The 72,089-nt window shown below is 38.0% G+C and overlaps 1 protein-coding gene across 2 annotated transcripts; it reads left to right on the top strand.

Moving 5' to 3' along the window:
* The first annotated feature begins 17,016 nt into the window (after positions 1–17,016).
* On the top strand, positions 17,017–65,462 carry FAM193A (family with sequence similarity 193 member A). Of its 2 annotated transcripts, XM_014936036.1 has the most exons (21): positions 17,017–17,082; positions 19,800–20,045; positions 22,362–22,528; positions 22,797–22,964; positions 25,948–26,182; positions 29,391–29,515; positions 33,550–33,694; positions 38,284–38,361; positions 39,956–40,068; positions 40,230–40,472; positions 43,161–43,314; positions 43,416–43,595; positions 46,659–46,910; positions 49,367–49,565; positions 50,836–51,108; positions 51,449–51,731; positions 53,915–54,101; positions 55,948–56,178; positions 58,040–58,883; positions 61,869–61,950; positions 64,582–65,462. In XM_014936036.1, the coding sequence occupies exons 2-21, from the start codon at positions 19,956–19,958 to the stop codon at positions 64,673–64,675; spliced, it is 4,143 nt and encodes a 1,380-aa protein (XP_014791522.1). In that variant the 5' UTR covers positions 17,017–17,082; positions 19,800–19,955; the 3' UTR covers positions 64,676–65,462. The 2 variants fall into 2 exon arrangements, with proteins under 2 accessions (XP_014791522.1, XP_014791523.1); XM_014936037.1 differs by lacking the exon at positions 38,284–38,361.
* Positions 65,463–72,089: the final 6,627 nt, after the last annotated feature.

Here is a 72,089-nt window from a genome sequence, read left to right as displayed (position 1 = left end):
GTTCGTAAATGCATGGTAATTCTATCAAGGTCTTGCTTTTTAGGTTGGCTATGAGCAAGTCTCAGTAATTAAGACTGTCACAAACATTAATCAAGTAAATAATGACATCTATTCCTTCTCCCCTGTGTAACTTAGCCATGGAACAAAGTTGTGCTGGTTTGACATGGCTTTTTTTTGATAAAGCCGAGGTGGCTCTTCCTCTTCTCTGAATTATCTCAGTGCTTAAAAAGTCTTGTCTGAATATATCTGACTAACTTCTCCGGGAACTGAAAACAAGCCAATATTATTCCTCGGGTGTTTCTGGCCCTGATGATCACTTTTCTCTCCCTCAGTTTTTGGAGTTTTTTGTTTGATGGTTTGTTGCTTTTTGGTTTTGGTTTGTTGTTTTGGTTTGGTTTTTTTGGGAACTGAAAACAAGCCAATATCATTCATCGGGTGTTTCTGACCCTGATGATCACTTTTCTCTCCCTCAGTTTTTGGAGTTTTTTGTTTGATGGTTTGTTGCTTTTTGGTTTTGGTTTGTTGTTTTGGTTTGGTTTTTTTGTTTTGTTTTTTGAGGAGTGAGGTTGTTTATTTGCCTTAAAGGGGTTTACATAGTTCACCTTTTTCTAATCTTCTGATATCTCAGGCATCCTCCATGAGTTTTCAAAGATGGGATTATTGATTTTGAGACAGTCCAGAGGATTTCCTCAGCAACTTGGTTGAATGTTATCCAATGTAGCCAACTTGGAAAAAAAAATGGAAGTACAGCTATTTCCAGAAATAGGTCGATTCTGGATGGGTATTTTTACCCATTTATTTGTGGTAATTGTAGTAGTCACATGAATATAGTTGATATCTTTGGTGAGGACTTGTTCTTTATTAATCTGTTCTCCCTCATCATTCAGTAACGGATGAATTCTCTTAGTAGTAGCAGTGCACTGATAGAATGATTTCTTAGTAGCTTCAAGCTGTTTTGTGAGAATTATTTCATTTTGTGTCTTTAGCCTTTTCGATTTGTCCCCTGTGTTCTCTTGCCATTGTTATGCTTGTTATTCCCTTTCTGTGTGCTTTTTCTGAGTCATTATTCTCTTGCTATGTTTTCTGTTCTCTTGCTGTGCTTGGTTTTCTTGCATTTGTTTGTATCTATTGTGTTTGAGCTCTTCCTTGCCTTAGACTTGCCTTCTGTGAGTTTTTATTTAGTGATGTTAAATCTGTCTTTTGCTGTTCTTCTTCCCTTTCCCTCTTCAGTACCCGTTGGCTTGACGGTTCACTTCCAATGAAACTCTATCATTGTTTACTGTCAAATCCTTCTTTCTTGCTGGCTCTGGCTGAAGGAAGAGTCTCTAGTTGCTTTCTATGTTTTTAAACCTAAGTTCATTGAACTTCTGCTGGAGTTCTGATAGGTTCCATTCCTAGTAGGTGCCTAGGTTCTTAGATCGATGTTGTTCCTTGTAGCAACAAGCCCTGTGCTTTTCTTACCTCTTCTGAGCAGGTAAAAGAGTCATCATCTGTCTGTCCACTGGTTTTGATTGTCTGTAGTAAACTTGCAGCTTGATAGCACTTGTGCTTTCCTCCTTTTATTACTTGTAGACTTCCAAGATACCTCTCTCTGCATTTGTGATGCTTACATCCTGTAGATGTAGGGCATAACACTCCTGAGTGCTTCAATTTGTTTGGTTTATATTGTGGGTTTTTTTCCTGCAGACTGACTGTATCCTCTTTCTGTTCAGTGTTCCAGCTAGGAATGGACTTCTTGGAGTAGTTCATAGTCTTGATCACATTCAAAGAATTCTAGCTCTTTTCTTATGCTTCATACATAAGTATGCATGCCTCTTAAGACTGATGGATTGGTTGCTTATTTCTTATGAACATTGCATCAATAATTACTTGTCTTTAATTTTAGACTGTTGTTCAGCTTTCCATGACACATCATCTTTGGACTCTGATGTTTTGCTTATGATCCTAGTGTAAAATACTCTTCAATCAGGTTAACAAGCAGGAAGAGTTTCTTTTGTGTGTTAACTCCTTAAAATCTACGTTCTTACCAATGAGCATGTGGGACCTCATCACATGAACAGAGAAGCCAAAGTTGTTCTCTGGTAGCATGCTGAAACTCATGCGTTTGTGTGCAGGATGAGTTTGTTCCTGATAGTGTTAGGATATGGAGGGCTGATTGGAGGCTTCTTACTCATTCTTGGTCATTCTTAGGAGTATTACTAGTACCTGTGTGGATAAGCAGCCATGAACAGAATTTGGCGTGATGAATGAACATTGAACTGCCTTCTGCAACACCTGCAAGGTGGTACACATTTGCCTGTTGGTTTCTGCTCCTTTTAAGAGTTACTCCAGATGACCACCTTTGCTTTCTTGGGTCTGAAGGATGCAGATAAGAACTGTGCAGCCCTAGGTGGGACCAGGAGACAGCTTGTTCTCTGTGCCTTTTTCTCTCATACAGCTGTTGAGCTGCTTTTGTCTTTGGCAATCTCTTCAGAGATTGCTTCAAAGACATCACAATCACAGATGTCTCAGCTCAGCCGCTTCCTGCTTCTCCCTAACACCACCCCCAAAAACCAAACCCCGCACCAAAAAATGCTTTCTAAGACAATCTGGAGTGAAGAGTTTACTACACTGGAATGTTTTCCTTGTGATCTTCCTCAGTATAGGAAACGTTAGCAACTGTTTCTACAAATCCAGTCCAGGATTTAGGTTTGGCTCACTACCTGGATATGGCCCTTAAATCTTTGGCTCTGGGAACATTTGAGATGAGAGTTTAAGAGATGCCACTTTCCCTTTTTGTTCCAGTTCTGTATGTTGGGATCATGGTTGGCTTCCTGCTATTAGCACCCCTGCTTTTTAATGAGGGGTAGCTGGACTGTCTGGTCTCTTCTTAAGTTGCAGCAGTATATCAGATGCTTGGGTCAAAGGAGTTTAAGCTGTACATGTTAACTCAGTACTTTTCTGGTCTGTCCCGTAGTGGTAGTTGAAGCACACGGTGTGTTGTGTTTCAGCAGTGTGTTTCATGTGGCTATAAGACACTTAATACATGATGTGATGTATGCCTGTACTGTGGACATCTAGAGCTGGGCAGTTTGGGCATAATGAAGTGCAAGGACTGAGGTCATCTGCTTCACTTGTGGTTTTATTAACTTTGTAGTGATTTGTCAAGAGTGAGTATGTTTAAACCCTTTGTCAGTTACCAGGTGAGGTAATTTTCTTGTAACATAATTCCTGGAGTAGAGCATCTACAGTTATGTCATTGAAAAGACATAAGGAAGTAATTAATTCGTAAATGTCTTGCACATCTTAAAATTGCCTTTGAATGAATATGTCTTACTGCTCATAGGGAAAGTGCTGGCAAGTTTTAGGGGTTTTTGTTTTGCATAACCCTATTAATTTTACATATTTCTGTTCAGGATTGAAGCATAAACACCAGATTAAATCTTTAACAACTCTCTGCTAGGAAAAAATGTATATGCATGGTTGTTACCTGTCAGGGCTAGTTGGGAGAGTTTTGGGGCATTTTAACTACCTGCTCAGAACATTTTTGGCCATTGTACTGAGGAAAGGAAATGGTTGAATCATCTTGATTAATAGCTTTTTGTATTTTTTTTTTAGCACATGTGGCTGCATAATTACTGGAAAAATGTTAACATCTTTCTAGTACAGGAAAGGCAGGATCCTTGTAGGAGGTGGGTTGGCTCTGTTCTGCTGTGTCATGTTTGGCTACAAAGAAGGGAAGTATTGCATGTGGGAGATGTGCTTCTAAAGAATTTGTGATGTGTGTAATTGAAACAAAATCTCCTTCCCACCCGTTTTCCCCTGGAGAGCCTGGGTACTTGGTGGCTGCACATCTGGGCATTACAGACCCATGTCTTTTTTCACTCAAATCTAAGCTTGTCCATGCTTAAATTAGTTCTGTTATTTTGTATACCTGCTGCTATTTCACCTCTCAACCAAGGAATGGCATTATCTTGCAACTTGTCCATACCTTTACACAAAACTAATTTTTTTCCTGCTTTTTATTTTAAATGCGGTGTCAAAGCGTATATGAGCCTTATAGAAACTACTGTAGGTAAATTTCCCTAATCTCCCCTGCTGCAAATGGAATTTAAAAAAAAATCCCAGAAGGCAAAGGCAGCTTATATTGCGGTTGAGTTGGAAATAAATATGGACAACTTCAAAGCTTTGTCATGTGAATGGTGATTAAAATGTGAAGGGATCTGGGCAGGTTTTTTGGTATTGCTTATCTATAGAAATACCGTAAAATGCCTTTCATTAACTGATTCTACTTCATTTGAAAGAGATCTTCACTATCCCTATCTTCAGTTCTGCTTCACATTCTTTGTGCTGTGACTGATAGCCTTTCACTTCAGTTGGAATGTGTTCCAGGACATGTTACTCTCCTTTCCCTGTCCTCAGTTGAATTCTTGTCTTCGGCCCATTCCTAGTGCATTCCCAGAGAGAACTTTATTTCTTCATTGAGCTAAACGAACCAGGCCTCTTGCTGATGACCCTGTTTGGCTGTCACCATGTCTATTCCAGTTAGTCATTTCTTGAAGGTGGTTGACCAAATGAGGTCTCCTCCAGAGGGCTGTGAAGCAGCACTAATGCTTTCTGGTGTTTCTTGAAAACAGTGTGATGTAGAGCTGAATCATGTTTACTTTTTCGCAGTCTTAGGGATGAGCATAAGCCATTGGTAGAACCAAATCCTTCTCCCCAGTTGCCTCCAAATCTTGATAAAGAATTAATCTTGGAAAGGATGTTTAGACGCAAATATGGTGCCAGACACTTGTCAGCTTCTCTGACTTTTTTTAATGTTCCATTAAGATGTGAAATTCCTTGATTTGGACATGGGTATAGAAAAATTCTGACAATCAGAAATGTTAAGTATAAGTAATTACTTGTATATGATTAAAGGGAAGGAGTTACAGAATTGCCAGTACAAACCATTGAATATGTATGTGCAGAGTGATACTGCTTAAAATAACCAGTTTCTAATAATGTATTTTTCCATTTACATGCAGTACCTCAGATCGATGCAAAGCAAAATACAAAGGAGAGAGGGATATTAATTGCTTCTAGCTTTAATGTGGATAAATGGTCTTATTTAGCCAAGTAATTGCTTGCACAAATAAAGGCATGCTGTAGTTTCTTGGTAACACAATTTAAGAGCTGAGAGTCTCATACTTGTCGTAGTTTGGATTTTAATCTGTTTAAAGACAATTTTCTTTAAATGAAGAATGAAGGTATAATTACAAACAAGAAGAGCACAAGCTGATGTCATGGTTTGCAGCCTTCTGATTTGTATTTCATTTTTTACTTCAAAACATAGGGCTTTGATTCTTTCTGTCTTCACCGTTTCTTTGCTGAAGTGTCATTGTTTGGTACACTAAGTTGTAATATTTTGATGCTAAATCCTGTCTTAACTTACTCCCTCTCTTAAGTTTAAATATATATATATATAAATTTTTTTATTTTTTAATGACCAAAATAAATGTTCTGTTCTGGAAGTGAATTTTTTTCCTGTATTTCTGATGCTGTGAGAAAATGGTTTATCAGCTGCAACTGCCCATTTGTACAAATAGTGATGCTGTAGTTCATGAAGTGAAGTTTGGCAGTTGGATAAAAGTGCAGCTTTGGGCTTCTTTTTGTGTTTGGTTGTTGGTTTGGTTTTTTTTTTTCCCCAAGGGCAATATCTTTTATTTTATTGCAATACAGTGTGAATTTCAGTACGGTAGATGATCTATATTTTTCTCGTATGTGTTTATAGATTTAAGCCTGGTATAAATTGTGCTTCGGATACTTTTAGTTTTTTGTAACATGAGACAGATGGTTTTAGGTCCAAAGGAAGATAAAATGGCAAGATGGGACTTGCAAGCCTAGGCACTTCTCATGGCATCAGGGATCTGTTGCATTCTCCTGTAGCGATCGTTCGCTGCTGGAAGGCAATTAACCATTAACCACCAGAGACTTCAGTCAGTGCAGGTTCACTGTGACATTAATAGCCGTTGCTTGGAAGTGTATGTCTTCTTGAGAACGAGCGTGTGCAGTGCCATGGGGATGGCTGGGTAGTTTTGTCTTCAAGGTTGGGATAGCACTGCATCTAGTGTTTACTGTGTTTGAAAAAAGTAAGGATGACTTCAGCTTGTTAGCTTTCAAATGCTAGGAGTATTTTTGTTCCCAAATGATGTGGTTCTTCCAGCTTCTTTTCCTGGAAAACCTTCAGTTATTAATTGTAAATGGGTGTATTGCTAGTAGGTTACAGGGAATTGTGGTAATGATGTTAACCTTTTTGTGTTGCTTTGGAAGAAAACATGAAATTGATAAAACTTCCAGAGAATATAATGATTTGAAAAGGGATAAGAGCTCTCAGCTGACTGAGGAAAATCAGTATAAGTTCATATTCTACCAACAAACAGTATTCATGCAAGTGCTGCCAAATTTCGTGTGACTTGCCAAGGTAGATAGATTGACCTTTGGGGTGGCTGTGCTGGTGGCCTGTGCCTAGCTGCACAATGTTTTGCGGATATTAAAAAAAAAAAAAAGAGTAGCCTGGTCCTTGAATGTATTCACAATGGTGTTAAATGGGGGAGTAGGGAGATATTTGGTATCCAGTAGGTATTTCTTCCTGAATACCAGTTTTTGCATCTACCTAGTAGAAAGAAGCATGCTAATTGTCTGTGTTCCTGACTTCCAAGGGCCTCTTTTCTAACTCTTTCCAGTTTCTCAGAAGGTAAGGAATAAGTGACTCATCAGATAGAGGCATCTGAATATGTAACAGAAGAAGAGTGATGATGGAGAGTAAACAAAAATAATGAAATTAGCTAATTGATTCTGAGCCCAGATTAATTCTGTTTTAGATGGTTTTCTACTTGCAGTCTTTAAATAGGGATTATGCTAGATCATATCTTCTGGAAAAAGCACCCAAACAGGAATTAATTCAGGAAGGTCTTTGGCTTTTGTTAACACAAATTTCATGAGATCACGTGACAGGCGGTGCTTAGATATTTTTATTGAGTACAGCTTAGGTAGGTTTGTTTTTGGTGGTAGAATTCAACTTAGAGTGTCTACAGAGCACAGCAGGATTTCTGGTAAGGTCTGGACACTTCATTCTACAAAGCCACTATGTATTTCTTTATGATTTTTTTTTAGCTTACTATTTGATAGTAATTTGTTGTCAAGTCAGACTTTTTTTTATAAAAAAAAAAAGGGGGGAGGGGATTTCATTGCAGTGGTTGAGGTAGAAATGAATATATCCATTTGTAAGTTTCATGGAATTAATAGTTTAAGTCTGCATCATTCAAATCAAGGTCCAAGGAAGACATTTATCCTTGCTTAATACAACAAAATAGATGAAAACCCTTTTCTTTGGGTATAAGCTTGCTTTAACTTCCAGTTAAAAAGTGAAGTGATTGTAGATCATTCTGTCTTATAATGGGATACAGATCAGAGTTTCATCTTCTTAATTTTGGTTTATAAATGCTTCCTAGTTCCTGTAGAGATCATAGCTTTTTTTGTGTGTGCTAATGTTTTCATGTTGTGGCACTATAACCTCTGAACTCCTTATTTCCAACAGGTGCTCATTTCCTAAAGGGTGTGTTGTAGATTGATTCAACTAAAAGAAAAATTGAGTGTGCTATTGAAGGATGTGTGGGAGGAAGGGCACAGAATATAGATGTTGCTCCCTTAAAACTCATTACAGAATAACAATATCTGCATTCTTTTGAAAGTACTACTTCAAAGTTGTCTTTTTGAGGTATTACTGAAAAGAATTTTACAGTGATAGTTTCAGGCACCTTTGCAGTGTAGCACACATCATTTAAGATGGCTGTGTTTCTGAGTATAGCTTTTTGTCATTTAAGATATAATGAGTTTATGAATTGAAGTAGCTGTTTAGACTTCAGTTTATTCTGCTTACTGTGCTAAAGTAGAATTGTTGTATCTTGGCTCTGAGGACCCAAAGGAAAAAAAAAGATGCAGCACGTAACAAATCAGTTCTGTGTAAATCCTCCAGAAGAGTTGCTTTTACCTATTTTCAGAGGACCTAAGTCCTTAAAAAGCTCAAAGGAAGACTGATTTTCTTCCTATCTTGCATTGTTCAGTGCAGTCTGACTTCCTTCCTCCATGCTTTATTTTTTGAGGCTTTTGTGTGTGTCTGGTCATACTGAGAACAAAACAAAACCATGATTACGTGTGCTTTTTGCACTGACATTTTAAAGTTATCTATGTTTTTGATCCGGCAGATGGTAACAGTGCACGACCAGCACTTTCCCAAACCATGGGGGGATAAAAATGCCTTTAGTTTCTCCAACTATTAATACTATAACTTACATGGAAAAACCAGGCTGTGTACACGACCACCTGTGATGAGGCTGTAAATAGCCCCATCTGAAAAAAATTCTTTGGCACGAGGTCTTGTTGGCCAAGTAACTTAGACTTGAGTTTTAGCAGGAGGTAGTAGGGACTTGTTATCTTGGTTCTGTTTTAGGGTATCTCCCAAAATGGGTGAGACAGGGACAGCCTCCTCACCCATCCCTAGACTTAGGGGGTGACTAAGTCTTTTACTAAACCTGAAAGTATTGGTCTTTTTGGACAAGTCCAGTATATGCTTGCAACTTGTACTTGTAATAATTCTTCTCCTTAGATTGAACATCTATAATAATAAAGGCTTCAGCTGGAAAAAATATTTCCTTTGAAATTATTTCAGTTTCTGTTGAAAACTCTTTTGACATTTTGACTTGGTATCAAAAGTCCTAAGGGATTTCACTGTTGGAAAGGAAGCAAATCAGGTTTGGGATTTTGGGGGTGTGGGGAGAAGAGTAATTTTGCTGAGGTTTTGAGTCATTTGTAATAACATGGCTTTGTTTTCTATATTCAAGGTAAATTGAGCTTTCTAGATTAAGCCTCTCCACCTTCAGCTTGTCAGCTTATTTGACATCAACAATTTATTTTAGGAATAGCTTTTACTGAGCTATGGAAAGACAGTGTTATGTTTACTTAAATCCAAGTGATAAGTTTTAATAATATGACTTGTTGAAGAAGGGAAGCTTTCAGAAAACCTGTCTTGCAGGTTAGTCAAATTCTGTAATGGTGTGCTTTTACTTACTAAAGAAAACACTGGAAGTCAATGTTAATACATTAAAAAGATAAAAATAGCAACTGAAGTGTCACTAACATTATTTGTCTTATAATATTGCTTGTACGCAAAGAATGAGGAAAACTACAAACAAAACTTTTTGTTATATTGGCTAAAGAGGGATTTATCTGGATCTCAATCTATTTTAGCAGTAGCACTAGTCAAATGGGATAGAAACAACTTTTCTTCTAAGAATTTTTGGTAGAGATGCTTGGATAGTGAGTACTTAATTTTGGATTAATGTTATTCCAAATATATCTTAAAACCTTTTAATAAATTTATCTTAATATGTTGTTCCTAATATGAAGTAATACCATACTTCACCTTTTGCAGGACTCAATGAGTGGCCAACTTGACAAAAGCCTTGTTAGCTCCTTGAGCAAGCATTTGGGTTAGTAATCGAGCGTAACACTGGTGCTATCTTCTTGGCATTTTCCTAACTTTTACTTGTCTTTACAAACAAAACGAGTGTGAAATCTCAAGTTAGATGAGTCATCTTTTCCTAGTGCCAGCATTGTCTCTCTTCTTCCTTCCTTCTTCATAGGTTATTTCCTGTGGTGAACCCTTGCGTACATAATTCCTGCTGGCTAAGCGTGATGGAGGGTGCGTGCCACGATGGGCTAGTGTGCTTTACAGGCACAAGATTGCCAACCTGCCCTATCCAAATGTATACACACAACATCATACATAAATCAGTTTGAGGAACAGGCTGTTGGTTATCCTAGCTGATATATCTCACAGCTAATGTGGTGTTCTGCAGCAAATCTGCTGCCACAAATGTCCTCTGTGACCGTGTGTGTGTGCGCACTCACGTTGTGCTTAGCTCTTTGGCTGTCAAGTGGAGTTTTAGCTAATTTCTACTTCAGAACAGTATGGCAAAGTTAAACGTTTGACTGAGCTCTCTGGAATGATATTAATGATTTCTGTTAATTACAATAGCTATTGAACATGTGCTGTGTATGAGGTACCAGTGTAAGTAAGGGCTGAGTCGACACGTTAGCTGTATCGATGTGCAGTGCTTTCTGCCATCCTGAGTCTCTGCCAGGTTTCTCATTAATGCTTTATTCTTGGCTGTTGTTCAACTTCTGGCAACTTCTCTTTCTCCTACTACTTAGTTATTTCAGATCTAAAAGGTGTTTTATCTATATGAGAGTAATATTTATATTTTCTATTTCAAATTTCAAATTTTGCATATCAAGAGAGTCACAAAAGCCTTGTGACACTTCTTGGACCTCTTGTTCTTCTGCAGACATCACTTTTCTATATTCCTGTTAATTGACATAAAGGTTTAAAGATTCCCTGATACTGCATGTAGTCCAGTAGCTTTTTTAAGGAGGACCAAGGGATTGACTTATTGCATCACTGCCTTCTTTATGGATATGGTTTTTGTTTTTTTTTCACTGAAAGGTTTTCCTGTCTAAAGAGTGTTGACTACACTGCAATAATACAGACTAGGCTGGGAAGGCATAACTTAGGAGTTTGTGAGTGTTAATGCCCAAAGTATCATGCTTCATAAAAGGGATTCATAGTCTGCAAAATTTATCAATTGGCCAGATCAAGTGTTGACTGCCTTAATGTGGATATTTAAATTTTAATTACTGTCACCTTGTCTTTGCCTTCTCTGGTTTCTATTTAGTACTTTGGCATCCTTAGTATAAACAAGGATCTTTTTGTGTAGGAAACCTTCACAGCTTTCCCTGTTGGTGATGTTTACAGCTAATCAAGACTCACTTTATCTGTCAGTGTCTCTCCTATAATACTGAGAGTCTCTGGCAAGCAAGTGTGTAAGAATGACTGCATTCTCTTCAGTGTCACCAGAGATGTGTGAGTACCTCATTAAAAATTTAGATGTTTATAATGTCAATTTCTTAAGCAAAGCAGTCCTGCTTCTAAATCAGGGTGGGGTACTATGGTAGTTTGTTCATCTTTTATCATTCCAGTTAATGAAACTATTTAGAGGTCTTTATTCATATACACACACCACTACCCCCCAAAGTTTTTTTCACTAATGCGTCGTCCTAAACCATTACTGTGTTGGGAAGTAGGAACCTCCAAACTTTCCACTGTTGCAAATCAAACGGTTACCAATTTCCAAGCTCCTGCTTAAAAGCTCTTTGGAATTACATTTTGTCTAACTGGTGTCAGAAGATTTTTCTTCTCTAAAAAATAATAATAAACGCTGATAGCTGCTTGAGTTACATGAGCATTGCTATGGCGGTGGACCTGAAAGTGTGTTGCATATTGCTGATTAATTTCCAGCCTGTTGTTGGGCATGTTAATTTTGTGCTCTTTATATTCCAGTGCTAGGAAGACAACTCTTACTTTTGATCTTTTTTTAAAATACTATTTCAGTATGCTTTTCTAATAGGACAACTGCAAAACCTCTAGTATTTTTGGGGGTTATTTAACAATGGAAAATAAGAAATCTTTGGACTTCTGCCTTACCTTCTGTTAGAGAAATTTCCTGCTCGTCTGCCACTCTGGCGTGTGCCTGATGACCATGGGCAGGGGCCACGAGTCACCCTGGGCCAGCCCAGCAGTCCCTCCTGGAGCACAGCAGGCCCGGGCACCCTGTGTCAGAGGGTACTTCTACATTCCTTGGCCATGTCAGTATTGACCATAAATGTACCTATAGCTACAGTAGTAAGGTGGTCATCCTTTCCAAGAGGGTTCCTGTATGTAGTTGTGGGTGATCATTCATCTGATTCCAAGACCTTCCTGGACAGTTTCTTTCAGTGTTAGACCATCCTTAATAACAACAACTTTAATGAAAAAATGGAATACACTGGTTTTTGTAGTATAGGTAATGTTCAGCTTTATTAGGCACATGCTTTGTTTTGCCTCATTTTTGCCGTAGTTGATATCTTTCAGGGTTTGCAGTAGTTCAGTGGGTGTGTTTGATGAAAAGTAATCTGAATGTTGAAGTACATGAAATCTTATAGGTGAGAGTGATGATGCTGCCAAGTAGATATTTGTTTGCTCTTCCTCTGAAAAACTGGCTGTACCAGATGTTACCTAGGTATAATGTGAATTTAAAAAAGGATTAAGGAAGGGTTAAGTGTTGATAGTTTACTGCTGTTTTTTACATCCTAGTATCTCTTCAGTGCTGTAATATAGCAAGGCTATTGTTACTGCAGAGGCAGTGGTTCATGCTGACAATGTCCAGGAGCAATGTTTGTAGCAAACAGCCCTCAAAACCTTGCTATGCTAGAGGTCTGGCCAGCATTGCTGTCCTGTCTGACAGTCTTTGGTACTAGATGAATGGAGAGATATGGTGCATGTGTAGAATAATTCTCCCATGTGCCTTTCCAGGTCTTACTGGTCCAGAGATGTCCTACATCAGATTTTGTTTGTTACTAACTGTTGAACCCCCCTCTCATGCATTTATCTTCATTCACTCCCCACATCCTTGCATTTGACTTCCACAATGGCTTATCTTTAAATCAGTTGGCACGAGGGAGGAAGAATCCTGAATTTTCACTTGATGAAATCAGATAGTTTTCTGTCTCTTGAACTGAAGGCATAAAGAAATCTTTCTTCATATCTGAAAATCACTTAGGATTTTGTAAGCATCACTCATCTGCCAGCAGCAGTTCTGTGACCAATTTAGCTGTGCCTGGGAGAGGAGAGGAGCAGCTCAGCCAGCAACTGGAGAGCACCCAAGTCAGAGCTTCACTTTTGGGCTGTGGAGAGGGAGGTCTTCACCAGTGAGTGCAACTGGAGATTGCGCAAACGGCGTTGGGTGGCAGCGGTGGGAAGGGAGGCAGAGCTGCCATGTGAAGCTGCAGAGCAATGTTGAGTGTGCTCTCTGGCTGGAAGTGCCTGAGAGAAGGCTTAGCACAGAACAGCTGTGGCAAATGGGTTTTGGCCAAAAAAAGTGTAGGCAGGAGAGCAAGTGGCACAGACAAGACATCTTGATGGGTTTTGCGGGGGTAGCCAGGGTTAAGTGCAGTAGGTTTTTTTCAGTGTTACTCACTTGCAGAAAATGTGTTGCTTCAGATGTTTCAACAAACTTAATTTTTCACCTCCCTATATAAAAATAAGGGAATTACTCTAAGTGGTATGGAATACCTTTGTAATATTAGGACCTTGTAGAATGCAGTGTAGCTGTAATTGTCTCTTGGTAAGATTGGTTTTTTTTTCTAGTCTGTGTCTTTCCTAATGCACATGAGAAAATCAGTGCAATATTTTCTAGCTATTTTCCCTCAGGAGAAATTTTATTTAATCTTGCATTATTTTTTTCTGGAGCATCACATTTCTGTTGAACTGTTTAGGGTTCAGTGATGATGAATCAAATATAAATTTTTTTTTTTCATGTGATTTCTTTTCCTGAGCTCTCCTGAGACATTGCACCACTCTGACTTCCATGATGTTTGTGTGACTTCACCAGGCTTCAACTGCAAGAAAGATGGGGGTGTGTTGTCTAGTAATATGTCACTCAGCCCACTGAAGGTGGCAAATTATGGCAGTCTTTGAGAGTTTATATTCCAGTTGCTCAACTAGTTCTTCAGGGTCGTTCAGGTTAAATCAAGAAGTATTTTTAAGCTGTGATTCTCACTTCATACTTTCTGATATGAATTATACTGTGCCATAATACTGTATGCCTTATTCTCTAGAAAATGAGCATTTTAGAGATGGTGAATTAGTGTGACAGCAGCTTGCAAGAAAAAGAGTAACTTCTTTTCCATTGTAAATAACACTCTCAGAAAGAAAGAACAGAATTATTTTCTTCCCCCTCCTCCCAGTTACAGTTATGTTGAAGAGACTGATCCATGTCAGCCTTCCTTCTAACACTTGGCCTCACAAAATAGTTTATTAAAACATAAAACTTAAAAATAATTAAAAGGGATATTCAGGACTGTAAAAATAAGGGGTTTTTCAATTTAAAAAAAAAAAGTCAGGGTTGTCCAGAAGTGACAGCTGTCTAACTTGTCACTTTTACTTGAAATCTGCACACATAATTTTATCTGTCAGCATATGGCCCAGTAGCTAGATCTTGTAAGGTCCTTCTGCTGTTCTCCAGTCTCTTTGGTAACATGCAGAATTTGGTGCTATTAGTTAACTTTGTCATCTTGGGCACTTTCTTGCTACAGAGTTTGGATAACTATAATTTCCTAGATCTCCTTTGAAAGCTTAATAAATAAATATATTTTTAAAAAATAATCATTTTCTGCTCATCTACTACTGGTGAAGTGTAAAGCAAGCATTAACATACCGAAATTATTAGTGCAACTATAAGGTCCTTGAGCTGCTTTATGACTCTTGGCTGAGTGTCATCTGCTCTTGGTGGTTTGCTAATTTTTGGGTTGTCCATTTGTTCTGTACGCTTTTCTAGCAGTCTTTTGCTTTGAAACAGATTCTCTAATGCATCTTTCATAAAGAAGTCTTTCACTGAGAGAATATCTTTAATCTCCGTAGTGAACATGAAGATGTAAAGAATAAATCTGGTGTTTCTGCCATGACCTTAGCTTGTTTGAGCGTTTATTTAATGCATCTATTTGTTTACATACTTTGGCCTTAAAGATCCTGGCAGGCTCCCTACTCCTTCTTGATCCTCATGTGCCTTGAAAAAGGATTTAGTTTAAGTTTTTATATTTGCCCTCTTCACCCATCCCTCCTCCCCCGCCGCCTTCCTTAAACTATTTGTAAAACTGTCTCCTATTTTTTTTCTCTTGGTTTTTAGCTTCCTATTGTTTGAGCCCTGTTTGGACAACTTCTACAAGATTCTTCTAATGTTTTCTCTAATGTGCTATTTAGCCATCTCCTTCCCTTGCCTGTCATGTCATTATTCAGCCCCACTTGAGTCCTTTTTGGGATATTTATATTTGCTCTAAGCCTCACATAAAATGTCTTGAATCTCATTGCCTACAGGCACTTACTGTTTTATGATTCTCTTTAAGTTTCCTCCTATTTGTCTCACTCCTTTCTTTAAATTGCTTGGTGTTTGTTCCTCCTGCAGATATTTAGGTTATTACTAGATTCTGGGAGGTTTACACTAACGTTCTGAACTGCAGTCTGCACAGTGCTTAGGATGCCTTTTCTTTTGTTAGTAGCATGATAACTCGTTCCATGAAGCAGTTGCTCCTGATGTTCAGTATTTTATCTTGGCATCCTGTGACATTTAGTGGATACCAGAAACCTCCCACTGTTTTTGTGATGTTTCTGACTGCCTTCAGATTGGTCACTCAACATCTGCGTGTTTAAATGTGACAGCTCATGCATTTCTTGTTATTGCTGTCTTGAATGTAGATAAGGTAAATGTACTCCCTTAATGAACAGCTAATGGTTTTGGATGAACTTGTCTTTTCTGAATTTTCTCAAACAATTTTTTTTTTGAGCTGCAGATGACAATTTCTTTCTAAACTTTCTTATTGGTTTCTGTGTTCTTGAATGCAAATGCTTGCCAATAACCAGTGGACCTCCAGTACTAGAGGATTTATTTTCTTGGTGAAGACTACTTTCTTTAATTCAAAAGACCTTTTCTTTTTTTCACTTTTTGCAAAGTGGCTGAATAGAAATAGGGAACTTGTTCCAGATCAGCATTTTTGCTTCTGTGATTTTAGATCTGAGATGCTTGACCTGCAGATGAGGGTTTTTTCTCAAATACCTATTCTTGAAAGTTAACACAGAGTATGTAAGTCAAGTTTTGTGGTTTCTTATTTGTATCTACTTTAGCAGTGATTCGAAGATTGTGTTTCATCCTCTCCTTTGCCTTTGAAAAATCTGGCTGAAGGCAATGGATTTGCAATCATCTCACTGGCTCTGTAAACTGAGCAGTTGGTAATCCAGTGGGTGTGTAAAACTGAAGGATGCTCTCTTGTACTGGAGGAGGCTCCAGTTTGAGGTTCTGGTTTGGTAGCAAGGTGAGAGTGTTTTCTGAACTCTGTAAATCCAACACACAAGATGAGGGGGTTCCTGCATGAAACAGGCTATTTTCTGTTGTGGACTTCAGAATAGTCTTAGAAGCTTTCGCATCAGGCGTAGTAGGTGGAAAACTGGAGAGCAAAAAGAGTTTAGCAAAAACATATGAAAGGTGGAACAGAGGCATGAGGTAAATTGTATCTGAAATTCAAGAGATAAACCAGTGCTCAAGAAGATGGAAAATAAAGAATAAAGTCATTGACAGGCTTTATTTCCCCTCTCCCATTTTATTTTTTAAAAATGAAATGCCTTTTCAAGTCAGCATGATCTAGAGCTCTTCATTGTCACTGACTTGAATTTTTATGCTGCCTTCACTTTACTCTTGTTTTAGTGTCCTCAAATAATTCTGTATGAAAACACTTGGGGCTTGTGAAAAGCACTTCATTGATATCTGGTGTAGTCTCTGTAACACTTGTGGAGAAACAAGGTATAGAAGAGAACGCTGAGAGGTCTCTGTATGAATTATAACCTGGGGCAGGAAAAGGGCTGCTGCAGCAGAATAGCTGAATGCCATTTGGAGGCTTGCTGTGGAACCGTCTTCCTGGTTAACACTGCATATTTTTCTAAGCAGTATTGTATTCAACTTTCAAAAGGCAAGAATCTGGGGTAATTGTCTCGATTCACAATAGAAGTTTAAAAGCTAAATGCAAACAATCAAATACAGAAGGAAAAACATAGTTTTGTTTATGACTTCTCTTTTTTCCTGTATCAATTCTTTCATCTTAGGGTTGCATTGCTAATAAAACAGCTATAGTGCACAACTTTAAAATACATAAATTGTAAACTTTTGCATCTGTAGAATTTCTCTTACAAAAGATAAAGGGCTTTCCATCTCTGCAGTCAAACAGTCATTCAAGATTCAAAAGCTGTTTTATCAACCCTCAGATACAGGGGAAGGTTTTGTTGTTTATATTTTTTAATTCTCTTTTAGCATTAAACTCAACTCTTGTAAACAATATACTATTAATTTTTTCCAGGTCTCGCTAAATGGTACACAGTTTACAGACAGTTCTGTTGGATCAGAGTTCACAGGTGTTTCTCAGGTATGTGGTGCCAAATTTTGTGGGTGTATATGATAGCAGAATTACTTATTAAATGGTATTAAACATACTAGAGAAAAGCCTTCAGAAAGATCTGCATCTCTGAGATAGGACTTGACTAACTGAAGTCAGCTTCTCATGACTTCATTATTCAAGCTTTAAAATGCAGTGAAAGCTACTATTTCTAACGTCAAATTTTATTGTTATAATAAGCTTGAAATTGGGCATAGGCATAAAAAAAGCTATGCAGTTTTATGGTAATATAGTTATTCTTGGAAATATATCTAAATACATAGCAGAGATGCAGTTATTTCTGTTCCGACTTGTCCTACTTCCAGCTTTCATTTATGAATGTTCTATCTGAACATGTTTCAGAGAGAAAGTGAGATAGGGTGTTTTCTTGCAGAGATGCATCACACATTTTTTTGAAGCCTGACTAGTGGAAAAATATCTTGCTTTTCTCAAAGTGTACACTTTGCTCTAATTACACTGAAGGCACGTATAAATGTATTATGTGACCTAATTCCGAGCTCATCTAATTCAGGAAAACTTTATTGCTGCTGTTGAAAGGGTAGCATGAACAGTCACTTCATTTTTCATCTTTTAAATAAAGCTATGAATTGCAGTTTCTTATTAATTTTAGTATGACAAAGCCATAACAGGAATCTGAGATGCTTATGGTCTGGATCTTGTCAAGGTTCTAACTGTCAATTTTGTTAGAAATAAACTGCTTAGAAATTTTCATTCTTAGCAGTTGATTTGCATCATGTTCTAGGAACCAAGTGCTTTCTCAGATTTGAACTTCAAATCTGTTGTAGATGCAGACCCAATTGGGAGATTTGTAGGGCTTTACTGAGTCTGTGAGTTGGCCAGAATTAAGATTGTTGTTCCTGCTGTTATTTGCCATAGCTTTTTTAATTATGATGGTGCAGCTTTAAGCAAATTAAACACTTCCAAAAGCCCTTGCGGCATGACTGCAGTATGTTTGCCTTTGCAAAAGAGTACGTGTCAGGTTGTCTTACCTTCTGAACTTTTACGTTTTTGTCCTCTGTTTTTCATACTTGTTGAAAGATGTCCTGCAGATGATATTCATAAGGATTTGTCTGCAATAGCTATAAAGAGGTCGTCATCATTCCAACAGAGACTTAATCTGGCTTCAAAAAACTTACTTTAACAAGGAGACTTTCAGGGCAAAGGGGATGAGCAGCTCTGGCCTCCTGCATGCAGGGTTTTTAGGCATTAGTAAGATCTGCAGTTGAGCACAGGTCAACCAAGAGTAATGTCTAACTTGAGAAATCTCTTCATGCTCATACAAACAGCCGTTCAGGAGATAGAGCGAGTCTTCCTTCATGAGATAGTTTTCTGAAAACCTGCATCAGATACCTGGAGAAATTGTGTTCTTTTTCTTGCCTTGGTGCTTAAGTGTGAATTCTTGAAGTGGTATGGATGAGTAAAGAGATCAGCTGTTCTTACAAAATCTCTTAAATTTCTTGTGAACTTCTGAAAGATAAGATGATAGTTGTGGAGATGAATTCAGTGTTTGTCTTTACTGATGTCTACAATTCTCAGTTTTTCTTTCCATATTGCAGAGTCTGTCAGCTTTATAAATGCGAAGAATCCCAAAATCGGAGTTCTTAATGCTCTGCTGTTTTTTTTTTTATATGTCAGCAATGGGGAATTGATTTGTTATTGCTGTGAAGACAAGAAGAGAGTTAGTGAATTGTTATAGCTTGAACTAGTCCTTTGCCCTAAAGAACTTTCCACCTGTGCTTGTGCAGTTCAGCCCTACAAGATCTTTAAAGCAGTATTTTTGTTAGTATTCAGGTTGGAGCAGTGTCTAGAGGGGTGCTTGAGTGACTTATTAATGACTTATTTATATTTAGCCTTTCCTTTGAGAAAGAATTTAACTATATTGAGGCTTACATATAAGATGTTGCTAATTAAGGCAGAGGTAGTACCTGTAATATAATTGGGCAAATCTGTGATTCTGCCACTGCAAGATGTTTTGTTCCATTCACTATAACTTAACTTACGTCTTGTGATGTTGGGTTCTGTTTGATTTGTGCTGCTAGGCAAGTTTTTGAGTATCAGTCTTAGTGAATAATCAGCATTTTGTGGCTGAACCATGATTTCATGCACAGTAGCATCTTGGAAGAGAAATTAGGTTTTGAACTGCCTCTGTCCTCATAAGTTACCAAGTCTACTTTATTCAAGAAATAATAGTGGATTTTAAGACCCTACTGATTGGTTTTGTTAAAAACGAGTTAAACTTTTATTTTGTAACAAGCTTAGCTGAGTCTTTGTTTTGGTTAGTACTAAAGAAGGTGACACAGAACTTCAAAGAGCAGTTATTTGCCTTTTTATTTGTAAGAGTAACAACAGTAAAAGGAATCGCACTATCCTTTTTTTTATTTTACTTACTAGATTATTGCATCTAGGCTGAATTATTTTAAAGCAGAAGGCTGTAGTCCATGCTCCCTGAAAATATTACTTTTTAAATAGGAGAGGATTCATAATCAGAATTGTTTGCCAAGTGGGTATCAAGACTGATTAAGAGTTTGATCTTGGGACACTCCAAATAGTCACCATTTAATAGTGACCATTATAATATGTGAGTTTGGTTTTTTGGTTTTGTTTTGTTTTTAAATCTCACAATAAGGTAGGTTCTCCGGTATTTGTTCTGTGAATAACCAGTTATCTATCAAAACTTTTGTTTGTAGACACCGTTTACCTTTGGCTTGGGCCAAAGGGCACCATATACAACTGGCGAGCATTGTCTTCTATGTAGAAGTGAACGAAAAGATACTTCGCTTTCAGAGAGCGGAATAAAAAATTCTAGTAAAACAGCACTTTCCACATCTCCAAAAGCAAACAATATGCTGCATCTTCCACTGTGGGTGTGCCCAGACTGTCGAAGAACAGTCGAAAAGGAGGAGAGGCATGCGACAATAGAGCAATCTCTTGTGGTAAGTCGAAGTGCTTCAGTAGACTAAGAAGACGCATTATGGACTGAATGGTACTTTGTGCTTTGGAACCACTTAAACTGTAAATGCTTAGAAAGTATCTTAGGAGATTTTGAGTTGGTTTTCCTATGAACTAAACTGAACGGACAAGTTGTTCCAAAGCTAAGGAATTCCCATTCTGAGTTTTGGATTTTTGAGTAAAGCAAGTCTTGGATTTGTTTCTAACCTTTTCCTTGCCTTCTTAATTTATTGGATGTCGTACTTTGTCCTTTCCCTTTTTACTTAAATTCTGTTTCTTCAACACTTACCAAGGCAACTTTAATCATTACACCTTTTTTTTTCTATTCTCTGTCTGCTCATGTGTATTTTTCCCCCCTTTGTGAGGTAAACTATTTGAATTTTCCTTCTTCCAGTATTGCTTTTGAGTCACTGCAGTTGGACTGGGACCTTCTTGCATGTCTTTTGAGTTTTATTGTCTTTTCTTTACTGTTTTTTTTTTCAATAAAGAAGCACAACTTTGCGTAGTACGCATATATGGGTTTCATATTAGTTGTTGTAGCACAATAAGCACTGATTTAATACATGGTGCTAGTATTTCAAGTTGTGATTATTTTCTAAATTGTTACAATATATTTTCAGTTGAGAATTCAACCTCACATAAGGACTGTGCTCAGTGTAGCAGAAAGATAGAAAAAGTTCATTAACAGCTCCACCAAAACTCCATTAAAAGTGAACTGTGCTATACTGCAGAACCAGATCTTCACAACTGATCTGGGAAGCTACACACTTGAGATAATTGGCAGCACTATAGATTCCAGCTGATACCCATAGGCACATGCAAATTTTTATTTCAGTAAACAAATCAGTGTGAAGAAAGATTGTCTTTGCATAGTGTATTTAAACTCTGTATAGTGTTGCTAAATGCATGTTAAAAGCACAGTTAATGGTTTTTTGTAAGGAAAATTTTCCTGTGACATTTGTATACAACTAGTGTTTACTGATATTCTGGCTGTTAACAAGGGTTAGTAAAGTTAATCAAAAGAGAGTAGATCTAAGGGAATTATATTGGTAGTCTGATGGTAAGTGCTTTGGAGAGAGTTCAAAGCATAGCAAGACTGACACACGTTATTGTTCAGTTGAATCAAAATTGTCATATTTAAGCTCTGCTTAATGAACTAGTAAAGAAAGAAGTGTCCAGCAAGTGCAAGGCTTTGTTTCCTAAATGTTTTGTTAAGTTACAGATACGCCAGGTGAAATAAAAATTTGCAGTATCTTTTTAATTTGGCAACTCTTTTCCTATTTTAAGAGGAATTTCTAAAAGCAAACAGCAAAAGGATTTTCAAAGTTGAGAAGCCTGACTTAAAAAACCAACTAGATAAATTAGGTGGCTAGCCAAATTAGAGAAACCAACTGGGGGAAAAAAAAACCCAAATGAACTAAAAAAGTCTTGTATCAGTTGCTGAAAGCCAGAGCTATAGATGTTCGTGTGTTCGAGTTGCTGCTACTGCTCTCGTTACCTGGCTTGGTTTGCCACAGCACCATTCCTAGTAGCTCATCTTGCTGTTGGCAGCAAGTGCACGCAGGTTGGTTTGGCCTGTGTCTGCATCCTGCTCCAGGATCTGGGGTAAAGCACAAAAAAATCCCTCTTCAGTCATGCGCCTGAAGTGGGAGACCTCTCTGCCTGGTGCCACAGAAGGTTGGTGGCAACCTGGGCAGGATGCAGGAGGGAAGCATGGTATGTACTGGGGCTGGAGTACAGAGAAGGGAGAGAGACTGGAGACCAAAAATACCAGCAGCCTCGAGAGAGAGGTTTGTCATCTGCTAGTACTGAGCAGCACTGTGCACAGGAGGTAGCATCTATTCCCAATGACAGCAGCTTTCGAACATCCATTACTGTGAAGTAGTATGTCTGGCTGTTATAAACAAAGAGATTTTATGCTTTTTGCTAGAAGGGGTTGTTAAACTACAGAAGCCAAACATACTGTCAAATAGAGACTGAAGAGTTATTACTAGTTGATGATTAATCATGGATGATGCAAGCCTTCCTTTAGCTTAGTTCATTGTTTATGCTGGAGTACATAAAGGTGATAATTAGAAGCAACATACTTTGGTTATTAGAAATGAAACTAGGTCTTTGGTTTTCTCAGTCCACAGTTTGCATTTATTGGGCTTTTTGAAGGTATATTCTTCGTATCTAGTTGAGTGTCCTGCTGAAATACATTAAGCAGTAAGAATTGCAATGTGAATATTTGCCTATATGTTAACATGTCAGACTTCTACCTTACAAACTGAAGGGTACCTGTATTTTTTTCCTTTAAGAGCCAAGATTTCCTTTTGCACATGCCTCTTGGAAACAGTGGATCACAGCAGGAATCTGTAGGAGGAGGAAGAATAACTGTTGGTGCACAGACGGTGCCTGCTGCAGATCTTAGCAATTCCTCTCCTTCAGACATAGCATGCAACTGTGAGGCCTGTAATGAGCGCAGGTAAGAACTGAATTCAAACACAACAGCATGGTGCCTGGAGTCAGACTGTTGGCAGTGTTGTAGCTTGTTTGTTGGTGTGTGCTTAAACTCTTTAGACAGACTGTCTGACAATAACAGTAACTTAGGGATGGCAGCTTTCATCCAGTTTCATGCTTTATTTTAGGCATTTTCAGATGTGTGTTGTTTTTCCTGAAGAGCATCTTCAGAAGGGTAGGAATCAATACACCTGTGTGATATACAGAGTAATTATTTTTGTCATTATTTGCAGAGAAAATTCAGCAGAGCCTGAACGTGAACCTCAGCAGCTTCAAAATTACTGGTCAGAAGTAAGATACATGGTTCGGTGTATATATCGCCAAGCTGGGACCCCTTTGGCAGATGACCAAGACCAATCTTTGGTACCAGATAAAGAAGGAATGAAAGAGCTGGTGGATAGGTATGGTATTTTGAAAAATACCTATTAATTGCTAAGAGGATTTTCAAAAGTAGCTTTTAAGTTGTTTGGAATATTGCTTTTTAATAGAATGTTATTTACCACCTGAAAGTCTTATTGCTTGGAATGACTGCCTCCACTAGAATGAGAAGGCAGAACAGTCAATTCCGTTTCATGCAGGATTTTTAAGTGCTAGATTGAATGCATAGGAAGCTATTAAATTCCTATGCTGTTTGCAATGGGAATATTAATGTATTGGACCAGAGGATCTGTAGAGGTCCCTTGCAACTCTGACAATTGCATGATTCCATCATTATGGAAGGGTCCTAAAATCTTACTCTTCAAAAGACCTTAAAAATTATTGTTAAGACAACCCTGTTTAGTTTGAATGGCCCCACATGAACATCTTACCTTGTTGAGCTAGCAGGAGTTATACTAGTGCTTGCATCTCACTGTAGTTGTAACAGTTAGAAGAGACTTTTCAAACAAACAAAAAAGTAATATTGGCCCCAAAAAAGTAACATTGGCCATGGATCACTAGCTGAGGTAGGTTCCAAGAAGTTCACATTTCAGAAGTTGAAATGATAGCTTTTCTAGGTGTGAAGTTGAAGATGTGCTTAATGAGATCCTCAGTTGTGGGTTTTTCCCTTTTAAGAACAGTGTGGCTGTCCTTAAAGTGCTCCAGGAGGTTCATCACAGTTTCTGTCTGAGTGTGGGGTCAAGGAATAGTTGCTCTCCTTGGGTCTGTACGTACTTAATATACTGAGGTCTGACCAGTCCAACAAAATGTAGTTCTTAGGTGGAGTTTCTAGTTGAAGCTAAATTCCGGTGATGTAAAGAAACTTTTGAAAGATTATAGTTATCTACCTTTGCTCTTTGTATGACTATACTCCTGAAGCAGACTTCATAGGTTATTAAATAAGCTTATTGTGCTTCTGTTATATAAAAACTGAGTGTTTGATTTTGACCAGGAGCTGTGTAAAAGTAAGGTAATGTAGTATGCCTCCCTATTAGTCACGCTTTGTTTACGTAGGTGATCAAAACGTGCAGCATGAGTTTTGAAATCAAAGATGCTTAAATGTTGCACAGTGTATAGGTAATTAAAACTGAATCACGCATAAGATGGTTGTTAATTTTTATGCAGTTTCTCTTTAATGGAAAAATTTTGGAAATAGGAACACATACTGTGTACCTTTCTTGTGCACTTAGGATCTTTGATTTCTCTAGAACCGTTTTTCACTTTTGAGAGAGATTATTAAAATACAAATGCAGAAACAGGATCTCAAAGAAGGAAACCTTAAATGTCAATAGGATATTTTTTTTTTCAAGTTCTCTGTGATCTTCAAAGTATGAAATAATTAGGATATTGTGGTTGAGCAGACAGCAGTGTGTCCAGTCTGTGGTGCAAATGTCATGCAAAATTTTTTAACAAATCTAGTCAATGCAGGTATTGAAAGTGTAAAAACCAAAGAAAGAAAACAAAAAACCCCAAACAAAAAATGTAAGTAGCATGCCAAAGATCATGCTGCAGCCAAGTAAATCTATATTTAAAGGGCAGAGATTCCTAATTCCACACTCAGCTCTGTTAGACACAGCTGGCAAGAAACAGACTGTCTGGTCGTCTTACTTGAAAATACGTAGTGGTGCCAGGAACTGTCTCTATTGTATGCTGGAGCACTTTATGACAATATGATAGCACTCTGTTTTGTGAGTGGTGAGGGAAGAGCTGGGACTAGATAGCAGCAGACTTATTCATTTAAGCATTTACCAAATCCTTTACTACTTCCCCGCCGCCCTGCACTGTAAAAAACCTGAGGCAAGTGCTTAAACTCCATGCATGGGACTTTAAAAGTTAAGATTTCATTCTAAAATGCTTCAAAGCAGCCATCATGTTCAGTTCTCTTCTGTGTGAGGCGGTTCAAACTCATGTCTTAAGAGAGTATCAGACCTAGCCCAGCTGTATGTGGTCCTTAGCCCGAAGCCCTGACCCTCTTGGAAGCTGTGTCTTACAGGGACAAGCCTCATAGGTGTTGAGTGGCTGAAGAGTGCGCGGAGGGCAGTACGGTTCTGGAGCTTCAGTGTTAGTGTGCTTCCCTGGGACAAAGGAGACACAAATTCTCGACTCTATTCTAGATTTTAAAAAATGACAATTAAAAAAATACACCAGTCATTTGTAATTATTGCAGTTAGGCACTGTCATAGTAGAGTGCCCTAAGTCATGTTCTTGGAAGGATATTCTCTGTGGCCCTGTGAATCCCACACCTCTGTTACATAGTGTGGCACAGCTTTAGTAAAAGGTGCAAAAAATGTCCTTGTACAGAAGATCTGCAACTTGGGGTAAACTCCCAATGAAGGTGGGAAGGAGCTTCACAAGTGAATGTATTAAAAGCTTGGTAATTGTATAAGGAAAAAAAAAAGAATTCTCTTACTTCAGTTCAGTTGAGCAACTCAAGGGTCCCCCATGCAGTCACCAAGTCCAGTCTGGTTAGTATGTATTTAGGCATGTTCTGGCTGGCTGCCTAACAGGTCAAACTCCTTTAATGGCTTGAGGTAAATGCCTGTCCTTCTACAGGAACATTTATTTGGCCTAGGTCTGGCTGTTCCCACTGGGACATTTGTTAGGGCTGTATGTAAGAACGTGGAGAAGTTGTAAAGAAGCTCATCTGAAGAGCTTAAGTTGTCTATAGGGTTGTATGCAAATTAACTAAAGGTTTTTTATCTCACAAGTTGAAGTGAAATACTGAGATCCTAAATTAATTTGTGCTTCGGTGTACAACATCCTAGTCCTAAAGCTACACAGGAGCTTGGTTCCACAGGGTAAAAGTGGGGAACTGGACTGTGTTCTCCCAGATTTAAGGTAATTTGTAAACCCTAGCCATTGTTTCTGTTTGACGGTAACAGTAACTGGTAAATATTTTTAGGATGGTGAAAATTGCTGATTCCATGTATTTATTTTTTTTTTGTCACAAATATTCTAAAAATACAGGCTGTGTGAAAGAGACCCATATCAGCTTTACCAACGGTTGGAACAGCAAGCTAGAGAATATGTGCTTGAAATGAAGGTTCGTCTGCTCAGACACTTGTCACTGGGATCTAAAGTTGCATCAACATTAGCAATACAAGGGCCACCACAGGCACATCAGTTCATCTCACTCCTACTTGAAGAATACAGTGCACTCTGTCAGGCAGCGTGTACAATCAGCACGTTTCTAGTTACTCTGGTAAGATCAAAAAAATAACCTACATACTTGTACGTGCTAGGGTTAATCCTAGCAGAGCTCTTCTGGGCTCTTTCAGGTCTCTTCTGTGGTTTGTAAAATGTAAGGAGTTTTTGTGTGTGTGTGTGCTTGGAGACAGATTCTGAAAGTGCAAATTTAATTCTTCAGAAATATAGATTAAGCATCTCTTACAGTGAACTGATAAAATTATCTTTGGTTTGTAAAGAAAAAGGTGGGAAGTTGTTTGTGGCAGTTACTCTGAAATTAATCTTCAAGCAGATTACAAAATTTTAGATAATGCCTTCGAAAATGTGTAAAACACTTCTCTATTAGTCTTTAATGGTCTCTTGACAACCACATTTAAAAGATACAAAGTTTTATGTGTAGCACCAACTTAGACTGTTTCAATGTTCAAATTTTCTTTTCCCTTATAAACAAGAATGGCTGCTTGAAAAGATGATCTCTTGCCTCAGAACTAATCTGTTATGTTATTACTTTAGAAGTTCTTGTTCTTTCTTAAATGCTTGTTTTGTCAACTGTTTGTGATGTTAGATTTGGGATTATATTATCAAGTAGAAAAAAGCAGTAGCCTTAAAAATATCTTCTTGAGTAATTGTCCAGCATGAGCGAGTAATACAGTAAACAAATTCTGTATTTCTACTTGTTTAAGGGCTGAGAAGATTATTAATCCTTTTTGGGTTTTTTTTCCCTGTATATCCTTTGCTTATGTCCTTACTCTGTGCATCTCTTTTCTTGTGTAAACTTTGTTCAGGTATATAAAGGGAGGGAGAGAACAGGTGGTAACAAGAGTGTGATGGCCACAGGTGAGAAGGATATAAAATGGAGAGGAAACAGAGTATCATTAGTGGGGCAGGATTGTTAGTAAAACTGAACTGGCAAAGCAGTAAGATGTTTCTATTAAGCAACTTGACCATATTTGGTGGTTTTTTTCTGTTGTCAGTGCTCTGTATTTGCTGTTTTTCTGTGTTGTCTTCCCCAGCTTAATCACTTAGCTACAGATGTGAGATTACAGCCATCCCCAGTTTATTGGCTGCTTTTAATAATCATCAAGTCTCTAACAAGGTGCTTGAGAGAAGATTGCTCTACAGCACTGGAACTTAGAAATATGTTCAGCTGAAAAGCAGATGGATTGCAGTACAAATGTTAGCTTTCTCAAAGTAGATCTGCCAATAATGAACTCATTAGTGCCAGATTACATAGCTGATCAGAAAATATTTGAAAATTTTTATCCTTGTTATTATCATGACCTAGTAGTTGTGAAAACTTAGCAGGTATGAGCGATTGAGAATATGACATGACCATGAAGAGACAGAACATGCTTGAACTCCTTAATCTACCCCCTTTCTGACAAAATTAAAAGTATAATAACATTTCTATTCTCTTCTAAAAAACAAAGCAGAAAATACACCAGAGTTCTCTAATCCTTTTCCTTCTGCAGCAAAAGGTCTTTATGCTCAGCTATGATATTCAGAAACTGAAATGTGAGAATGTGGGATACCGTCTCTTGTCATACATTTCTTAGATTTATTAAAGAACCTTTTTAGAAAATGGAGTAGTATGTCACAGCTTTCGGTACAGGTAGTGGGGTCAACAGCCTTTTCAGTGTGCATGGCTGTTTTCTCTCAAGATACCAGTGCACTGTGGAAGAAGGAGTCTTTTCAACTGAAATATATAAAAGGCAGTCAAGATCTCTAAACTTAGTGCAGCCTTTCTTTTAAAGGTACAACCTTTACACGTAGCATGCTGTACAAATCATATAATGCCTTGAACCTCCACCTGTGAAGAACTAATTTCTCAATGAAATTATGAACAGTTGTCCTTCCTTTCAAAGGACTCCAACTAAATAGGGAAGTTCAAGAGCAAGAACTAAAGCCTTGTGCCCACCAGGGAGTCACAGATTAAGATGAGAGGAAGCTGGAAAGACTGTGGTCAGTACAGAAGAGTCCCTGAGTGTGCAGTATAGCAAACTAGAAGGGAAAACTTACCTTGTGTTTCTTTGTGAGAAATATTGTACTCTGCTCAATCTGATATACGAGATTTTGTAGATAAGCGTTGACTGTTTAGTTCACAGCATAATAGTGGAGAATGCTTAGGTCAGCCTTTCTCACTGTTGACTCTTGAGAAACTATTAGCAGTTTACAGAAATTTTAAATATTTTGAGTGAATATTTTCAAGTGAAGTAGTACATGTGTCTTGTGCAACTCGGGGAAAAAAACCTACCCACTCTTCTTAAATAATAAAACTCCAAACTTGGTTAGTTTTTTGAATACTGATAGTCTTGTATTTAGGTCTGATATAAATACATATTTGGTTTTTAACCCACTATGCTTAACAAAACTTGCAAATTCCAGAGTATTCTGGTATTTCTGGGTACTCGAGGTTACAGCGTGTAGGGCTCACTCACTGATTTGATAGTCAGAACGCTTGCATTTCGTTTTGTTGCATGGAGGAGCCCTGGTATAGAAAACCATGATTACTGCTGGCTGTTATGTGGGAAAACTTACTAACTTGAAAAAATATTATACCTATCTTTGATTTTTATGCTTTGATAAGAATAAATTTAAGTTTTAGGACTTGAAATTCCATACAATTATGTGTTAAATTACCTCAGAAAAACATTCTGCTTACTAGAGAAGTATGCTGTTGGTTTCTTTTCTCTTTAGAAAACTTTGTTTTTGAAGCTCTACTTGGAGAGAACTGTTTACTTGATTTATGTCAGTTTTGAATAAAGACTGTAGCTTGCCATCATATATGTGCCTGTTACTAGATAAGTTCAAAGAACTGAAGAATGATCAGAGATTGAAAATTATTTGACTAGAAAACCTAAGAATAACTGGTTCAGTTCATAAAATAAATCTTTCAGTGCAGGAATGCATGGAAGCTTTCAATACCATAGTCTGCATTTTCTTTTTTTTTTTTTTAGAAAATTTAGAATTTATTTAGAAAATTTAGAAATTTAGAAAAATTTAGAAAAACAAGGAATGAAGCTATGGCTATTCAAGTCATTAAAGAATTACTTAATTTGCGTGGTTCTGGGTAAGATTGGAGCTGGATAATCCAGCCTGTAGGTTGGAAACAATCTAAAAAAAAAATAATCTTGCCTCAGAATTTTTCTTTTTTTTTTTTCTCCAAATTTTCTAACCCTGGCTTATTTCTGGTTTTTGTTTGGTTTATTGTTTTTTTTTAATAGGAAAATGAACATTTGAAGAAATTTCAGGTGACATGGGAATTGCACAATAAGCATCTGTTTGAAAATCTGGTATTTTCTGAGCCACTCCTACAGAATAGCTTGCCAACGTTGGTGTCACAGCTAAGGTAGAGTTTAACTTTTCTTTTGCAATTTTAAGGAGAAATCAAAGCCCATGTTTGTAACCGCAGTGTTGTAAAAATATAAGTAAACAATCTCTGCTGCTTCTGCAATTTAATAGGTAAAAATCCTCGTTGTTCTGTCTTGAAAACAGTGTTGTTGATTGAGTAGGCTGCTGTCATAACTTGCTTGTTGGAAGAATTACTACCCTAATCTGCTTACTTGAAGGTTACCTAGTAAAATGACAGCATCCTGTGAAAATGCTGATGGCATGACTGAATAGTACTGTTTTCACTTGTCAGCAGGCATTGCTACTGCCTTTACAGCTCTACAAGTGATTTAAAGCCTCAGTGCCTTCATGCTTCCCATAGTGCACAAATAACTTAGGTGTTTTAAGCAATCTTTTCATTGAAGAAAGCAAAAGAAACAAAATCCCTTGCTATGTGCTTGTAGGTCTCGTGTGTTTTGTCAGCATGGTTGCTCTGCTTGTAACTTGTGTGCCTGCAAGTGTTTGCTCTTTATCTTAAACCGAAACATTTTTCAAGTACAACCATGGGTGGTTTGTGCTGGTCTCTAATTGCTGCTTCTGATGAGGAGATATGCTCTGTGTACATGTGTATTTTAAAGGTATCGTCTTGGCTATTTTTTCCATGCTACAGGAGCAGTTTAAGTCTGTCACAAGAGATGTTGCTCACAGCGAATAAAGAAATTTCTGATGAGTTCTCCTTTTGCTAGTAGATACTAGGAAGGAAAGCAAGAAAATTTAAGAGAGCTTAATTGTCACTGAGCTCAGCAAGAAATCCAAGGTCCCTTAAAATAGCTTGTCTGATATGTTTACATGAAACCGGGTTGATACTGAAAGCCTTTTTATCTTTATATCTTTTTTTTTTTTTCCTTTCCAGGCAGGTAATTCTGTTGTGATGTTCAATAGTGTGTTGTTCAAATGCATATTTTCCCAGTGATCTGTGTTTGACTTCCCAGTACCACTGTCAGTGACACTGGGTATCCCTCAGTCAGCTCCATGCTTTCTGACAAGGCTTCTCTGCATCTCTTACTCCAGCAATCCTGGCGACATCAACACTGTTTATATATTGCCTTCATCTGCAGAGATTGGAATGGTCCTAGTGAAGCTTATTATCATTTCTTAACAAAAGTATTGGATTGTTTTAATTTCTCCGTTGTTATCAAGTGCTACTGCGATTAAAGTCTGAGCAACAGAAGATGTTTCTCTGCAGAACTTCACTGTAGTGATGGCTGCCTTCAAGGCTTAAGTATGATGAAGTCAGAATCTTTTCCTGCAGAAGTTTCTTTTCCAGTATGTCTTTGTTCGCTGGATAGAAACTGTGGGTTTGCCTAGATTGATTCACATGAGCCTTTTTGAAAGGAGAGGTTCAGTACGAGCTTCCCGTTTCATGGTTTCTAGTTTATATAGTGTCATATAGTGTCGTCTTTTTCTGTGTTAAAGACAGATTATGGGTGTTTTCATGGACTCCCAGGATTTTACTGCTGAGTTCTCTGGGTCTGAAGTAAGAGAATTAGGTAGCCTTCCCTGAGAAATTTTTTTTGTGGAAAATCTATTTTCCATTAGAAATTGGTGGATGACTGTTCAATCAGAGAGGCCTCACACGGAGAAGCAGGAATCAGCCTAGTCCCCTGATCATTTGGTCACTAGAGAATCATTTGCATGCAGTAGACAAGGTGTTGCCAGAGTCTCTTTACAAAAGAGCATTGGTCTCATTGTTTTTTCTTAGTGAAGAAGAAATGTGAAATGATATTTTGGCATCTCAGCTCCACTTAAATTTTGGATGTTTACCCTTTTTCTCACCCCTTATTTAAATCACTAAATTTTTTGTGTGTGTCTGGCTTTTTCAAAACACATAGTTGATGTGCTGTGATTAGTTCCAAGGATGCTTAGCAGATGTCAGATTAGAAAAGATGTTCACTTAAGGAGGTTTAAACACAGGAGTCTTGTGGAGATGGTTGTTACTAGTTGATACGAGATCAGCTGTGTCAGTATTTCACAGGACTGGTCACCTACTTGGGGTTAACTACCAGGGTCTTAATGTGTTGTATCTTGTTCTGCTACTCAGTCAACATCTCTGGTTTGTTTAGGAGGCGCACTCAGTTTTAGTCTGCAGACCAGCTATAAGAGCTGTCCATATGCTTATCAAGAGTTAACTAATCAGCAGGGCTTCTAGAGCGGACGCAGCATTTCATAAGGCAGTATTTTCATAATCAATATTCAAGGAAATCCAGTCTTTTGATACGTTAGTGACTAGTACTTCCTGGTGAAGGTGTCTACATGAAAGTTTTCTTAGAGGTTGCATGTCTTTATTGGGTTAAGATGCTTTTGATTGCATGCAGCTGCTGACACGCCTCCTACATTCAATAGACTGCTTTATTGGGGTTTGGTAATGAAGTAACTGATACCTGGGGCGTTCCGTCCTCTTCGCTTTCCCTGAGTCAGATGGAATTATGTTTAGGTTATACGCACAGCTTCAGTTAAATGCTGTTGGCCAAAAATTTCTGGGTTCTTGATCAAGATATACAGGCATACAGTGGTATCTATGTCAACAAGTATGCCTTGGAAGATTCAGTTACTGTAAGATAAGCAATTCTTTCTATTTTTTATATGTCTGATGCTTTGTATTACCTTTCCTTACTGCAGTCCAGGAATATATTCCACTTCGGTTTACAGAACTGAAATATTACCTAGATTGTTGCTTCATACTTGCCTTAGGGCATGAAAGTGTATTTACTAGTACCACATTAATCTTTACTCAAGAGTCACAATAAAAACTGAAAGTGTTAATGCTGTTGCATTGCTAATCTAAGTTTCAAATAATTAAGTTTTTTTGCCTCTAATGTGAGAACGTATTTTTAAAAGATTTTGTGCACAGCTGGTCTTTGAAAGAAGAGTATTACTCGATAGCAGTTATGACAGCAAATTCTTGACTTCTGTACAGAAGGACCAGAATTTCACATAATTGCCTAATATCAGAAACACAGCCTTCAAGAAGAGTGGTAAACTGTGATCTAGTAACAGGAATTGTCAGAGCTTGCCCTGGGAGTAGTGTTTCCTTAAGTCCCCTCCCTGAAATGCTGTAACTGGCCTTAAATGTCAAGTTTTGAGATGCTGAAACTTTTCTTTTTGGTACAAGCTTTAACTCGCTACACAATGTCTGTACCTAACTAACTACCAACCAGTTTCCTCTTAATTACTGAGTAGGAGAAATGTTGAAAAGCTTCAGTTTGTGTCAATTTACAGATCATTACAATTCAGTGTGCTTTAAGCACACATTATCAGGTAGAATTTTGTCTTTTTATTGATTTCTAAAGTCAAGATTTCGGGAGTTTGCTTATTTAAGAATAATTGTGATGATGAGCTCTAATTTTAAAGGAATTTGCTGTACAAAAATGTAGTAGTAGAAAGGAAAGTAAAGCTGTCTTCTGTTTATGGGGCTCCCTACAGAGGCAATCATCAGTGAATGACATAAAAATGTTTTGAACTTGGTGCCACTCAAATGATAGTAAATGCATGCACCCAAATCATCTCGCTTGCCTCATTCTATAGCAGTTTTCCCAGCTGGAACTCCAACTCATCTAGTAATCTTTTTAGCATTGATCATGAAAGTTCTGATTAACAAGCTTCTGGCTTTATTTTTACTATATAGCTCTTCAGTAAATAGTCAATGTGTATATTTAGCCCATAAAATTTGGAAGGATAAAATATATTAAGCAACAACATTTGAATAAATACAGCTCAGTAGGTTTGACATCTGGTTGCTCGTGGGAAAGAGGCTCTAGAAATGTTGCACTTCCCACATTCTTGCTATTGTTGGTTACGGAACATTGAAACAAGCAGTTGTTGGGAATTTTTTTGAAATGACTAAAAATAATCAGTTTTGGGATACAAGCAGCTATGTGGGCCTAGGTGTATCAATAACTGTACTTTAACAACACTTTTTTGGCTGGCAGAACTTAAAAGCATGATTTTTCAGTGAAATGTCTCTTCTATAACAAGTGCTATTTCAACTTTCAGGCTTGGAACAACACACGATTCCTGTAGCGAAGACATGTACAGTACCTTGCTACAAAGGTATCATCAGCTGGAACAGGAAATGGGTCAAGTTGCTGAAGCATGGCTTGAATGCCAGAAAAGAATAGATGATTATGTTGATGAACAGGTAAGAATTGTGTAAACAATTTCAGGACTGCATATGCAGGGAGCAGCCAACGCAAGTCTGTGCCTTTTGTGAAGAGTGTCTTTGATTTTTTTTGTGCAGAGCTGTAAAACAACAAAATGTAACTTTCTTTCATTGATCTCAGTGTTTCAGAATAGAAAGGAACACTAACATACCACTATGTAATAGTGATTGTACAGAAACATCTTCAGACTGTTGAAGCAAAGTGTTGTGCTGTTGTTTAGAGACAGTCTTTGACCAGTTTTTACTTTAGCCTGTAAGTTACCCATAGCACAGTAATCTGAAACTTGATTTTGTAGATATCACTAGGAAAAGGAAAACAACCCACTGCACAAAAAAACCTGTTTCCGAAAGAATAGTCACACTAAATGAATTTCAGAAGCAGAGATTGCTTTCAAAAACTATTGCATGTTGTGTAGTGTGATGATGACCTTTGTGCAACTGTCAAAATCAGAACTCCATCGTCTCACTTCAAAAATATTTGAGACTTCTGAAGTTCCCCTTTTTTTTAATTAAGTGTATGTTTGGACTGCTGATTCTCGGAGTTTGTGCTACGTTTCAGAAAATAATCACTTTCTTTTGCTGACTCCTACATTGTCAAGAGCTTAATTTTTGGAAAAATAGCAGTTTATTTTGCAAGTGGTTGTTTATACTTTCCCAAAGTTGCTCATGTGCTTTTTGTCTCATGTTCAAAGAACTTTTTTTTTTTTAAAAGCACCTCAGGTTAATGTTTTCAGTACTGTTTAATTCAATCTTAAGTATACTAGAAGAATATGTCTTGAAATAGTTGAAGATGCAGAATTTTATAGAACTTTTCTTGTATTTTGAAGTTTCATGAGCATTAGGAATATGGAGGTCCAATCTGAGATTTAGTAATACCATGTTACTCCTATAGACAACAAACATTTTTAAAAGTCTTTTAGGACAGCCTCTGTCCTTCAGCGGCTGTTCCCTGTGATGAAGGTTTAAGTGAACTTCAACTACTAATTCCAGTACCTTCAAGATGGAAACAGACATAACTAATTTTATTTTTAGAGATTGCTCTATATTTGGGGTCTGCATCTGTGAGCGATCAGTTACAAAGTTTTCTCTTGATCTGGCTGCTTTTGTGCACCTAAATATTTGATGGCAGCTCAATAAAATTTCATCTTGTCACATTTTGTGCTATCAAAGTCTATTTGCCCATGCTGTTAGGGTGTTGAGGCCGTCTCTCCAGTAAGAAAGGGACCCCAGTTCACTTCTTATCATTCACTTTTTTTTCCCAAAACATGAGATTTCTGTGGAGTCACATTCATATCGGGCTTCTGACTGGTTGATCTGCATCACTTCAAAATCAACTGTTAACTGATATTTCTGTATTTCTCTGTCCCAAGTGACCATGCAACTGCCACAAGGGCTGTCTTACAGCATTTCTTTTTTTATCTGCTCATTGAAGCTTGTATCCTGATAGAAACAGAAACCCTTCTCCCATTTGGGGAAACTTAATGTGATGTTTTCTTATTTCCTAATGACCAAGGCAAAAACCTGCAATGGGGGTGTGTAAGGGAAAAAATTCTCAAATTTAAGCCATCAAATTTTAAAAGAGATACTGGTATTGGTGTTTAGATATAAAAAAAATACTTCCATAATTACGCCTTTAACCCCATGTTGGTGATAACCCGTGGTTCTACTGTCTTGGATCAAAAATACATCATTCAGTATGACCATCTTACCTGAATTTGCACTGATATTTCTGTGAACAAGGTAGAAATCAGAAAGCGCGGCTACTATGGAAACTGTAGATCTTAACAGTGGATGCATGTTCATTATTTGCTGCCTCTTGGCTTAACAAAATTATGAGGTTTTATTGCTAGTGTTTCAAAGGTTAGAACACAGACTGTCATAGGAGAAGTTAAGAATGATCCTTGTTTATCTACTGTGGAACTAGATACAAAATTTCAGACAGGGCATCAGCAGAGATAATTCATGGACCCTCCACTATGGTATATTACCCTAGTTGTTCTTGGGGGAAAAAAATTAAATAGCTTTTGCAAGTGATGCAAATACTACTTTTTTTTTTTTTAATAGTGTGTAGGACAGCTGTGTTATGTAGAGATATGTAACTTAATACACTGCTACTACATGTGTTTATGCTGTAATAAAACTAAGAATAAGGATCTGTTTATATCAGCACTTGTATTCATCACATGGTAAAATCTGAGGAAGATGTTTAGGGTATTTGAAATATAGGAGATTTTAAACATATGCAGCCTGTACCTCTAGATCCTGGTTTTCTTACCAAAGAAAAATGGTTAGTGAAACTACCATTTACTACTTTTTTCCTAGCCTGTTTCACTAGAAGTAGAGACTAGATTCACAGGTGGAGTTTGGGATGCTAAAATGTGCTATTCACATTTGATAGAGAGTTTAAAATTTGGAAGCAACAAACATCCTGTGATATATGTATGAACATCAGAGTTCTCACAGGTGATCTAGGGGTAGGTGTCAGTTCTGACCAAACTGCTGGCTTTGTTTCACGCTTAAATCTATTTCAGAATGGAAAAATATGTGTTCAGCTGCCCATCTTACTTTACCATGTCTTGTCTGATGGATCTCAAATACTTTTTAGCCTCAAATAGACAGGGAGGAAGGAAGAGGGTGGTAGTGGACCCCTCTCGTCCATTGGGCAACAGTGTTAGCATGTTCGTTGCAGATGTGCAAGACTGAAGTGTAAATTTTTCCTTCTGATGGCATTTGAATTTATCTCCCACTCCCTAGCAGAATTCTTGGGCATGAATCATGTGGTTTGTATTGCAGCTGCTTTGCTCTTCTGAAATAAATATTCATTGGGAAAGAGAAAGAGGGGAGAGAAGTGTTTCCCTATTATTTCTGGAATTAATAACTTAAGATACTTGCCAACACGGGGCTTTGAGACGGCTGCAAAGCTGGAAGTGGGAAAACTTTAGCTTCAGCCCCTGTTCCCATTAATACTGAAGAGTACCGAGACTTAAATCATGCTGTTTTCTTTGACAGTTTCTTGGCAGGCTTGAGTAGGCAGCTCCCAGTTAATGCACTGGCTGTTTTAAATGTCATTCTTTGGCATTAAAGTCTTCTCTTATAATGTACAGTGGATGTAGGTGCCTGTCTTTGGTGAGGATTCAGCTAGGTGGCAGGACACCTAAACTAATAAGTGTTGCTGTGTTTAAATATAGCATGAGGGTGCTTAGAAGCTGACAGTACAGCCAGGATGTAATTCCTGATGTTCTTGGCTAAGACTCTGTGGTACATTTCAGTGTGTCTTAAGAAATGGTACCAATGGTTCAAGATTATTTCATGTGTGCTATTTAAAAAAAAAAACAAACAAACCAAAAACACAAACCCAAAATAAAAACCAACCAACAAACTACCAAATATGCACATGATTAACACATTTTTTGGTGTTAATTTAACCTCATTGGAGCAGGGGGAAATAAAAATCCCCAATAGTAATTAGAATTACATGCTGCTGATTGTTTCAGGAATTCATTAGGCAAAACTTTACCACTTAATACTGTTTCAGGCCCCCAGCTTGGAATTTCTTTTTCCCAAGTTAAATAATGATAATAGCAATAAGGCACTTAGGTTAATAATAAGACTTTAAACTTTTGATCAGGTATGAATTTCTGAAGGTATGCTTTTGAAGAAAAAGAAGATTGCTAGTGGTATAACCTGCTGGACTTTGGCTCACTGACATACCTTTATGAAGCAATTTGTTATATTCTATAAGGTGGTAGATTTTCTTTTATTAATTAGGTAAAAGAAAAAAAGAACTGTAAAAGATAATCTAGATAGTTGTTTTTCCTCACTGTTGAAGTAGTGCTCTTAAAATGTTGTAAGGTATGACAGGAGAAGCTTTGTTTTTGAGTTTTGCTGTGGTAAAATTCCTGAAAGATTTTGTGTTTTGTTAGAGTGAATTTATTTTCTAAATCGGGAAAAAATATCGTTTGTGTACAAAACATTAGAGGCTCTGTGCATTACAATGATGTGATTCAGGGATAAGTAATTATAAAATATTTTTGCAGCCATAGGTAGATCATGGGCATGAAATGCATTAAGGAATAAAAGTGGTAAATAGCGTTAGTCTAGGCCACTACTTAATTTTATTTACTCTTCTAATTTTTTTTTGCTTCTTTGATTGGGTGGTTACTTCCACATGTGGTACGTCAGATTTTGCACTTGAGCCTGTGTTGAGGCCTTGCTGAAAGTCCTGCATCTCTAGATTTTAATGGATTTTAGTGAATCTGAAATGTTGAGGATTTAATGACCGTCACATTTTATTGAAAGTGCTATGAAAACATTTAATGAAAAGAAATCTTAACGTAAGGAATAACAGTGGGAAAATCTGAAAAATAGTTTAAGTGAATATAAAATCTTATGTTTAAATGACTCAAACTAAATGATTACCAAATAAAATACACTTCATATTGGCTAAGTATGTATATACTTTCAAAATAGTATAGACAAGCTAGGTTTAATGAAACTGGTAGACCAATTGACAACAGTGTAGGTTTTCTATTATCAAATCAATGAGTTTTCCTTAAATTCTGTTTTAGATGGCAATGAAAACAAAACAACGCATGCTAAAGGAAGACTGGGAATTTTTTAAACAGAGACGTTTTATTGAAGAGCAGGTAGGATTATTTTTTTTATACTGAGTTATACTAATACTTAATGTATAATTGTAAGATGAAAATATGTCAGTGTAGTATATTGTACTGGTTCTATGCGATCTACTAGATCTATGCGATTCTGCAGTATGCCAGGCATTAAATTGGGTCAGCTAAAATACAGAAAAGCAGAACCCAAGAAAAGTATGTAATAGTATGTAATCTCAGTTACTACAAGGTAAAACATAAGCATCATAGTTTTAGGACTGAATACCAGATTTTAAAATTGTTTATACAATAAAAAGTGGAATTTTTGGTGCCTTAGAGTCGGATCCAAAACAGCCAATACATTGAGCATGGAGCTGCCTATGAGAGGGATAGGGAATATTGTGTTCAAGAGTTAAACAAATTCCCTTGTGTGTGCAGAGCTGGGGAGTGTGAACCTCGGGACCAGTGCAGATCATCACATCTGTTGTGACTCTGGCTCCTACATCTGCTTTGTGGGGGAAAGGCTAGGCAGGACTATCTGACTTGTTTAAGCTGTAGCCAGAGAAGGTCCAGTAGAAGTTCCTACCATATTATAAAACTATCTGCTGTTTAAGATACAGTATTCTGTTCTGTAGCCTAGAAGTGTTTGAGTATGTATTGTGCTTTCTGTAAGAGTATGGTGTGACTCGGCTGGAGTAAAGACTGGATAGGGAACCTCTCTGTTCCTGTGTCACCGTGCAGAAAGAAATGCTAGTAATGAGCCAAAGAGAGTATGACAGTGCAATTTACTAAATTTAAGCTTAAATTGGCAGTGTCTCAAAGCAGTCATCAGTAAGTACTTTTTCCTATAAGGAACATAAGCTTGTGTTAACCATGTCTTTAGGACATCTGGTATACAGGGCTCCTCAGAGGACTTGAGGAAGAATCCTCTTTTTCCTTGATCCTAATTGGGCTTAAGTGAGCTGTAAGCCCCTGGCTGCTTAGGTAAGGAACGGGTCTGGGCATCTATAGAAGTAGAAGCTTAGGCACATCCTTGTTTAACCTAAGGTTTGTAGGTAACTAATGAAATTAGGTGGTTTCAGGATTAGGCCTCTGCCAGGTGGAGGTTATTTGGATTGTATTTTTTCACTAATGCACTCAAGTCCTGTTTTGGGCAGCTACTTCATTCCTTGAATCTGGCCCATTGTGGCTACAGAATTGGTCCTAATTCTTTTTTGCAAGCCAAGGGTGAGTTTGCATTCTTTCTCCATCTGTCAGCAGTGTCCTTTTGTGCATACCGTGAAGCAAGACGAGAACTACTCGAGTTCAGAGTATGCCAGCAGAAACACTGTGCAAGATGCATGTATGAATGAGTCAAGGAGATGGTCTTGGCCACTACACTATTTCATAGCAGAAACATAATTTCTTTGAAGAGTTTCATTGCCAGATGTTTGTTGTTTGTAACTTTGAACTTCTTCCTTGTTTTTCACTCATGATCAAAACACCACCTTAGTGAAATTATTCTGAATTATTTTTAAATGTTTTGCCCGAAACCCCTTTTTGACTTTGTAATTTGTTAATCATGATGTGCCATTGAATTTTAATTTAAAGACTTGCACTACTGAAACACTGCCTTTATAATTTATTTCAGCTTAATAACAAGAAAGCACTAGCTGGGGAGAACAACTTCACAGACACAATGAGACACATGCTGTCATCACGTTTGAGCATGCCTGACTGTCCCAACTGTAATTATAGAAGAAGGTAAGCTTATGTTTTTAATATGAAATAATAATAAATGAATGATTTTTTGTTAGAGGAAAAAGGAAGTACATTATTGGAACAAAGATTGTGGTTACTTTGGTTACTTTAAATGAACGCTACTAAACAAGGTCATAAAAATCTGTAATTTAATTCTTGAACAGATGTACTTGTGATGACTGCAGCCTCTCACACATTTTAACGTGTGGCATCATGGATTCTCCTATAACGGATGATATCCACATTAACCAGTTACCACTACAAATTGATTCTGCTCCGGATTATCTCTCTGAGATCCGCCCACCTAGTATGTCTTCAGCAAGTTCAGGATCGGGTTCCAGCTCGCCTATTACAATTCAGCAACATCCCAGACTGATCCTCACAGATAATGGTTCTGCACCAACTTTGTAAGTTCTTTTTTCTGTTTTTAAAATTTTGGAGTGAGTTGAAATTTAGCAGACAAGTTGCATTGGCTGACTAACATTATGTAATGCTAGTGTAGACTGGGCAAGGAAACTGGTGATCATTTCTTTGAGGGATGGGCATTTCATATGAATCAGTTAAGTTTCAAAAAAGCCTTTATTAGGAGGCTTTTAGGATTGTTCAAGTTATGGTAACACGAACCTTGCATCAAAAATTATTGTCCCTGTCAGAAGTATCTGCTACCGTCTTTTTTTAATTCAGATTGCGATGACCATCAGATTTGAGGCCTCAGTCTAATGATAGACTTCTGCTCCTTCCATAATTCTGAAGTGTTAAAACTGCTTGATAGGCTAGCTTCTTTATGTGGTTAGGATACAGCTCTCCTCTGTCATGTAATACGCTAAAGGAATATTAAAAAAGACCCAACTCCAGTACTGGTAGGAACACTAATGAAATATCTGTTGTCAGTACAGTCAAGGGAATTGTCATTAGAATTCTGTGTTAAGATGGTGTGATGAATGAGGACAGTGCAGATATGTGGGATGCTTCTGAAGAAAATCACTAAGTTCAACTTCCTTTAAACGTTTACCTTTGCATTTACTACTGTCCATGCTTTAATCTTCCATAACAGGACTTAAGCTTCAGAACCCATTTGGGGAGCGCTTAAAAAGAGATTGTTTCAGTATGTTGAGCTACATATTCTTAAATGTGTGGTTTGCATTTTCATATAATCACAGAAGTTGGAAGGGACCTTTGGAGATCTAGTCCAACCCTCCTGCCAAAGCAGGGTCACCTGGAGCAGGCAGGACAGGAACACATCCAAATGGGTTTTGAATTATGTCCAGAGAAGGAGACTCCACCAGCTCTCTGGGCAGCCTGTTCCAGGGCTCTGCCACCCTCACAGCAGAGAACTTCTTCCTCATATTAAGATGGAACTTCCTGTGTTCCAGCTTGTGCCTGTTGCCCCTTGCCCTGTCTCCACACCACTGAAAAGAATCTGTCCCCATCCTCTTGACACTCACTCTTTAGATAGTTATAAGCATTGATAAGATTCCCTCTCAGTCCTTTCTTCTCCAGGCTAAACAGACCCAGGTCTCTCAGCCTTTTACTCATAAAAGAGGTGTTCTATTCCTTTGATCATCTTTGTAGCACTGTGCTGGACTTTCTCTAGTAATTCCCTGTCCTTCCTGAATTGGGGGGGTCCAGAACTGGACACAATAATGCCTCACTAGGGCAGAGTAGAGGGGGAGGATGACCTCCCTCGACCTACTGGCTGCACTCTTTTTAATGCACCCAAGAAGACCATTGGCCACCTTGGCCATAAGGGCACACATTTTTGGTTCATGGTCAACTTGTTGTCCACTAGGACGCACAGGTCCCTCTCTACAAAGCTGCTTTCTAGCAAGTCAGCCCCTAAACAGTACCAGTGTGTGGGTTTATTCCTCCCTAGGTGCAGGTCCCTACTCTTGCCCATGTTGAATTTTGTCAGGTTCCTTACCGCCCAACTCTCCAGTCTGTCCAGGTCTCGCTGAATGACAGCACAGCCTTCTGGTGTGTCAGCCATTGCTCCCAGTTTTGTGTCATCAGCAAACTTGATGAGGGTACACTCTGTCCCCTCATCCAGGTTATTGATGAATATAATGAACAAGATGGGACCCAGTACTGACCCCTGGGGAACATCACTAGTTACAGGCCTCCGGCTGGACTGTGTGCTGCTGATCACAGCTCTCTGTTTCTGTAAATTCTCGTTAGTTTTGGTGCTGAAATGTCCAAAATTGTTCAGTTTGTCCCTTCAGAAGCTAGTGAAGTTGAATCTGAGTATGATTTACTGTAAGAAGCTTATTTTTAGGGAAATACCACTGCTCCTCAGGGAAGGGCCTTTTTATGTCTCATAATATCTGCTGTGTTTTATTTCCTCGTTGCACATTTGAAATATGCCTAATGGTGCCATTGTGTAATTACATTTTGGCGCAGTATCTCATGGAATGCAAAAAGATAAAGTGCACAGTTTAAGAGCTCTTTTAAGAGCTCTGGATTGCTGTAGAAACATGAACTAACCAATCTTTGCAACACTTCCTTGGAGCGGGTGATTAAACATGCATGTTGTCTTACGAGCTGTCTGTGTGGAAAATTTTCCATTAAGTATTTTAGAGTAGATTCTGAAAAGCACGTAGATGTGGGGTTGTCTGGGAACTAATTGCTATTGAGAAATATAAGAGTTGCTGTCATGTGTTTAATGTTCCCTACCTACTGGTTTGACATTTAATGTATGGAAAAACTTGAATTTTATGTTGTACTTTTTTTCCACTTCACACTTTCTGTAAAGGAAATCATTGGCATAAGGCTTTTTTCATCAAATTAAAGGTCATCCATATCTTATCATGATTAATTTGATAGATTCTTGGTCAGAAAGCAGTGGTGGAAAAATATTTTACACAGAAATAGCAGAGAATCTTGGTTTTGATACAGGCTGTCGTTCAGGCATGCAACTAATCAGTAGGATTATATGGCAGGTTGCTTGATTTTATTTGAAAAAATAAGTTTGGTTGAACAACTTGGAAGACAATCCTTTGATTCCTAATTGGAACTTTTATACAAGCCACGTGTACTTGCTTTCACAATAACTGAGGTTACCAAGCACTGTGATTTATCTAAGCCTCTTTTCCCTTCAGTGGTAGTGATGATGAAGATGTTGCACCGTTATCAGCAAAATTTGCTGATATCTACCCACTGAATAATTACGATGATGCAGAGGTGGTAGCCAACATGAATGGGATTCACAGCGAGCTAAATGGCGGAGGTGAAAACATGGCATTGAAAGATGAGGTACAGGATTTACAGTGTCATGTCTTTTTCTGGCAGTTGGATATTCTCACTGGGGAAAGGCCTCTCCTTCACCTCTGTGTTAATGAGTTACTGTTGTCCAGTCTCCTCAGGTGAGCAGTACTAGCAGCAGTTCCTCGGAAGCAGATGATGAAGAAGCAGATGGGGAAAGCAGTGGTGAACCACCAGGGACTCAAAAGGAGGAAATGTCTCTAGGAAAAAGAGCATTAAGGAAAGATGAAGCAAAAATGGATAGTCCACCACCTTCTTACCCCAGTCAGCAGGTAGAGTAATCTAAAAGCAACCCTTTTGGTAAATTAATTCTTGAAATGTGGCTGTTCAAATAATAGCACATTTACATCTTTAATAAAATATTTAACTTCTAATATGTTAGGTTATCAGTAGGTAGATGTGATACCTAAAATATTTTTCAGCTAATTGTATATTGTCATGGGTGATGCTGCTCTTAGTCAAAACATGGAAGATGTTAGTTACATTGCAGGTGGCTTCAGTAAAACAGGAAAAAGTTTATTCCTGGTTCTATGAATGAGAAATAGAAACCAAGAAGCATTTCTGCTTGGAAGTTTGAGCTTGATCATTGTAAAATATTTGTGTTAAGTGATTTGAAATTAATTGGGGGGATGGATGATGTGAGTACTTATTTAATAGGTACTTTCTAATATTATGTCTGAGAACCAATTTTTTCTCTTAAAACACTGTGCAGCTAAATCCATTGCATGACTTATGGCATGGGTCTTAGCCTGTTTGATCTCTTTTTTAAAAATTTTCTTTAAGATTATTTAAGGCTTAAGATTATTAAGCTCTTTACTGTAAGGTCACTAAACCACCCAGATAGCTGTTCCTACAGTATCTGCTCAGCAGGTAGTGGTGTTTGGTTTAATAGCTGAGCACCAAAGCAAAGCATCTGATGGACTTGTCTTTGTGACCATGTGGCTTTTAATCTGAGTTACCCTGCAGCTACGACACGGGGTCACTGTTTGAAGGGAGAACATATAAGACACTTTTATCTCTTACTGTACAAAAGAATCCATATCAGAGGATCCTTTGAGATCTTAGACGACAGTCAGGTGGGAACTCCCATTAGATGTTCACCTGTGGTTAGGGTGTTTGTAAGGCCTTCCACTAGAAGTATTTTCTAATGGGTTAAGAGTATTAAGCTACAACTTTTCTTTTAGCAAGTATGTTGAGAATTTTTGTGTGTGTATGGCTGACCAATGTCATAGTACTCATATGAGCTGAGAACTTTGTCAAACTAGTTTAAAACTGGTTAACAAATTCAGCATTTGTTGTGGAAAATCACATGAGATTATGTAAGTCTGCTTGCCTTAGGGAAGCAAACTAAAATGCAGGACAAAAAGACAGATTTAACCTTTCTCTTTTTTGTTTTCTTTGAGGAAAAAGAATTTTCTCAGATTTATTCTAAGGAACTCTTAATTTTTATTTTTTTTAAGCCTGATTTTTCTCATCGGAGCACAGTATCTACCTGGTAACACTGCATTCAAGTGATTCATTTCACTGGTATGGGTCATGTGCATTTGAGATTTTTTTGGTCATTATGTGTTGGGGTTGCTCATTTACTTTGCGTATTTATTCCTCTTTGGATTTCTTATCATGCTCAGTACCCGAAGGTTGGTCAGAATTGGATTTTGAATCTCACCATAGTTTGACATCTCTTTTTTTTTTTTTCATTTATTAGTATATTACTATTGCTTTCTTGATAATACTGATTTTTTTAATATGAAATTTTTTTTCCTCTCTATACACATAATTATTTCAGTCAATATATTTGGTTTATGATATCTTTGGTTGTTAAAATGTACCGTGTGTCAAAGGCTGTAGTGCTTTTTAAGTGATAATGAAGAGTTACTTGGTTTTGAGAGGAAAAGCATATTGAAGAATACTTGGTTTTGAGAGGAAAAGCATATTGAAGAATACCACCTGTCAATTCTTTTCTAGAAAGCTAAGTTAGCTAACTTAGCTAACTTTAAAAAAATGAGTACTGCCACATCGCTGGAAGAAATAGCAATCAAGAAGTCTTCCTGATACTGCTTCTGGTAAAATTATCTTCCAGTGAAATATTAGATGGCAGTGCCAGAAAAAAGTACTGAGCTGAGAGGGAAATGGAGCTTCTCTTTTCTGGGCTGCTTTTCTTCAAAAGCTTGAATCCTGTTGAGACAACAGAGGCTAATCATACCTTGAGATCAGTAGAAGGTTCTAATAAGGTGTGGATTTCTCGTGGTTCATGTGATTATGACGTTTTTTGTGACAAATGTCTGCTTCACATAATCACAGAATACTTGAGTTTGGAAGGGACAGCTGCAGGTAGTCTAGTCCAGCCCTCCAGCTCAAAGCAAGGTCATCTAGAGAAGGTTGCTCAGCACTGTGTCTGGTTGGGTTTTGAGTATCACCAAGGATGGCAGCTCCAGAACTGCTACAGGTAACAAGTTCCAGTGTTCAACCATTCTCACAAGTGAATAAAGGCTTTAAGCTTGAGTGAAATTTCTTTATTTCGGTCTGTGCCCATTTCCTCTTGTCTTTTCATGGGATACCACTGAGAGGACTTTGGCTCTCTACTCTTTGATTCCCACCTAGTGGGGGAACACACTGAGTTGTCTCTATTGAGATTGAACAGTCCCAGCTCCCTCAGCCTCTCCTTACATGACTGTTGCTCCAAGGCCGAACTCATCTTTGCAGTCATTCACTAGACTCATTCCAGTATCTCCATGTCTCTCTTACTGGGGAGCCCGGTACTGGGCCCAGCACTCCAGATGTGTCTCACCACTGCTGAGCAGAGGGGGAGGATCACCTCCCTTGACATGCTGGCAGTGCTCTGCCTAATGCAGCTCAAGACTACTTCCAACTTTGTCAGCTAATCAGCCCTTGTTACTATTTTCTATACATAATATTTTTCCATATGCCTGGAAAATTGTGGAAAATTAAAATCCAGTTTGGTTTTTTTTTTTTACAGTGGGGTAACTAATTGCCTAGTAACAATCAAATGCTGTCAAGGTTCTTATTCCTGTCGTTGATTATCTGTATCAAGTACCTCACTTGTTCTCACTGACAGTGGACCTTAAGAATCTGTATAGTATGAAATGCTGGCAATTTTTACGGCATTCTTTTGTTATCTAAGATAAAGATAACCTCCCCTAGTACTTCTACTTCACTACGAGGTTTTTTCCATTGGTATTAGATGAAAGAATTCTGTGGGTGCTCTGAAAATATTTATTGATGTATATTAATAACTACCAAGAAAAAAGAAGGGGGGAAATATGTGATTTTTGTTGTAGGAGACTGAAAAAGTATATTTTTTTTCTTTCTTACAGGCTGACCAAGGTCCAAATGCTTGTGAATGTCATGTTTGTAAACAGGAAGCCTCAGGTTTAACAGCCTCTGCACTTGCAACTGGACGCCTGCCTGCTGGCCATCAGTTTATGAATCCTGAAAAACCTGCACATCCGGCACTTCATCTTTATCCTCACATCCATGGACATATACCATTGCATACAATTCCTCATCTGCCTCGTCCACTTATCCATCCCTCCCTATATACAGCTTCTCCCTTTACACACAATAAGGTAAGCTTGACGAAGGAGGTGGATGCATCTTGGTCGCAGGAAAAATACTTTACACCTGTATAAACCAGTGTGACTCAGTATCTATGAAACCATGAAAACTTAACTTGAAACTGTGGTCGATTTAGCAGTCCTTTTGGAGGCCATAGTGAGGGTAGGGAATAGGACAGATTTGGAACTGGTGGAAGGTTCATACAGCAGGGCCAAGGACAGCTTTTGTCAGGAAGACTGATAATTTCCTGACTGTGATTAGAAAGAATGTGGAGTCAAATGAGTCTTCAGTGGTAGAAACAGTAATGGGACTTCAGTCAGTGTGATAGGACTAATTAAATCTTAATTTCCTATATATTGAAGGTCAAATTTTAATATATTTCATTTTGTCAATTATATCCTGAGCTTTCTAGTTCAAAATATTCATGATGTAATATTTTTTTTGAGACAATTGAGGCAAAAAAAGTCTATTTTTAAGTGGGTTTCTGCTTTGAAAGACCTTTTTTGCACGTTCTGCAAAACCATTTTGACCCAAAAATTGTTAAGTAATAAACAAGAGAGAATTATGCAACAAAGATTGGGACCAGGTGATTGCTTTTCCGAAGTATGAGTCAAAAGCACGAATTGCTATTAATGTGCTCTTGTTTCATGTAGTATTTCAATCAGTGGGCACTACTGAAAGGGACAAAACCTTTGTCATTAGGTACATATTCCTGTTATCTCCCTTTCATCTGGCCCCATGAACTTGTGGTTCCAAGGAGAGTAGACTAGTTCACTAAGGTGACTATTACTTATTCTTAGCGTCCTTAACATCCCCTTTGCTTTTTTCCTGACTTACCAGTGTCACTTCCTTATCTTTATTGCAGCACACCAGGTCCTTAACTGCAGTCTGCCAGGCTGCCATTTCTCAACAGCCCACTGCTGTTCTTGAGAGACCCTTAATTATTGTACCCCACCTTCTGCCACCCTTCCAGAGCTCTTTTTACCTCCCTTATAGCAGTCTACTCAAGCTCCCATCCTTTATTTCTGCTGTCTTTCCTTTCAGAAGACCTTTGTGTGGTGGAACATCTGCAGCGCGCTGTCAAGCCTGCACCAGAAGCCCCATGCAGAGCAACAGGCTGCTAGCACTGAGGGGCTTCGTGGTGCAGGCCAGGTCTATTAGCTCTGGCACAGCACCTGAGCCAGCTGGGCTCCATGTATTTATGTTGTGCTGGAGCTAAAAAGACATATGTGGAAGCTGAAGCTTTAGGGAGCTTTTGCCTTTGAAGAGTCAGCTGAATTCAGCAGAGCTGGTAGTGAATGAGCTAATAAGCCCCGCTGGATCAGGGGTGGTTCATCGTGGATAGGCTGTTCTGCCCTGGGAAGGGTTTCTTTGTACTTCTGTTTTTCTTTTCTGCAGGATATTCTAGTATTCCAGCCCCTCTCACCTTCACTATTAGTCAGATAATGAAAATCCTGCTGCATACAAAAAGGAGGCTGGATATTGAAATAGTTTGCTTGACCATGAACGTTTAGGCTTTCATGTCAGAAATATTATCAGACTCAGCCGGTATTTTAAAACATCTACGTCTACTTCTGTGTAGCATCAAATCTAGTGCAAGAGTAGAACAAAATCACTCACCTTGGCTTTTTTTAAAAGGACAGTTTGAACATAATGTTTGCATTGCACACGGTCTCTGGAAGAAAGTTACTTTTAGAGAGTGAGTAAACAATTTTAGCTAGAAGAAAAGGGGTGAGCCAGAACAACTTCTCTTTAAGAAACAAGAATAAGTTAGTTCCCTCCCCGCACCCCCTAGTTGCTTCTTAGAATAAAATTGTGTATTCCTTGCCTGTTAAGTTTTAAGTCAGGAACCTGTTAATACTTGGAGATGAAAAAAGCAGAAGAATATAATCAACTTGAAAATTATGTTTTCAAATAATAAGTGTTTTATTTTTCTACTGCTCTCATTTTCAATCCTGAAACGTTTGTAATCCCTTTATCACAATTGTCTTATGTGGCAATGATTATCGTGTCACAGAGGATTGGTTTTGGCAGCTTGGGCTTTGAAAGGTAGTAATTCCTAACAAGTTCTACACTCATACAAACACTGTTTTTAATTATAAATGAGGGCCTACCAATATATATTAATCCAATTGTTTTTGGAGATTTTGTGATTATATTGTTTGATTGATTAATTGCAATATATATTAATCCAATTGTTTTTGGAGAATGCTTTTTTGTATTCATCGGTCAGCTGAATCTAAAAGCAATTTTTGTGATTATAAAATATATATATACACATAAAATCTGTGTGATGTATTATCTTAAAAATCAACAAACCAGTCTTTTGATTATTCTGGGAAGTACTTGTTGTTATGCTTTCTACAATGCCTTTCACAATTGAAATACTGTGATTTGAATATTGCTTTTGGAGTGACTGTGTAAGCAAACAGAATATTAATGAGGAAAATACTCTTTATTTTTGTAGGCATTACCACCAGCTCCAGTTCAGAATCATACAAACAAGCATCAAGTATTCAATGCGTCTCTCCAAGATCATATTTATCCAAGCTGTTTTGGGAGCACTCCAGATTGGAATAGCTCTAAATTTATAAGTCTCTGGGGATCAGAGATGATGAATGACAAGAACTGGAATCCTGCTACATTTTTGCCTGATACAATTCCTGGTGAGGGTTTGTTACTACTTCACACTGACTAGTTAAAAGGCTCACGTTTTGAAATCGAGTGTGGCACTTTTTTCGAGGAGTGGTAGGTTTCATCATCATAGTTTTATAAGACGGGATTCTGGCAGAAATTTGCTGCTATTTCTACTCCAGTGGGGCTGAAAATTGAAAAATAAATTCTTACATACTGGGGAGAGGATTCTAAAAGCTAAAGAATAGTGTGCTATTTTTCACCTGTGGTTGTTGCAGAGGTAATTTTGTCTTCAGAAGTTTAGGGTTGTATAGCAATGAGAATTAAGGGGAAACTTCAATAACTTTTGTCCTTCTCTCACAAAGGCCTACTGTTTGTCTACAGGGTCATAAGAGCACTGGTAACGGGGTACTACATCTTACCTCCTACAGTGTGCACAGATAACTGCATCGTCATTCTAAAGGACAGATGCATAAATCAAGCAATAGATGTATTTAAGCCACGAAGCCTTTGCAAATACTAATGGTTAAAATTGAAAAGAATAGAAGAGAAATAATGTGTAGATAAATATAGATGCCTTTCCATTCACATTGTAGCAAATATTAAAATACCTTTTTTGTTTTATTTGACTTGTATGAAAAAGGAAGCTTGGTGCATTGGCTTTTTTTTTTTTAGACTGATCTGTTACCTTGTGTCAAGCTACTACAGTGACATTTAAAAGGAAGGACATAAAAATCCTCCAGAAAACTTCCCCAGTAGCACAGCTCATCCATGTACAAATGTAGTTATGGATAGCTGTTCCAATAGATGATTAGTGGCAAGCTTGTGTGGAAGGTCTGTCACAAAGGTGTTACTGTAGTTGGCTGGAATTACCAGTAAGATAAGATTTATGATGTTATGTTGATAGAAGGATCCTGCTTGCAACCGTTGCATGGCTAACGTGGACTACACATATTGAAGCTTGTATATTTAACGTATAAAATGGTGTCCAATTTTAGTTTTTAAATTATAAATGGGTAAAGGTAGCATTTTTATTACTTGCTAACACACATTTAGTAGTGTTCTTAAAATTGTAACTTTTAAGGTTTTTTACTTCTGCTCTGAGACTTTTTAGCACTTTTTGTTAATTCTATATTATTTGGGGGGGAGAGAGAGGGAAAGGAGCATCACTTCACTAATCCTACCAAGCCAATGCTAACAATGTAGCCTTGCTCATCTGCAGCTAAATTTTTGCATGTTTAATTCTAAATGCCGTAAAGACAGTTCTGTGATTCTTAATTACTATGTGTGTTTCAATTGAAGGGAGTGATATATTAGCACCAGCACTCTCAGAAATAAGACCCGAAGCACTTCCTACTACATCTAGTAATGAAGCAACAGCAGTTACTGACAGCAAAGAGAAAAAAAATGCTGCAAAGAAGAAATGTCTGTACAATTTCCAGGATGCCTTTATGGAAGCTAATAAAGTTGTCATGGCAACCTCTTCTGCCACTTCTTCTGTCTCCTGCACAGCAACTACAGTGCAGTCAAGCAGCAACCAATTCAAAGTATCATCCAAGAGACCTTCATCGATAGGTAAGTATTTGTAATGCACACACAGCTTAGTAACTGACTCAAGCACATATAGCTAGCCGTAAAGATTTCTATGTGCTTATTTTACTAATATTACTATCTTGATGACTTTCATTAATTGCTGTTCTTGCTATTCTTGAGTTGTAGTCTTTGTACTCCTGGACTAAAGAACTTGGTAAAAGACCTTGATGTTAGAGTTTGGGTCTGAATAGGAAGGTATTAAAATACTGCTCCATTTTCACAGAAGCTGAGAGCATACAGCACTTTGCGTGATTGTTTGGGTAGTTAATAGAGACTTATTAGTTGTTTTTAATTTTAAGTGGGTTTTTTCCCCCCAATTTAGGTGAAGTTTTCCACAATGTTAATAAAGAGGACCATAGACATTCTGCACCAGTTGCACCACGGAATAGTCCTACCAGTTTAGCATCCCTTCCTTCACTGTCTCCTGCTGCACTGTCTCCAGCCTCTACACCACATCTTCCAAATCTTGCTGCTCCTTCTTTCCCCAAAACTGCTGCAACAGCCCCTGGATTTGTGGATCCTCATTCAGGTCTTTGTCCTACTACAGTTGCACCTCCTACTTCAACCACAGACAGCTCTGTAAGTGCCCCACCAAGTGTCTGCAGGTAAGTTGATGTTGTCATTCTTTTTTACAGTAGAAGGGGAATTAAAATACAGATCCCTTTTCCCCTTTGCCAGAGGGGTAGAAGGAACTGTCTGTTCAGCAAGCAAGAGTGAGTTCTAATACTTAGTATGTAACTTGGTGTGAGACATTACAGATAGAAGTAGTTTCTGCAACATATATGCTGAGTTTAGAGGCTTAAAAACAAATATTTACTCACTTTTAGAGATGTGACCTGGGGTAAGTCAAGCTCTATTTCTTCCTTACTCTGTCATTGCTAGTAGTGATTGCTGCAGCTGAGACAGAAACCCATTGTATCTGTTTTCTGTCATTTGGGTGTTACACAGCGAGCAGGAATGAAAAGCTGTGAGAACTTGAGGAGTCTGTAGACAGCTCTAGCTTAACCTATGTAAAGGTCATATGTGGTCTTGAAAACTGCCACATAGTAAAACATTTTCCTGACTGCACTTACGACTTAGGTATCAGTCCTGCCATTTATATAGTGAGCGTAGTGTGGAAGGATGTTCTGACTTCTGTAGGTTTTCAAAGGTCTTGGAGGTTGGGGGAGTTTGGTGGAGCTGTCTTCTGGTAGTGTTATGTGACAGACAATGATGCCAACTCTTCAATATCTTTTAGTGCAGGCATAATAGAAAAGCATTTGAGTCACTGCATCAAGTACTTTGTGACCTGTGCAGCTGTGATTGTGGTTCCTATGAATGTAATCTTCTGGCCACTGCGGTAGTTTTAGATGATGTGAGATTTCGGTAGTTAGATAAATGCATACCTGAAGTGCTCTACAAATGCCCTTGTTTCTGTTATCACCTGGTTTTATTGATGACATCACAAAATAAGTAACTGTTTTCTCATGATCCAGAAATTATAGCAAATTTTGTCAAGAAACTTTCTTACCCTAGTGCAGGGAGACAATTTAATATAGGCTATTTAACACAGTAGAAATACAACTTTTGATCACATTAGCACCTGGAGATTATGATAAGTAATTTTAGTTTGTAAGGAATGAACTGGTAGAGAACCCAGAAACAGTTATTGGAGTCTGTATGAATCAGTGCTGTGCTATGATGGGAAAAACTGCTTTATGCAATCTAGTGGTTGAGTGACAGAACTAATGAAGCCTTGATTTCTGTGGAATTTTATCTGCTACCCCTAGCACATGCCACCAGGCTCTGTAATACTAACTCTCAACAGGCAAGAAATAGTGATGCAAGGGCTACTCAAACTGAGGAGTCATGGTGTTTGCACTGACTGGTACTATCTCCTGTTGCAGGCAACAATTTTGCATGCCTTTTCCTTGATTAGGATACTGAAGCTGAACAATTTTTCCTGGTCACTAATTCTTGGAAAATTTACCAGGGTGTGGGAGGACACAGGTGGAAGGGAAGAGGGAAGTGAGGTTAGAAGGAAGAGTCACATATATTTTGCAGATAAGACAGATTATGGCCTGTTTTCACCTTTCTAACATAAGAACAAAGAAACATACTAGGTGAGTGGATTTCTTAAAAATACTTTTGAAACAAAATCACATCAGTTTTAGAAGAACTGGACAATAGATATGATACGTTGGGTGCACAGTTCTACAGAGCTTTGGAGGGAATAAACTGCTACATACCTGCTTATGGAAGAGACCTGCTGGTATTTCCCCTTGAAAAAAAGGTACAGACCGGGTAATGAGAACATTTTGGTTTTAGCTGACCTTAAGTAAAAAATTCAAGTCAAGAGCTTGGAAATCTGTCTAAAACCAGGGGATTTTAGAAATAAGTTCAGTATATTCTGCAACTGCGAAGCTTTCTTCAGACCACAAGTGATGACATGTGCAGCAGTTTGACAACCATTCCATTTTAAAAAGCTAAAATTGCTACTTCTGAAACTATTTTACCTGTTTAAAGCTATGAAGAACAGTTTCAAAACTCTTTCTCCAGGCTGCTCAATCAGTGAGTCACTAAATGAGGTTTTATAAATCACTTTTGCATGTATCATCTGACCTTGTTGCTTGGTTTTGAACATCTCCATTTGCAAGCTACTGGATGAAGGCTTCAGGATTTGATGCATCACTGGTGGCTGACACACCAGTTTGAGAGTCTTTGTTCCTGGTAGATGTACATGTGGGGTTTTTTCAAATACCTTATTATTATCTAGGGTTTTTATAAGCTTTTTCTTAATTTAACATAGTGATCCTGACTGTGAGGGCCATCGTTGTGAGAACAGTAACACATACGATCATCAACAGTATGATGGAGAGGAGAGCCAAGATGAAGACAGCTGTTCAGAGCATAGCTCCAGTACCTCAACATCCACAAACCAGAAGGAAGGAAAATACTGTGACTGCTGTTACTGTGAGTTCTTCGGCCATGGAGGAGTAAGTTGTTTGATTTAAATTTTATATTTTTTTGCTTTTTTGTCACTTACTCATCATTGATTGCATGTGATATATCAGACTGCAAGTAAGAGGGTGGCATTGGAGCTCAATCAAGAGAAATAGTAAAGGAAGCATGGTTAGACAGTAATTTTCCTCTTCGAAATGAAGAATTGAAACAAACCTTTCCAGCTGAAAGCAATTCAATAGCAATAGAAGTGGCTGAAAGATTTAGGAAGCAACTGACTTGGATAATAGATACCATGTTTGACTGAAACTGCAAACAGGGGCATTGAGCCATTTAAATAACTTCATAAAATTCATGTGCTCATCTTTATCATCATAATTATAAATAATGTGATGAGTTTGGGTAAAAGTACACTTGATATAGGAATTTTTTTTAAAATGTTCGTGGCAATTTATGAGCCATTTTCCCATCTGTAAGAGGAGCAGCTAATCCTCAAACTGTTCACTTGATTTCTTTTAAAAAGGATGAAAAAACCTGGTCTTACCTAGAACTTCCGCAGTGTAAGTTTAAATTATACTTTTATCAAAGGAAAATGCAAACTTGACTTTCCCTGTTTTCAGTGTTACAAACAGTTTAGTTTACTGGTGCATTTTCTTGTATGTGTATTTCAAGGGTGTTTTGAAGGAGCTATGAAGTTCTAAAGCATGCAGGTTATACAAAATCTGTTTCCTTATGTTCTTTGTTTTAGTACTTAACACTTCTTTGAAGCATCCTTAAATCGATATCATACCAGTAACATGTCTAGTAAATCCTTTTAATCATATTTTTTGTTTGCGCAAATGAAGTGCTAAAAGCTGTTAAGTTGTACAAAAATTTTTTTCTTAAATTTTCATTTTCCCTCTGGCCTCGTTTGTAAATATGTATATAGTCTGTTTAAATAATCAGTTAACTAGTTCAGTCTCTGGCATTTTTTTCCTATTTGAAGTTAAAAGCTCAGTTTATTTGCCATGTATCCAAGCCCTAAGATGACACTGCATCGGATCAAAGTTGAAGTAAAAGCCTCTGCCCTGTAGCTGAAAGGGACAGGGAGGGGATCCTGTTTCTCGTGGCACCTTCCCACTGTGTCTGTGATTGATCTATGTTTGACAGTCAGCTGATCGCACAGTAAGTTACTCATTTTGCTGAAGTGGCAGAACACTCCAGGATTTTTAAGTTAATAGGCTTTCTTTTGCTGATTTAATGAGTTGGACTGGTGTAGCCCCAAACAGATGGGCATCAGATGTAGTGCAGGAAGGGAGAGGGTAAGGCAGCAGGAGGGGAGGAGGAAGGAGGAGTTGAGAGGCAGGAGCAGTGGATGGGAATACAGAAATGAAACATGAGGGAAGGCTTCAACGTGCAGCAGTGTTCAAGTTATTGATGTGACTCTGCTGGAGGTCTGCTGGCTTCAGTGCAGGGTAATCAAGCCTTCACACTTACAGCCCGGAGGCCCGTGTCACACAAACTCTGAAACAGACTTCATAGAAAATGGAAACAGCAGCAAATGTCTGCTCCTTTCAAATTTTCAGATGTGACATAATGATCGCAAGAGAATATGGAAATCTCCTTTCTTGCTTTTAAAGGCATTTCTTTTTCTTCTCCCTGTACATTCTTCCGCAAGAGCAGTCATTCTTTCAGTTGGAAAATACAGTTCAGAAGCTAGCACCAAGTCTTGAGAGGTCCCTTGCCTGTTAAATACACCTTTAGGTACACATACAAACAACAAGGAGCTTGATACTCAGGTTTGGACCTTCCAGGATATCTTAAGGTCTCTAAAATTTCAAAATCATGAGGTCAGTGAAATACTTATATTTAGTCATTAAAATTTTGTCTCATGTCCTTCAGCCTCCAGCTGCACCAACCAGTAGAAATTATGCAGAGATGCGAGAAAAGCTTCGTTTACGTCTAACAAAAAGGAAAGAGGAACAGCCGAAGAAACCAGATCAGATCTCTGAAAGGGAAAGTGTTGTTGACCACCGAAAGGTGGAAGACTTGCTACAATTTATAAACAGCTCTGAAACCAAACCAGTAAGCAGTTCTCGGGCAGCCAAGAGAGCCAGACATAAGCAAAGAAAGGTAAGACATAAAAGTATGTTTATCCTAGAACCCATGGTTTTGAATCTGTGCACTTTCTGTAAGTATACGGCTCTATGCTGACTTAATAAGAATGGTGCAATTGTTTTCCATGTAGTTTGTGGTGCACTGCCTGTGTGTATGTACACAGCTACCTTACCTGGTCTGATGCTGCCTGAGGAGTTGCATAGTAGACTGGGAGGATTCCTCACAGTGTCATTGCCCTGTGTTTTGTTCCAAGTCACCTTTATATTGGATTTCCCACACTTCAGAAAGCTATTTCTAAGTGTCAGAAATGTTAAGAATTTGACTGTGTCGTAGAATTGACATCAAAAAATGGGGAAAGTTAATAACCTAGTGTTTCTTTGTTGGGATCATGGTTACAACAAATTATCTCTGTAGGAAGCCAGGAAACATAAAGTCAGTGCTTTTATGAGAGTGCAAAAGTCAAGATTTCATATTTTTAGAATGATTCCACTGGGCACCTTGCTGTCCTCGTTGAAAGATGTTAAGAGCTGTGCCACATGATGTCACAAAGGGCTATCCCAAGCCAGAGTGAAGTGGCAAGCTGCAGAGAGGGGACAGGGAAGAAAAAATTACAAGGTTCTTTCACATGGAAATTGGCAAAAACATTTCTAAAAATGTTTTTAGAGTGTAACAGTGTAACACACTAAGTGTACCAGTGTAACAAGGACATTTTTTTTTAAAGAGTATTTGCTGTGTTAATAGAGGAAACATTTATTCTTATTAAGTTGAACAAGCAGGAAATTGGCTTTTCTTACTGCAATTCAAGTATCAGCCTTAGGTATAAAGTTCAAGGTGTGAGGAGATTGCTGAATGTTTTCGGATTCTAAGTACATTGTGTGACTGTTGTAAATTTTTCTTGTTTGTGGATTTGCTTGCTGGCACTAATTCTGCATTCTTTAAATGTTTCTATGCGTTTGGAAGACCTGATGTTCACAAATTACATTCTTTATGTTCATGTAGCACTATTCAGCAACTTGACGGTTTTGCAAGTTATTTATAAAGAAAATTCACTTTGTTCTTGGAATGCAGTTTGAGCATAAGAAGCAGAAGATTTTTCATAGGGTTTTTTGCATGACTTCTGTAACTGTAAAAAAGTAATCCCATACAGGCACTTCTAACTGTACAAGAAAATGAATGGAGATGATTGTTCTGAGTGTATGACTTCAATTTTGCTAATGATGCAAGATCAATGTTGCACAGCAAAGTTTCAGGCATTTGCAGTAATGGCTGGGAAGAGTCCCTTGTGTCCTTGTTTCATGTTGTTAATGAACTTATGGCTGACAACAGAAAACTTTACCGTGCTTATTATTTTTGACAACTTTCAATGTAGCTTTAATGTCCTTAGTGTTTTGCTGTAAAATGTTTTTAATGATTGCTTTTCCTAATGTTTGTGAACACTGAAACAGAGCAGCCCTGCTAGGACAGCAAGAGAAGGGGTAAATGATGCAACATGGTGAAAACCTGAGTTACCTTAGTAATACTGGCAGTTGTTGAGAATGATGCTGAATGTTTTGTTTTCAGTAGTTTTTTGTGGTTGTAGAAACTTTGATCTGGAATTAGGCTTAGCAGTAGCAAAGAGAAGTCAACAGTTAGTATTAACAACAGTCAAATACATTACAGAAAAATAGAAAATAGAAATATTGAGGGGATTTTAATGTACTTTAAAGGGCAGCTTTTGTATAACTATGTATTTGCTTGATGTGCAGGTTTCTGGATTAAGTATATTCATATGTTAACATCCTAGGATTTATAATGTTCATAGAGAAAAGTAGTAATAACCCCTAAAACCTTTCATTTCCAAACTGTCAATTTCAATAAATCTGTTGTTATTCTGCAGCTTGAAGAGAAAGCTCGACTTGAAGCAGAAGCCAGGGAGAGGGAGCATCACCAGTTGCTTGAGGAACAGAGGCGGCGAGAGGAAGAAGAGGAAGAGAGGCTGAAACAAGAATTACAACGGCTTCAAGAACTTCAGCAGTTGCGGGCTGTAAAGAAAAAGAAGAAAGAACGAACAAGTAAAGACTGTCAGAAGGTGGACATGCTTACTCGAAACTGCCAGGCAGTGAAGGAATCTGTCCCAAATGCACCTGAAGACATTCAGAATGGTACACTTGAGCAATCAGAAAAGATAGAAACCTCCTCTGGTTCGTTGTCGAGGCACATGAATCATACAGAACAGAGGCCGGTTTCGGAGACAGGCTGTGAACTATCCAATCCTGTAAACACTAGAGACTCAAAGCTGCTTTATCAGAAAGAGGGGAGTGTAAAGCAGCATGAGCCCCTCTCTTTTCTGCTTGATATTATGCATCAACATAAAGAAGGAAACAGCAAACAGAAACTAAAGCAGATAAACAAACCGTGTGCTGAACAAGTGAAAAAGCCTGTTGAATCCCCCAAAGCAGCTGAGATACAGAATAAAACCAGAAACCAAATAGAATCCAAAGCAAAAGCAGCAGAGCTCCCAACACTTGCAGAACCTAAAAAAGAGGAGAAGAAATTAAACAATAACAACAAAAAACAGTTGAACCATGTAAAGGAAGAGAAAGCACCCATAACAAGTGAATCCCCTTCACCAAGTGAACAGCAACAAAATAATAAGCTAATACTTGCCGATTCTCCTCAACCAAAAGGCAAGAACAAGAAAAACAAGAAGAAAAAAGGGGACAAGGTCAACAATTCTATTGGTAAGCGTATAGATGTTGAAGAAGTTGTGTTGTTTTTTATTGTTACCATTTAAGTCCAGATGTTTGAAATCTTTATCTTCAGTTATTTCTGCCAATGTGAGTTAGAGAAACAGGAAAACTGGCATCAGGAAAACTCAAGTTGTTGTAGTTAAAAAAATTAGGAGATGCATATAGTGTTAGTAAAGAGGTGTAGGATACTTCAAAGTATGAATAAACTGGCATATGCTGCTAGTTTTGTATTAGGGTTTTGTCAGTTATGAAAGCCAGTCTCTTCTGTAAAGTCTATCTTGCTTAAAATAAATACTTAAAATAATTTAATAGTATGATGAAGTCCACATTGAACGTTTTTAAAAGCAAGGTTGTTCCTCATATGGCATTAAGAATATAGTCTAAAGTTGGTCTTGCTCTTTCAGCAATAAAAACAAGGCCTTTCTGCAGCCAAAGAATGATCATTTATGCATGAATATGCATTTCTTAGTGGAAATAATTCCTTTTTTTGTATTAGTTAACAGGTAAATAGAAAAACTAATTTACTATTTCTGATTTGCCAGTGAAAGCTTACAATGGGATGTTAATTAGTTGATAATACTGTGTTTTCTCCACAAGGCTATTAGTCTGTGCTAGTAGACAGATATTTTTTTTATTTATCTGATAGAAAGAATAAAACCATAGAAGATTGAGTTTGACAGACAAGTTGCACTTGCATCATTTTCTTCCCAATGTATTTTTTCTTATTTTCCTGAAAATGACTAAGAGGCAATGCCAGAGCTGAGCAGTGCGTGCAGTGCCTGCTGGTTGCCTTTGTCAGCACACTAATCTTACTGCTGGGTTTGGGCACCAGTTTACTCCTGTGCATGCTTGGTCCCTACTGGGACTGCCTGTGGGGGTGGCAGTTTTGTGGTAGGGACATCTGTCTGCTCGGAGCACCCATTTATTCCCCTGGGATCACCCTGTAGCTGAGCAGTAATGGTGTGTAAATTCAAGATCCCGTCACTAGAATGGCTTAATATTGCACTTCTCAACGCTGTTCTGTCTGGTAAATGCATCAAGATACAAGACTTTAATCCTTTGGCAGTCTCTGCCAGTATTTCAGAATACTTGGGTTTATTAAGCTTTGTTACAAAAATGTAAACCAAATTCCTGATTGGTGCAAGTGGTAAGTGTAGAGCCCAACCTTTTTTGTGTGTGTGTGTGTGTGTGGTTTCATGGTTGGGTAGAGGCAGCCTGCCAGTCTGGCGCTTTAACTCCTCTTAAGTTCAATGTTTCCATTCCATTTAAATCAAGCAGTGATACAGCATTGAACCCTTTGCTCTCATACCTTAGTTCTTGTGTATACTGTGTTGTGGTGGGTTTGGGTTTTGTTCTTTTTTGTGTTTGTTGGTTTTGAATTTACCAAGAAGAATCTACTCCTGTCGTTGGAGTAAGGCAAAAGTCTAGAATTGGGAGCAGAAAGCAAAGGCTGGAGACATTTGAAGGAGAAGCTATTGAGGGGGGTGGTCATGGAGGGTGTTTACTGTAGGAGAATGTAGGTAGTTTCCTACAACTTTTCCTCCTCCTTGCCCCTCACCATTGTTTTCTGCTGCTTAAATCAAGTGTAGTTACAGTTTCTGAAAACTAATGTTTAAATGTGAAAAAACATAGGGACATGTTTCTGAATTTATGAAGAGATAATTGTGCTGATCTCTGAAGAGTCAGAGCTGGATTGTCACTTTGAGTAGTTCTGACTTTAGAACTACAATACACAATTTTTCATTTAGCTGTAGTTTCTTAAAGACACGGGGTTGCTGTACCAGATCAGCAAAGGCACGAAGAAATGAACTAAGAAAAAAATTCAAACTAGGGTAACTGAAAGAACATGAAATGAGTGACAAAGTCAGGGGTTTTTTTCACTCAGTTTTAAAATGAGGCGTTAAGGCAATGAAAATTATTGCTTTGGGTGTGATCTCTGTCTCTTAAAGAAATTTATTCTGGCAGGCTATTTTAACTCCTTGTTGTGAAGAAGCTGAAGAAAACTTGAGGTATAGGGAAGCCCTGCATTTATAGGGTTTTCTGGGTCTTCAGAAGTAAGTTGCCTGGCAAAGATGTGCAACTACTGAACTTCCAGGAATGCCTTTAGAAGAGAGTTGTTTGTTCTCGTAATCTCAAGGCTTCTAAAGAGCCCTGATGTGTACTGGGTGTTCTCAGTTAGTTTCTTTATCTCATCCTTTTTGGAACAGATTTAGATTTGACTATATAGGTAGTAAGAAAAGAGGCTTTAGAGGAAATTGCTCAAATTGGTTTCTAGGAAAATTTATACTTTCTGAAGCTTTTTTTTTTTAAAAAAAAAAGAGAACCATACATGGAGACAGTGTGATATATCAACAAACTTTTAAGAGACTTTGTTGCTATAGTTGATGCCTAAATTCAGGCCATATTAAAATATTTTTTAAAAACAATTCCTAATTGTAGGTAGCATGACTTAGACTCTTGCAGACACAGTCTGATGATCATGCCCCGGATGGAGTGCAACAGCTCTACAAACCCAGAATTCTTGAAATATTTTTCTTTATTCATGTCATTTTTGAGATGTTTTAAAAGCTGCCTTTTTAGTGGTAAGGCCAACAAATTTCAGGCGGTCAAATGCTATTAATTAGCTATCTGATTCATTGTGCTCTTTCTGTAATTTGACTGTTCTTATGCATTCCAGGTTTACAGCATCTTTTGCAACCCATGCAATCAGTAAATTTATTGTTGATTCATCTCTTTCTTGTTCCCAGTGTAACTCCTTAAGGGCTGAGCAGAGGTACTAGTACAGGGATTTTGAGAAGTGTCTTTCGAGTTATAAGTTTGTATTAATTAATTAATTCAGCCTAAACAAGAATGATAAATAGTCTACCAAATTCAGGTAGTTCTCTAGAAACATCTTTACTGCAGCTTCAAGTGTCTTCATCTCTCTTTCTTCCCTCCCCATGGAATCTAATGTAGAATCACCCTTTTCCTTTGTAGATGATGTGTTTCTACCCAAAGACATTGATCTAGACAGCGTGGAAATGGATGAAACAGAGCGAGAAGTGGAGTATTTTAAAAGGTAAATTGCTGTAATAAAGCTGTCATGCTTCTTCCCATCTGCCGTGGTTTAAAAAAAACCAACAAACTCCAGACCCCCTCCACAACTTCATAACTAACTCCTAGCAGAAAAGCTTGTGTTGTAACACAGCAAATCCTGTTACAGCTGATGTTGTGAATACTCTAATAATTACCAAAGCTTTAGATTTTTGGGCACAGATCATAGCTAAGTAGCACAAATACAGAAATGAGAACCAGAATCATTTATCTCCCCCAGGTTCTCATTGAGGCTTTCAGAATATCCTCAGTTACCATTTTTTTCCTCTAAGCAGAGTTTGCATGAATATTTCTTTTATTATCTACCCAGACAAAATACCGATCACTGTTAAAAAAAAAATAAGAAAAACGGTATGTTAGGTGTTAACTGTTGAACAAATACAACTTTATATTTTAAGTTTCAGAACAGATACTTCAAAAAGGTTCGTTGATGTTTTCTTCTTTGTTTATAGAAGCCATTCGTTTGGGATTTTATACTGTAGTATGAAGTAGAGTTGGTACAACTGTGGGATATAAGCTTATGCCAATCATAAAGAGGGGATGCTTATGCTAGAGCAGTGACAGTAAAATAATAATATGAACCTGTGCTTGTGAAACTTCTTTCCTGTGTGCATTTTTGTTGCTTTTGGGATTTACACATCACATTAATTACCTCTTAAATTACGCAAATATCAGCAGACAGCTAATTTAAATGATATAGTATGTGTTCTTCCAAAATACTGAAATTTACTCAAATTTGTGTTCCTTAATGGTGGCTGGGTGTGTTAGTTTCCCATGAATGAATCTAGTAAACCTGTCATCATGATAGCCAAATCTGAAATGTTGCAAACAAATTTGTTTCCTGCAATTGACTAATTTAGGAACCAACAATAGTATTTCACAAAACAACTAAAATGATTTGTTTAAAGGGTGGGGGGTTTTAAGAAAGGGCTTTCAGTATGAATTTCAAGTTCTTTTGTCAATGTATATAGTTTTGACAGTTTATGTGCCTGGGACATAATATATGTCTGGCTCTTGCAAGGGATAGAGTACAACTGCTTCTCTGTGCTGCTTATTATTACTGTACAAAATGCATATGTCTGTGATTTGTTTATGGAGTTACTTTGTACCAGAAGATGAATCTCTATTCTGAAAAATTACTTTTCTGAGTGGTGCCAATTAAAAGATTTTTTTTTTAAATTGAAATGTAGGTTTTATAAGGGAAATGTGGCATATATTAGATAGTCCTAGTGTTGGTATAGCATAGGCCTTTGTTATGGATTTCATTGAATATTCTTAGCTTCATTGAAGTTTGCAATATCTGTAATAGAAAATAGACAAGTTCTTTTCACCAATTCTCTATTTTCAATAGGATGAGTGAAGCAGTTTCTTGTATTTGTGGAAGTGCAGCTGAAGTTTGGGGATAAACTTGTCAAACATGATTCCAAATGAAGAGTTAAAACTTCTAACTGCACTGTTTTATAATCAATTCAGTAATTGGTGTAATCTACTCATTTACTGTCATCTGTTAAGAAGTGTATGTAACTGTCCAATTTTTTTGGTGCATACCTGTTTAGAAAAGGTGTCTGAAATGCTTTGACTGGAGAAACAGCTACTTAATGCTGTGAAGACACCTTTAATGCATATGTTGTCTATAACTTCCAAAATAATATTTTAATACTTTAATAACCCTCAGTGGCAATGAGCTGCACAGGGCTACTGAATTCTTACCTTTTACTGATAGTTTGTTAATTCATCATCTTTCCTTCTTTGTAGTGGCATAATATAGATGGATTCATTAATTATACCCCGACTTCAGAGTTAATTTTGAAAGCTACGTCTAACTTTAGCATAGAAAGAATAAAATAAGTTTAGTTCTTCTGCCCTTCCACTGTACCTTTCTATTTTGCTCAGTTTGTCTGCTCCCCTTTTTTGGCTTTCAGTTGTCACAGAAGCTTTGTAGCTTTCCAGAGAGGGGTATGTGCTGTCATGCAGCCTTTAGCCTCAACAAACTACACCTCACCTTGCTAAAGGGCTGTCACAGAAATACCTGCATGTGCCAACCCTTTTCAATAGTTATGCCATAAATTGTCTTCAGTGAAAGCGAATAAGTGGATTTTTGTTCTAAAAGCATTTTTTCCAGACATGTGGGCTACTTTCCTGCTGTATTGTAAACAAATCTCCTTTCCCTAGGTCTTTGTCTCAAGCATAACTTTGCTGTATTCAGAAGAGAAGTGGCAGTGTCCCATGCCATTGGTGCTTCTGTTGTATGCATTACCTAATGCTCCTTCATACTGTTACGAGGTTTTGGGTAAATACAGCAATGTCAGCTCTGCTTCTAGTTAATATTCAGTTAGCTTCTGTCTGCTGAATATGCAGTGTTCATTGCTACTTCATTCACTTACTCTTGATGACACAGTGTTATTTAGAATAACTGATTTATGGTCTATTTCAGTGATGAACAAGTGATTTTTTTGGGTTTTGAGGTGTGATTTTTTTTTTTTCTTAAGATGTTTTGTCTTTCTGAATGAGAGCTGCTTTTCAAAAGAGGGCAACACCTGTGGTTTGATTTTAAATAAATTGGTTTCACTTTGTCACTTTTTTTTTTTCTTTTCAGATTCTGCTTGGATTCTGCCAGACAGACAAGGCAGAGACTTTCCATCAACTGGTCCAATTTTAGCTTGAAAAAAACCACCTTTGCTGCACATTGAAATGACATAATATGGGGAGGGAACCCTGCAGGAATCAATGAACGACAACTCCACTTATCTGTCCTGCTGTGCTGAGAGCTTACCTGGTCTTGAGCCAGTGCTGCCTTGCCTTGTCCCCAGTGCTGTGTGGATCTGCACTGAACCCTTTGGCCTGATAATTCTTGCGGACTGAAAAATTGCCACTTTCTACCTGAATTTGTTAGCTTGTGTGCTTGTAGTCTGTGAGTGAGACTTACTTGATTGTAGCTGTATGCCGTTGGAGTTGGAACAATAGCTCTTTTCCATCTCCTTCTGAATGCCTTGGCCTCAAAGACTTTAAATTGCTTAGGCTTGGGTGGAGGCCAAAATACTAGTTTGCATCATCTGCAGTGGCTCCTGTCACTTCTGCATCTAGCTATGTTTTGTCATTCTGACTCCTGACAAAGGAATGGACCTAGTCAGTTGTGCTTTCATCCGCTCCAGAATTCTCCTGACATGACTTCATTGAAAAAGAGGCTCTTATGGGACAAGCATTTCCTCAGTTCTTTCACAATCTACTGTTTAAGAGTGTACAAGTTACGCTATTTGTGTTTTGATTTTTTTTTCCTGACTTGTAGCCAGCTTGTGTAAGAATACTTGCAGAATGAGAAAATTTAAAAAAGAACAGTACTCACACTATCAAATCTGTTATAGAGTGTATAATTGTATTAACACTGAAGCCTAACTGGCTACTTTTTTAACATATTGTTAAGTAATATTAAAATCATGTCTTTCTTTTTGAAAGATGGAATACATTAGTATGGCAGAAGACTTGTGTCTTGCTTTTTTCTACTTGGCTGGGGGAAGGGAACAAAGAAACATACCTAAAAATAATGATCTTCTAAACTAAATTTTATTTTGGGTCAGAATTGGTTGGTGAATGCTACTTAACTTAAGCATATTCCTCTAGGAACACTTGTTTGCCAGCTCACCTGATGGGAAAAACTGTTACCTGCTAGAGCGAGGAAAACTCCTGCTGAATGCTAGAATTAAGTGTGTGAATTCTGTGAATTACTGTAATGCTTCTATTTCAATAGAAACAAGGTAATACAAAAATCTTCAATTTAACATCAGTGCAGAAATTAAGTAGGTAGGCTCAATGGTACTGTCATGTAAATAGCATAGTAACGTTTTACAGGTTGACCAGCTTGGAAGAAAACTGTTAATTTAGGATTTTCGGCTGTGTAAAGATATTGCACTTGTAGAAGTTTTTCTCGTACTGTGCTATTTGTTCAGAATAGAGACAGTAGAAGCTTTCTTTTTACCTCTAGATGACTATACTTACCCAAATTATAAGGCAGTCTTTCATTATTTTGCTCTTCTTAAGAAAATAGGACTTCCACTCAGCATGTACTTAAAAGGATAATACGGCTTCAAAGCCCACTAATGTCCTTTTCCAGAACCATCCCACATTTTTCTTTCTTCTACTTGTTAACACATGTTTTTCTGTGATAAACCCACTGGGCTTGTGACTGCTTTGCAAGACACAGTGTAATTACACTTGGCTTTGGCCTTGAGAAGGTTTAATGGATGATTAATGGCCTCCCCTGTGAGGCCCAGGTGTAAGAGGAGGATTCAGTTGGCTGCAGACTACTGAGATATCTACAAATTCACATCCCTCTTGTTGGTCCTGGAGCTTCTATCCCAGCGTGTGCTCCTGGTACAGAATGTAGTTGCTCAGCTTGTACCCAGCCATTGTAGGTAAATGAGCCCTCCCTCTCTGCTTCTAGAGGGGGGAATGACACAATACCTGTTCTCAAAATCTAGTCCAGGGATGGAAAAAGGACAACTTCCATTATTCTTCTTAAGATTCAGATTGAGGAAGGGATTAATATCTTATTCTCACTTTTTTTGTCAGTACAGTATGGTAACATGTATTTATTTGCTTGTGCTGGAGGAATAGCATCTCAAACCTACAAGGTGATATCTGTGCTACTTTCCACCAACTGTTTCTGCAAGACTATGCATTGTTGAAAGTACCCATGTCACTCAGTGGAGAAGAATGAACTTTGTTTCTTGAGATCGTGGAGTCATACATCTCTTGTAGCCTGAGTTAGATCTTAGTTATGTAAAAGTGGAGAGGCTGCTCGTGTGAGACAGTGGCTGTGGAAAAACAAACCAACCTGTTAAAACAGCTGAAGCTGGGTGTTTTTGTGAAATCCAGCTTTTCGGGCTTCTTCAGTTCTACACCATGACACGAGGTGGCAGTGTGTGTCATCACTACTAACTTCACATCAGTCATCTTGACAAATTGAGGTATGGGATGGAAAAACTAGTTGATGTTACGCTGGCAAATATTGGTGGAAATCCCAGTTTCTCTAGAGTAGGAACACTTTGAAAGTACTGAGATTTCTAATGGTGCTAGAAAACTCATTTCATAGCATTCGTTTTCACTAGTAAATGGGGAAGAAAGTCAGCTTTATTTTCTACAAGCTCCTGTTCAGAGAGTGATATGTGAGTATGACATGCTTCTCTTTATTTTGAAATCCTGGGTTAAGACAACAGAAGTCCTTTTGCATTTGAGGAATATATGTATGTATTTGTAATACCCTTCAAAGATATTTGCCTTTTGCTCCATCGTGGTATGTCGATACAACTGCCACAATTCCACATGCTACACAGAAAGCATGAAGAATGGGTATCCATGGATCTGCTGTTGTTGCACCTTGATGAGAACTCAAAGGCAAGTTGTATTTTTCTAAATTCGTAATTAAGTCAAGATAAGAGGACAAGAGGTAATGGGCACAATTTGAACACAGGAAGTTCCATCTAAACATGAGGAGAAACCTCTTTACTTTGGGGGTGGCAGAGCACTGGAACAGGCTGCCCAGAGAGGTGGTGGAGTCTCCGTCTCCAGAGACATTCAAAACTTGCCTGGACGCCATTCTTTGCAACTTGCTGTAGGTGAACTTGCTCTGGCAGGGGGGTTGGACTAGATGATCTTCAGAGGTCCCTTCTGACCCCTACTATTGTGTGATAAGTGTGGACTGGTCTGGGAGCCAGGAGATTTGAAAGTACTGACTTGAATTCAACAACTCTTGTGGCCTTGGGCAAATGAGCTAGTTACTGTTAATCCATTCATTAAATGGTTTTATTAAGGCTTTGCTGAATTATGTGCACGTTTGATAATGCTTAAGCAAGTAGTGATGTGAAGTCCGTTTCAGTGCAACAGTATAACCTTCTGTGGGAAGCACAAATGTTCTGCGCTGGTATTTGTGTAATTCAGATGCCTTCAATCCAGATAAAATTCATTCAAAGGTCAGTTCAAGTAGAGGAGGCCTCCATCATGACTGAGTAAATCTGAGTGCTTCATGAGAGTTGGAAGGGGAAAAAAAATCCACCTTTGAGAAGTGGCTCCTTTGAGAACTATAGTGTAACTTGTGCATCTGTTCACTACTCATCTTAACCTGTATGAAGGATAAATATCCAACTTCTGGAGGTGACTGGTGACGTAGCTATTTCAGGCCTGTCTGCTGGTACCAGTGCAGCTGAATCTGAGGGTGTGGTACTTATTCGGGCATATCCTTAATGGAAGAGGGCATAATTGCACAGAATGTTTGTATCTCTAACAGTGTTGATATTGGATGCTTTAAGAGAGCTCTTACACAGGGGTGTCTCATCTCTGCTTGGCATTCACTGTTGGGGCTTTCTGAGGGAACATAACTGAGAGTTCAGGAGTTGTCAGCACGCTTTTCCAGTGTGGCATCATTGGGACTTAAAGCTGTGTATCTGAGGCTCAGCGTGCTGGCAACGCGAGTCTCGCTGTAGCCTGAGAAGATGGTTGCTGTGTTAAAAATTAATTCGCATAGTGTGGGCATTCGGTGTGCCCACGGCTGCTCAGGAAGGCTCTGCGAGTTGCTTTCTGTTTCAGTGAAAGGTTAGCTCACCTTTACTTCAGTGTAAATCCTGTTGTATTGTGCTGGGTGCTTAACATTTATTGGGGTAAACATTTACACTAATGTTCACAATTTCAAACATCTCTGAGTACAAAGGTGTGTAACTTGTTATTGAAGAAGTTATTCTTAAGGGGAAAAAAAAAAGGCACTGCTTGCTGTGTTGTAACATACATCTGAGCAAGATTAGGTGTGTAGTCTCTTTGTTGTCTTTGGCTCTTTCTCTGCATTTAAACCTCCAGGAAATGTGAAGGCTAAAACTTTTGGTAGGGGAATTCTCTGAAGTGAAGTGACATAAGTGTTGATTTGGGATGTCTCCCTTCCTCTTCCTGTCCACCAGAAAGAACTTTTCAAAGAAATTCCAGTTTTCCAAATTTTAAGTGCCTTCCTAATTGCCAGCAGCTTGTCTGCCCTCTGTTACTCCATCATTTACTGGAAACGTTAAATAATCATAAAAATGTTGTATCTTGTACTGCTGCTACAGGCAGCTGATGTAAGTGAACTGTCATTGAAAGGATGTTTTTCTTTTCTCTTCTGTTTTCCCTGCTGAACAAAGAAGTAACAATATCTGATCTTTAGGCCTTGTTCTTTGGGCCTTCTTTCTTAGTTTCAGCTTTGCTTTTAGCTGTACAGTTGGGCCTCTCCCAGCGCAGTGCTTAGAGATGTGAAAGAAACTACCTATTGATGCACTCTGGATTTACATAAACTGTTGAAAAATGTGCCAGGTAAACCTATATTTTCCTATAACTGTACTCTTGGGTTTTTACTGGTTTGCTTATGAAGTGATGGGTACAAGTGGGATGTTGAAGTCAATGGTGTCCAACTTCTGTCTCTGGGGAAGACAAAACAAAAGGTGAGAAGGTATATATTAATTGTGTCTTGTCTGATATGATATTCAGTGATTTTTTTTTTTTAACTTCTAGTATTTTGAGTGTCTTGTTTTATGAGGGCTTGAAGCGTATTTTCACATTTCAGTCACAGGTTCGTAGCTTCTAACATTGCTGTTGCACCAGAAATTTTGATCAGAAATACGTGGTTTTATTGTGTTGTTAAAGTCTCTAGGCAGAGTTATGTGTAGTCCAGATGCTTGTTTAACCTAAATTTTCTTTCCAGTATGTTTGTGTTGCAGAAATACAGCAATCCACAGATCTGCATAGATGCAGCATGTCAAGAGGGATCTACTGGACAGTTCTTTTCTAGAAATTGTTTTCCCATTCTGCTTCCTTCAAACAGGCTGTTGACTCAAGTTAGTACAAGGGTTTGCACTGTGTTTGGGGCTTTTTTTTTTGCATGCAAGCACCTTGATGTTGTTTAAGGTTGTTTTGGTTGTGACTGAAATACAAGATTTGAATCCAGGATCTGGAGTGAAAAAGCTGGAATGCCAAACTCATCAGACCAGATGAGTGTGTTGCTGCCTGCTGTTGCTTCAACAGACTTTATGCTGCAAACCACTCACCTGCGTCAGTTCTTGGGAGAGTGGTTCCACATTAACTAACAATGCATAATGAGCAAAGCCACCTTCTTCCAAAAGGAACAAAAGTGGGAATCAAGTAACTTGAAGTCAGGTATTTGAACCGTGTTTCACACCACACACTCTGTCTTCAAGACCTTGTACAAGTTTTTGTCCATCTGTTGTCTGACCACTATATGGTTTTTACAGTGTTGCTAAGGGCAGTTAAGGTTTTCAGTATTTTTTGGTTGGTTTGTTTTCTCTAAAGTTGAGGGGCAAATTAGAAGTAGCCATGGCCAGTTTGTTAGGGTGGTCCTCTTGGTAGCCAATCTCAACAGAGTAATAGGGAAAGACCAGTTTTAAGTAACATTAAATCAGCCTCGTCACTTACATATGTTGATTATATCAGGGTATGAACTCTTGCTCTAGTGGGTGAATTCTTGAGGCTGGAAGCAGGACTGTGGTTATGTAGTCTTGCTGACTGTGAAAGATGTGTTTGCTAAAACTGTTTCTTGAAAGTGGGAGGGGAAAAAAGAGTAGTATCTAACATAGCAACAGTACTGTTTTTTTATCCTTTTGTGCAAAGTCACCTCTTAGATTTCATAATTGGGTATACTCTTACTTTCTCTAACAGTCTGCATATAAAGTCTTTGTATTCTAGTTAACAAGTAAACAAACTTTTCCATTTGAAAAGAGTAATGAAAATACAGTTTGCTACCATTTATCTTATATGGGGCTTCAACTTAATTCCTTTCTGTGCCATCAGTCTATCTTATAAGCTTTAAAAGGTAATTTGTCTTTCCTTCCTGGACTCAGAGAGCATATTTGAGAAGTCCATTTAAAGAATTAATGGACCTTTTCAGTAATGTAGCTGAGGTACATGTTGCTTGCCCAAGCCATTTTGTGGTCTACAGTGAAATTGTTTCAGTCATTCATTCTCCCCAGCTGCCTCTGAGCCTTTGTGTTGTTTACGTTGGTCATACTTCACATATTTCACCAGGTGGGGAAACTCTCTGAAGGCTGTCTTGCAGAAAATCCTATCCTTTCTGCATCATAAGTTATCCTCTTTGAGTCAAGAGGTATGAAATTGTGTACTGACCTATTTTTTTTATTTATTAAAAATAATAAATTCTGGGACTATGTGCGATCTTCAAGTGTAATTCTAGGAGGAGCTGGCCTAATGTTGGTGAAGGTAAACTGACTGGGTAAGAACATAATTGTGAAGCAGAAGGCTTTAGTCTGTTATGTGATATGTTTCTACTTATTCATACTACAGGGCTTTTGTTGAACACCTAGCAAAGCAGCCTGCCAGAGAGAATTGTAAGTACATCACTCAGCTTCTCTGTACTGTGTTTTACTGCTTTGTAAAGTGGTACAGAAGCATAATTGGTAGTTGAGCTGGTGAGTTACCTAAATGTACATGTAAACTCATAAGAGGTTTCAGGTGTTTCTGAAATTCTCTGCTGAGTTACAGCTGGGGATGTAATGCTAGATAGTGTGGTGAAAAAGTTGATATGCAAGAATTAAGCAGGTCAGTGTACTGATTATGCAGTGTGAGAAATAATCATCTTTCCACATCAGAACTGTTACTCTCTTCAAAGTATTTCAGTTCATCTTCATTTCAGTTCATTCAAAGATCACCAGTTGCAATCATCATGGTAGCTGCTCTTCTAAAATCCATTCTTAACCTATCTTAACAATTGGGCAATCCAAACTGAATGCAACTGACTTACTGGAGAGAGCTGGAGTTTTCTCATGTGGTCTGAACTTTCAGGTCTGAACTTTTGGTCTCTTGCTTTTGTCAGTATTAGCCAGTATAGCCTGATTGTTTTTCTCTTTTCCTCATGCAGATGCCTTTTTTGGACACTGATCTCCACTTGTGTAATAGGAGCGTCATCTCTACATGCCTTGGAACGTCTTAGGCGTAGGAGTCAGGGGCTTGAATGGATTAGATGTTGGCAGAGATGTAGATTTTGGCAATGCCTGAACTAGGACATGATAATTTGTGTGGTGCATGCAAGTAGACTAAACATGGAAGAGAGGTTCTTAAGAT

Source organism: Calidris pugnax, unplaced genomic scaffold (genome assembly GCF_001431845.1).
Source record: "Calidris pugnax isolate Ruff unplaced genomic scaffold, ASM143184v1 scaffold14, whole genome shotgun sequence".
Taxonomy (NCBI): Eukaryota; Metazoa; Chordata; class Aves; order Charadriiformes; family Scolopacidae; genus Calidris; species Calidris pugnax.
Note: the sequence above shows the minus strand (reverse complement) of the source record. Positions and strands in the feature narration are given on the sequence as shown.

What these genes read in the sequence shown, in the direction of transcription:
- FAM193A (XM_014936036.1), top strand. Translation starts at nt 19,956, where the DNA reads ATGCTGCATCTTCCACTGTGGGTGTGCCCAGACTGTCGAAGAACAGTC. An exon ending in ACGTTGGTGTCACAGCTAAG is followed by an intron (nt 29,516 to 33,549) that starts GTAGAGTTTAAC and finishes TTCAACTTTCAG; the next exon opens with GCTTGGAACAACACACGATT. An exon ending in ATGATTATGTTGATGAACAG is followed by an intron (nt 33,695 to 38,283) that starts GTAAGAATTGTG and finishes ATTCTGTTTTAG; the next exon opens with ATGGCAATGAAAACAAAACA.